The 72,089-nt window shown below is 36.2% G+C and overlaps 2 protein-coding genes across 2 annotated transcripts; both read left to right on the top strand.

Moving 5' to 3' along the window:
* Positions 1–33,367: 33,367 nt before the first annotated feature.
* On the top strand, positions 33,368–51,952 carry LOC131071937 (uncharacterized). Its single transcript, XM_058007948.2, has 5 exons — positions 33,368–33,961; positions 37,480–37,565; positions 38,083–38,388; positions 38,563–38,646; positions 51,230–51,952. Exons 1-5 carry the CDS (start codon positions 33,389–33,391, stop codon positions 51,690–51,692), a joined length of 1,512 nt encoding a protein of 503 aa, XP_057863931.2. The 5' UTR covers positions 33,368–33,388; the 3' UTR covers positions 51,693–51,952.
* A 17,871-nt stretch (positions 51,953–69,823) lies between these two features.
* LOC131077976 (uncharacterized) lies at positions 69,824–70,318 on the top strand. Its single transcript, XM_058015626.2, has 2 exons — positions 69,824–69,849; positions 69,916–70,318. Exons 1-2 carry the CDS (start codon positions 69,824–69,826, stop codon positions 70,316–70,318), a joined length of 429 nt encoding a protein of 142 aa, XP_057871609.2.
* Positions 70,319–72,089: the final 1,771 nt, after the last annotated feature.

Genomic DNA, 72,089 nt, shown 5'->3' with positions numbered 1-72,089 from the left:
GAAGATTGGTCAACATTCTCTAATGACTTCAATCAAGGCCAGGGTTATGGAGACTGAGTTGCAGGAAATTAGACTCAAAAGATTCAAACCTAGAGCTGATTTCGATTACCGAGGCATGAAGGAGAAGATCAAGAAGACCTTCATCCATGTACACTGAATAGAAGATATCTGGGTTGATCTCCGTACCGAAAAGGAGATTCGCAAGATGGATTACTGCCGACTCACTGCAGAACAAATTGTGGATCTAAACCTCGTGAACGTGCCACAAGGTATGATTGATGATGGCAACGTTCTTGATCCTGAGTTCGTCAATCAGAATGTTGATGAGCTTCCTTCTATCCATTGGTCCCATAAGGAAGGCACTTCTATCTTGGATAGATTTCAGTCAGTTCTTGCCAATACCAATATCTGGCTTAAGAATAATGATGTCAAGCTCATTAAGATTAAGGTTGGGAAAGAAGATGATTCTACAGGTCCTCTTGGGCGGAAGTTTGAAATTCAACTAGACAACAAAGAAGGTGCATCCTCTTCTAGTACGAGGATTAAATTGCGAGTCAGTCGTGCAATGGTGCTTCCTCCTCAGGAAATAACAGTTCAAGGCAAGGAGAAGCCACAGTTGGAAATTCATGTGATTGATCCTGAAGCTTCAGAGGAAGAAACTCAATCTGATAATGCTCCTCAGTCGCTTTCTACAGAGTCCCCACATAATTCTCTTTCTTCACTTCCTATTGAGGTACCCATGTTTCCTCCTGTGATAGATGTGAGCTCTCAATCTGCCCCTTCTGTTTCAGAATCTCCGCAGAACATTCTTCCACTTTCAGCAGCAGAACCATCTCAAGGCCATCCTCAGGAAAATTTGTTGAATATCTTTTCGGAAGATCCTTCATATGTACCTGTGTTTGATATTGATACTTCTATGACCTGTTTTGATGAGTTCATGACATCTTCATCACATCCTGTCGTCACTCAGCAGACTATGGTGGCTATCCAAATGGACACTTCTCCCAAGGTCACCACAGTTATTCAAACAGAAACTGCTTCTCCCTCTATCCCAGAATCAGAGTTAATGGCTTTACTTCCATGGCTCAGTTCCTTCATTGCAAAGAGGAAGAAGCAGGTGATCTCACCTGATCCCTTTGACTACCAACAGTTGAAACAATCAAAACCTAAAGCTGTTGAGAGGGCAAAGACAGTTTCAAGGGTGACCGTTGATGAAAATCGGATGAGAGTGGCAGAGATTGCTGAGCCAATATCAGACAAACCAATTGAAGAAATGCAAGCAGCTGATTATCGGATCACCAAAGTTCAACTGGGTAAGCATACTCATGAGGTTGTCAAGCATGATGCTCAACAAACAGTGGCTACATTAGTACAACGGTATGATGAGGTGTTGACCAAGAAAGATCAACTGGAAGTAGAGAATCAAAGACTCATGGCAGCCATCCAAAGTATTACTCAACCTTCAAGTGGAGAAGGCCAAGTACCTATTTCTTCCAGGGTCAGCGAACCAATCCAAGGTATTGAGAGAGCCGCCCAAAAGGTTCAAGCCTTAGACACCTGGGTTGATCAACTGCATGACTTATGTTCACAAGTCATAAGACAGGTATTTGAAACAATGGTTAAATTGGAGATCATTGAAGATAAGTTGAATCAAATCTTGGGTGCTTTCAAACTAAATTTGGAGAAAGTTGAGGGAAATTTAGTTTCTTGGCGAAAGATGCCTCAACATCAGTTGGGCGTTCTTCAGGTGCATGACGTAATTCCTTCCAGAATCACGTACATTGAATATGAGGAACTTCTAGAGAACAAATCTCTTGTTCTCAAATCACTCATTGAAGAAATTGATGAAACCTTAAAGTTGCGTGAAGCAGTCTTTCAAGATGTTACCTCCCATTGTAAAAAGTCATCCTACGACATTTTAAATCAGAATGATGAGCTGCTGCCCGAGGAAGAAGTTCTTGCAGATCTGCAACTCAAGATTCATGATGAATGGAGAAGTGAGCAATTCTCAGTCGCTTCCATTCAAATATTGATTAAGTATCAAACTGAGTTGCAGAAAATCCGGTCAGCATTGGAAAAGGGCAATTCCACGCTATGCCAATGCCATGATGTCATCGTAAAGACTAGGGTGGTGGCTATGAACACTCGTGAACCAGATCCTGATGAATTGCAGAAAGTTATTCAAAAGTTCGAATTGTTCATATCTTCAAAAGTTGCAACTTAAGTGTTTTTAACCCTTGTTGTAAAATTTTAAAATTGTAGTTTCCCTTTCGGCAAGTTTACTAGTAAAAAACATTTTTGTAATTGCAAGTTGTCATCACTTGCATTTTTGTAATTACTTGTAAGGCAACTACAAGTTGTGTCCGATTAGGACTGTAGTTGGAATAAGTCATAATTAGTTGTTGAATAGGTCTTGGTGGTTGAGGGAATTTCTCAAGTTAGTTAGGATCCTCCCACCTTTTTCTCAAGGCTCCTCTCCTATAAATAGAAGAGAGGGTCTTTTGTAATCGATATCTTTTGGGAAAACAAGCAAAAACTCTGCCAAATTTACAGCAAAAAGTCTTTGAGCTTATGTATGTGAATTGAAGGTTTTGAAGAATAGTAAAGAAGGATTACTCAAGTTTTGACTCTTTGAGCTACATGTTTGAGTTTGAATCTTTTTATTTCTTCTATGCAAAGTGTTTCTAAAGGAGCTTAGTCCAATCTGATTTGAAGTCTTTGAGCTGCAAGTAGAGAAGATTAATTAAAATAGGAAACTCTCTTGAAGGAGCAGCAAGTCTTTGAGCTTGTGTCTATTCTTGAAGAAAAATTACTGTTTGATAAGAAATAGTAGCAAGTCTTTGAGCTTGCATTAGTTCTTGTCTTTGTGTTAAAAGAATAAATTATTCCAGTCTTTGAGCTGTCGTCTTTTATTCATTGTAAAATTTAGTATAGCAAAAGGTAGATAGGACTTCCAATAGTCAAGTCTTTGAGCTTGATATTGTTGTCCCGTCCCGAAGGAAGTGACGGAAGTCTTTGCGCTTTCAGGAAACTTCATTTCCTTTCTCTCATTTTACTTAAAAGTGGTTACTACTGTTCATATTCAATCGCTATCCTTTTCTGTGAAGAGAAAAGGATATTGTCTTTCTTGAAGAAAGAAGGAAGACTGCTGTACCATCCTGTTTTTATTTCAGTTTTAGTTAGATAGGGGGAGCCTTCCCTTAATTAGAAGAGTTTTTACTTGTGTGCTGTGGTTGAAACCACAATTTTGTATATTTCCCCAAGTGTTCAAAATTTTCAACCAACAATTATCCATGACTACAAGGTTCCTTAATCAAAGTTGCCTCTAAGAAGCTTGCCCCTAGGACAAACAATGAGGGAGAGGCAAAAGAACCCCCTGCTTGGCTTATAATTGCTTAAATATTGCCGCTTGAACAAAGTAATAATTGAAGAAGATTTGTTGGTAATAATCCAATGTCTTAAAAAGGGGTTTCTATTAACTAGAGAAAAAATAACAATTTGAAGAAAGTTCTAATAATACATGATTCTCTAGTAGAATTATTTATTAACCATTGCCTTAAAGAAGGCAATGCAATGGCAAATCATTATGAAATTGGGGGATTGATCAACCTAATGGCACAAATATTAGTGATCACTTGGAAAGGTGGCATGATCCAAAACTCGTGTGAATCAATGAATGTGAAGCAAGCTTCTCTAAAAATTAAATGCAGTAAGTGCATTGCATGGGCAGCAAAATTCTTGTTAATTTCACCTCATGCTACCATCTTTAATTAAAACTGCAACCTCACTCTTTCCCATCAAATTTGTAGTAGGTGCGTGGTGATTACAAAGCAAGCTGTCGGAAATGGAGATGATGAAATTGGACTCCACAATGCATCAAATGGCATTCATCAAAGAAATTCCCTTTGCCAAGCTTCACAAAGTGTCCTTTTTTCAAGAAGAGGCTATAAAGGAAACCATTGTGAAATTCTTAAGCAAGACTTTATTGAGGATGCAACATTGCATCATATCAATTCAAAAACATCCTCTATCTTCGTTAGTGACGTACTTAAGCTCGCCAGAGATAGGGAATAAACAAAAGCTCTTGGGAGGTTTTATGTTTGAGAAAAATTCAAGATGGGACTACAGGACACGATTGACAAAGCAAACCCACCCAAACTCTCCATGATCCCATGAACAGGGTTCAAATTTCGTGAGCTGGCCTCTATACAGATGGTAAGGGCAATTGAGGCCTACATGGAAATTATGATGAAGGAACACGCAGTAATCCAACACTTCCTGGGGCACAGCTGCTAGCTTGAAGGTTACCACCTTCTTGTTGAAATGGAGGAGCTCATCCATCCTGTGAAAACCTCTTATATACAGAAGAGTTCAATGTAACCAAGGTCAAAAGGTTTTCAAATTCCTTTACAAGAGAGCTGCACTAGTCAAGCGAGAGGATGATTCCCTTTAGTCCAAAGCCAATATGCTAACAATTCTATAGTCTAGCCGGTGCAAAGGTATTACCAAGCTAGTTTCTTTCCTGCGGTCTCTCTTTCCCATGTTTCAATATTAGTTAAAAGTAGTTCGGTGCTATTATGTTGTTTTCAGTCGATTGGGTTCTATCAAGTCATGGCTCATCCATCATGTATGTAAAGTGTAAACACTCACATTACAGCTGCTTTGCAATAGGCTTGTTTTTTGTAATGGTATCTATCATGGGCCTACAAAGATTGAAATTTCTGGTTTCTTCTTTGTTTTGTCTTTGGTTTCTTGTTATCAACAGACAGTATATGTAAAATATTTCTATTAATTAATAGAAAGAGAGAGGGCCCTAAGCCTCACTTTACCTATCAAAAAACAAATAGTTGGGCTGGGCCCTATTAAGAGATCCTCGGTATTATATTAAAAATTAAAAATATAGCGAGGAATTTCCACACTCTTCAAGCTCAATGATTTCATAAAATAACTGAGGCCTTTCGCAAGTTTTATTACACCATGAATAGGTATGTGTACTTCGAAACTCCTGAAATATTAGTTATCTGAACTGAAACGGCATAGATACATTAGAAACAGAGAGAACTTTAGGTTATTGTTCTCAAAGAAATAAAAACCAGTATTGGGAATGGTATAAACTATTGACAATGATATTGAAAACAAGTGTAAACTACTGGAATGGACATTGTATCGCAAACTTAAATATGGTTCATAAAAGCCTTATTCCAGCACAGTTTTAACTTCCACAATAAACTCCCAAAAATTGGTTGAAAACTACTAAAAAATGAATACGGATTTTTGGATCCTCTAAAGGAATTTTCAGTAATCTTTCGGTTGGGTAACATTTTAGAAACCAGGAAAGAGGTTTCCAAAATCCTAATAAGGGCACCATTTTTACCTGAATTTTGAAAATCTTCCTCAACTGCTACATGGATCATAAAGTGCTAGACAATTGTTAATTTAACTAAAAACCTACTATACCTATTTAGGGGTTCTTCGAACATTTCATCGAAGTCTTATTTCTTTAAATTTCAACATTTCTGAGATCATCCATTGCTTGGACCGATACAATTATGGTAACAATCTTTGTATAATAAACTCTGATAACTATATTTAACTCTTAGATCCAATCAAACAAACAAACAAAAACCCTCTGACACGAATTCCCAATGACAGTCAGCCAAAAAATCAACTGCTTGCTTATAAATATACACTGCACATCAAATATATATGTAGAATATAAAACATGAAAAAATTAGAAACCCAGGATGGCATTTTTATTTCTATATCCTGCATTACCAAATTACGTTACATACAGAGGATAATTTTATGTACAATTGGGTCATAAAGTAATAGAAAACTGTCACAAACATTATCCTCAGCACAACGTGCTCTGAACCACTTACTCGCAGCAGGATCTGGGCGCTAAACATCAGTCACATGATAATATGACCAACGTTTTCAAATTAGGGGAAGTTGAGATTAAAGCAAGCAAACAAACGCTGAGTGAAGATTATAATGGCTCGCATACGTATTACCACTATGCTCAATTGACCAATAAAACTACCCAAAAATACTATCGCCGTTATCGTCTCCATGGCGAAATCCTCCTCCTCCTTGCTATTTCACAGACTTGTTAATTACCTATACCGATGCGCCTTAAAAATGCCAAAAAAGTCTCCAGTTGCTTCCACAAAAAAAGAATGGATTTATCGAGAAATCGGTGGAACACGGGACATGATGTAGGAAAACTGTCCTATCGTATTTTCTTTCTGCATTGATCGTGACCCATTTTGGGAAGGTTCTTGTATTTGGCGATACGCGTGGTATGGCTTTGACATTGTACCCACATTATGTCGTATGATTGATGCGCTTCAATTCCTTCAACCCTTCAGTTTTTCTAGGAAACGTGTATGGTGACATTTTTGAATTTTTTTTCAATTCCTTCAATCTTTCAGATTTTCTAGGAAACGTGTATGGTGACATTTTTGAAATTTTTTTAAATTCCTTCAATCTTTCAGATTTTCTAGGAAACGTGTATGGTGACTTCTTACTTCTTTCTTCTTTTTCTTTCCTTTTTTAAAGGTGATCATATGTAGGTGATCTATTCAATCAAATTTATCTACCGGTGGTTGGAATTTTATTATGTGATAGTTTGTAAGATTCAATTGTGGAGTTTTTAGTTAAATTTATGGCTTCATATTTTATGAATATTTGTTTATAAATAAAAATTATGAATATGAATGGTTTTCTTACTATTTATTATATTTAGATGATGTTCACATGATTCATTGATATATATTTCGTGAATAGTGGTTTACTAGAACTCATATCTTTAAAGTATGAATGATCCACTTATCGCTCGTTGCATCAAGGTGGTGTTCATAAGGGTGAATACCTGAGAGATCACTTATCCCAATATTAGTTCAACTCAAGTACATTTAACTATGGAGCTTCCCCTAAGACCAAACCCACTTAACTTGCTATTCCATTTACAAAACCCTTGGCAAGTGTTATGTCTTGTGAATCATTTGATATACTTCTTCTTAGCTCCTCCATTATTAAGTAAGTGATGTTTTTGTAACATTTCAAGTTATGTGATGTTTTATCAAGATTCAACTACGTATTTTTTTAGTACGATCCATACTTCATTAGTAGTGGTTCATAAGATCCCATCTTTCATGAGCATGAAGGATCCACTAAACACTTACTACATCTAGGTGATTATTATAGGAGTGAAGCATCACTACTAAGGAGCTCAATAATGAATGGTTCATAAGGCACAATAATTTTTGAAAGTTTTACAAGTGGGTTAGTAAGTTAAATGGGCTTGAACTTGGGTGAAATTGCATGCTTTAGCAAGTTTTATCAAAGCAGTACCAAGATGGGCATCATCCCAGGAAGAATTCATGCTTCATTCCTATGAGCATCACCTAGATGCAATCAATGCCAAGTGGAGTGTCCATACTCATGAGAGATGGATTATTGTGAACCACTACTCATGAATTATGACTCAATGAATTCAATTCGAAAATTACATAGTTGAATCCTAATAAAACATCACATAATTTGACATGCTATGAAAAACATCGCCTACTTAATAATGAATGAGTCAAGGAGCTCTATAATGAATGGTTCCCAAGACAAAACACTTGTTGAGGGTTTTACAAATGGGATAGAAATTTAAGTATGTTTGATCTTAGGGGAAGCTCTATGGTTAAGTATGCTTGAGTCAAAGTAGTACCAAGATCGGTGGCCTCCTAAGAAGTTCCAAATTTTTACCTCGGTCTTTGTTAGTAGGACAAATATGGCTACAAAAAAAAAAATCTACCACAAATGGAATGTACCATAGTCAATTTCTAGATCATCCAAAAGACATATCAACTGCAAGACATAAAATATTTTATATAAGCATGCTTAAATATAGTTACAACTAGGAGATACAAGAAATATATGTAAGTTAGAGTAATATATGATATATCTATGAATATGAAATGTATGAAGGAAGACTAACGCATAAGTGAACATTGTATCAAACATATAAAATGAGATATGAGAATATGACATACTACAGGTTGGTATGATGGATATCTAACTAGTTGTATTATATGGTGCATGATTTATGCATATAATTATTCAGTTTTGACTATTTTATCCTACCACAAACTTTTATAATTCACCGTATAAACCCTTCACCTTCCTCTTATCACTAGTACTAGGGTATAAATATAATCCTCAAGAAACTCAAGCTTAAATCTTTAAGTTGTGCTTTGTTCTTGCTAGCACTTTAGTTTCATTATCAAAACCTTGGTAAAATGGTAGAGGAAAGGATCAATCAACGAATCTATCATTTGCAATAGTAAAGGAGTTAATATTAGTGAGTAGTGAAATACTCTAGGTTATAACCTTGTGAGAGGGAGTTGGCCACTTGGGGATGACAAATAAAAGGGGAGGGTCATGAAGGACCCTTCAAAGAGATGCAACTAATAAAAGTAGGATGAGAATAATCCATAAGGGATGACAAAAATATTAATTCAAAATACCAAATCAAAAACACTTGTGGCAAAAGGAGATAACAATAAGCTAAGAGGGATTCAAGAAGAAATTGAATTAGCTATGGAATTGAACATGGAAGAAAAGGGACTAATTAAAGAGGGATGGGAGAACTACCATAGAAGGATGGAAAAAGCCAGAGAAGTTTATTATGTCAAGGGGTTGCTACTAAAGATAGAAAATAAGTAAGATATAGAATGTGTTAACTTGGGGTTGTTGCAAACATTAAGGATAGGGAGAATTGTAAGAGCTCAACATCATCGAAGGGATGGATTATGGATGAGTGCACCATAGGGTTGTAGCTAAACATGATAATATCATCAAAGACATTGAGATTTTGCAATCAAAGAGAAAAATAATAATTGTGTCACTCAACAACAAAGATAAACCTGAGCAACTAAATATCCATCTCAAAAAAGATTCTTTTTTTAACAATATTGGAAAAATAGATCAAGGTATGTATTGTGTTTAGAGAGTCACTAGGAGGTAGTTCTCAACTAGGGAGTAGAAGCTTAGATGCTTTGCCATTTGAATTTTTGATTCAAACACCATGTTCTAAACTCGACTTATTAAACTTAAGAATTACATTCAATGATGGATTCAAGGGTTTATTGACCCCTTTTAAAAGATCAAAACTTTTAAAATTTAGTGCAAAAATAAAGAAAAAGTGGTGAAAAATGTTATACAAGGTGTCTTAACCTTACTCCGAATGTTGAGCATATAGAAAATGCAACTTTTAGACCATGAAACATATAAAAACAAATTCTAGACTATAGACTTTGATTTACAGTAAAATAAGAACTTTTGTGTTGTTTAGTGTTGCTTCCAAAAGATGCATGTTGTTTAAATCTTTGCAAACTCTAAAACATTTTGAAAATGGGACTCAAAGCTTCCTGAATCAAAATTTATGGCCTCCTACATTGGAAATTAAAAAAAACATATCAGGCATTAAAAAAGGTGTTAGATGGAGTTGTAACACTTGTTGACCAAATTATGATGACATTATGACACATCGTAAAGAAATTTTGGATGGAGATAATGAATCCAAAATAAAATGTCCAAGTTAGTCAGTGGATTATTATACACTTATGATAGGTGGAAGGAATATGTAATTTTTAGTTTGTGAACTTGTATTGGGATTACAGTGTTGGTTTCCAACTAGGTATTTGGGCACCACTTTTTGTGGTGATTTTAGTTAATGGATTTGTAATTAACATATGATGGTTTCACGTACTACTTATTCTATTCATGTGATGCTCGAGATCAAGGTATAAAGAGTGACTTTGTAGGTATTATTATGTTTATGAAAATACTCCAAATCTCTAGTTGGTAATACTAATGTAAAAGCTTGTTTAACACGTGTATTGGAATTATTTTTAGATTATTGAATAATACATTGGGTTTCTTCAAGAAATGCGGGTTTTTTTCTCTCGAAAAAATATTTTCTTTGAACAAAGAATCCAACCCTTAATTCCTTGGAATTTGGGTGTGTTGGCACCTAAATATGATGAAGAACTCGTGTGGGATTAAGTTCCTTTTGACTATAATGTTGTTCTAACTTCGTCTTGGGAGTTATGCATAAAGAATGGCTTAAAGGAAAATCATTATGAAAGGTTTAATCTTGCAAACGAATCAAAATTAGTACTGCATGAAGCTAATTTGGAGCAAAGGTCTAGTGACTTCATTGATTTGGATTGATAACTTCTTATTGAAAATGGTAAAGGAGGGGCATATGAAACTTGGGAGAACCATGAAGACACTACTGAAAGGTATGAATAAAGTTTTGATTTTTGCATGCATCATAATAATTGTGCATTAAACTTGCATGAACTTGATAATCTTAAGGAAGGATGGAAGAATCAATTATGGATGTCTATTGAAAATGAAGTGCGCACATTATCTAGGCTAGATGACACAAAAAAAAATCTCATTGAAAAATTCATTCACAAAGACACCGAGAAATTAGTATGGACAAATTATTTCCCTTGCTAATTTGAAAGGGTTAAAAGTACAAATCGAGTCATGATGTCATCAATCTATAGATGAGAGTATGTTTCTGCAAATAGCCCTTTGGCTCCTCTTAATCACAAGAAAAATTTTCCAAACTAATCTTAGGAATATGTGTTGAGAGTCAAATGGTGAGAGGACAACCCTTGTTACCATTCACATCTAGAGCATTAATATCATTAGATATGGTCATTGAAAGAGAATTGGGGGACAATTTGTCCCTACGACATGACCTGGAATTATGCCCATGACTCTTCTCTAATGCACCATTGCCTTTAGCTGCATAAAAATTGAGCCTTCGTCACAGGTCAGTGAGTTATTGAGGATAATTTTGAAAACACCCCCATCACATAAAGCACAAGATCAAATAGGTTTCATACCATCATTGAGAAGATGTTGTGGGATAGGGTTACAAACATAGGCAAGGGCATAACAAGGAAGGTTCTATCCTTACCACCACTGCACAAAGCCACCTTAAAAGTCAAGTGACTAGCTGAATGTGAGATCAAGCCCTCTTGCGAGGCTATGAAAACACCATAGTTGTCATTGTTTGGTTAGTATTTGCCTTTATTGTGAATATCAACGTCGAAAGAGAGCAGCATTCACAATTCTGAGAGCAAAGTAGCATTTTGGCAGTTTGACTTGAGAAATCCAAATGAAATACTATTTTTTTAAGTGATATATTAATACCACATTCCTACAAAATCTAGTTAGTATGCAAATTGCAACAAATATATTATGCATGGTATAAAAATAATTGAATTGTACATGTAGTGCCCCTCCTCGAGTTATCTTTCTCTTTTGTACAACAATAGATCATATTGATATAGATTAGTCTACTTAATGATGGTTTGATGGTATCATATTATGTACTAACCCTATTTCATGATTAGATTGGATATGATGATGTTGTTGTGACTATCTTCTACTACGGTTGTGAAAGGGACGACGTCATACCACTCATTCATGAGCATGATATGATATTGCGATTCCCCTTCACTTGTCTTCCTACTTCATGATATGTGTTATTACATATATTGTTGTACATGTCTTGGTGGTGACAAGTTTGCAGGTACCAAATATCGACTCCACTTGGCTTCACAAGTCTGAGCGTGTCTTTATCCCAATGGCAAGTTGATCGGAGATGACATAAAAACCCATTCTACACTCTAGGTTTAAGTTGATTACCCTTATCAGTTTAGTGTCTTAGTGTGAGTTGTTATTTAGCGTCAAGTAGCCTCTTGAGTTATCCTATGTTGGATTACTTTTAGTGTTATGATTTTTTTTTGAATAAAGGGGTTAAAACTTTATTGAAACTCAAACAATAATTACAAAGAGAACCATAGCCCCAGAGCCCCAGAAAGGAACCACAAGCCCAAGCAAAGATCAGCCAACTTCATAACTATCCATGTCCTCAGCAAAGATCTTCTGCAAGTCTTGACAATAATCTGAGGAGAGATGCTCCCAACCTTCAACTTTCCAATCATTACCATGTTCTGAGGCCCACTTAGTCAAACAATCAGCTGCTCTATTCCATTCACGAGGAATGTGGATGAAAGACACTTGCTCCATCATAGTACTAATTTGAAGGATCTGGTGAACAATCCCTGCCAGCTACCACTGAATCCCACTCACCTTCTGCTCAATCAACAGGTTAATAATAATTTGTGAATCAGATTCGCAGATAACCTTCCGCCATCCCAACTCCAAGGCACGCTCTAGGGCATAGAAAATTGTTAATCCCTCCATAAATTTATTAGACTGCTGCCCTTTATGCACCGAAAAGAAGAAAACCACCTCCCCCATACGACTCCTACCAACCCCAGCAGGTCCTGAATTACCCCTAGAGGAGCCATCGGTGTTAATCTTGATAAACTCATCCTGAGGGAGCATCCACTTCCCACCCTTTGAACCTTCTTCATAGCACGTCTACCTCTCCTAACACAAGCTCAGGCGGGAGACAACTCTTGCAAACCCAACCTACTCACAATATCTGCCTCATCTCTATACAGAGGAAAATTCACCTCACATTTAGCTTCTACCATCTCCCGAATCATAACAATGATTCTATTCCACACTTGTTGAACTAACAGTCTAACCTCCCTATAGATCCTCCTATTCCTCTTGAGTCGGATCTACCACAGTATGAAAATGGGCCCAATATGCCAGACAGTCTGGAGAAAGGAGGATAAGATAGAAGGTATGCCCAAACTGCTCCAAAACTCCACCAGAGAATCCACGTGAACACAAGGATGATTCCACACCCCCCACCAGTAATGCCAAATAAGCAGCGAGAAAAGACATCTGAAGAACAAGTGTGAGGAATCTTCCTCCCCATTACCACACAAAACACAGATGGAAGGCCCCAACAATCCTCGCTTGCGAATATTGTCCTAGGTTAGGCATCTATTCAAAGCCCAAAGTCCAAGCGTAACAGTTACACTTTAGCCAAGAAAAATTATTCCACACATGTTTCCACCAGTGCACCTCCCTCCCCTCCAATCTATGGGACAACAGCTCCTAATACCCACTAGCCACAGTAAAGATGCCCTTAGGATTCAGAGACCAAGCAAGTCCATCCCTACAATTGAGGGAACTACAGTGCCTACTCGCCAAAATGCCATGCAACTCAACACACTCTTCATCCATCCCAACAATCGTCCACTCATTAGCAGCCTTCCACCGCTCCAACTCTAGCCGCCCACACCTATAAACAGCCTTGAAGTCACTCACCCTACCTCCAGAAACCTCTGGAAAAGATTCCCAAGGTTAGGAAACTAATCAAGGATGGAGGGTATCCATCCCAAGAGTCATACCAAAAAAGGACCTCTTCCCCACTCCTACATATCCAAAAGAGTCCTTCCTTAATAAGAGAAGCCCCCTTCTTGAGAGTGCTCCAAATCGTTGAGCCTTTTCCCTCATGTGGGTATCTTGGGATTTCCTCCTTCGGGATCCTCTGCATATATTTGTAGGCCAAAATCCTAGCCCAGCCTCGATCCTGTTCAACACACCACCTCTGGTACAATTTAGTTGCCAAAGCCTCCCCAAATAAAATAGACTGCCTTAAACCAAGCCCATCCAATTGTTTCGGGCTACACACCAAGTCCCAATTGACAAGACACCATTTGTATGAGGACAAATTGCCTACCCATAAAAATTGCCTTGCCAGAGAGTCCAATCCCTTCAAGAACCACTTAGGGGCCACTTGTAGCATACATCGATAAATCGGAAGAGCCTGAACCACCGACTGGATCAGTTGAACCCTCTCAGCAAAGAATAACCATCTGTGTGTCCAATGTTCAACCTTCGTGCGAAATTTATCCAAGATACCCTACCACGAATCCCTGGGAGTGTTACCAGGAGAAATAGGAATACCTAGATAAGTCAAGGGCAGGGAGCCAACTTGGAATCTCAAGATATGAGCAATCCTCCTCAGAATAGTTCCAGGTGTGTTGAAGAAGAGGATGGAAGATTTATCCTCATTGATCAACTGGCCCGAAGCTGCAAGATAAACATCCAAAACTTTACGCAGATTAGTAGCTTCTCTGATCCGAGCTAATCCCATCAGGGTCGTGTCATCAACAAATTGCAAATGAGACTGCAGCTGCAAGTCATTACCCCAACTCCAACCCTGAATAATACCCAAACCCATATTATGCTTAATCAGCCTCCCCAGATCCTCAGCCAAAAGAATGAATAAGTAAGGAGAGAGGGGGTCCCCCTGGCGAATACCCCTAGAAGCACCAAACAACTCAGTATGATCTCCATTAATTAGCACAAAGAAGGAGCTAGACGTGACACAACTCATAACCCATTGGTTCCATTCATCAACAAAGCCAAAAGCTTTGAGGATCTTCTGGAGGAAGGACCAACAAACTCTATCGTAAGCCTTAGCCATATCCAGCTTAATAAACATAGCTTTTTCCTTATAGGTTGCCATAGAATGAATGGCTTTCGTAGCAATGACCAAACCATCCAAGATTTGGCGACCTTCCACGAACCCACTCTGCTCCTTAGAGATGACATCCCCAAGACAATTCTTCAACCTATCTGCTATCAACTTAGAGATGATCTTATAAATCACATTACAGAGAGAGATAGGGTGGAACTGGCCTAGCTGGTCAGCCCCATCACACTTGGGGATCAGTGCAACGAAAGTCGCATTCAAAGCCCGAAGCATCTGCTTATTCCTCTAGGACTCTTGGACCACTTCCAATAAGTCCAATTTGATAATATCTCATAAATCTTGAAATAATTCAACCGGAAAGCCATCCGGTCTAGGAGCTTTTCCTTTCCTCGTGTGAAAAACAATCATCTCGAGTTCTTCCAGCAAAATAGGACCCACAAGCTGCTCATTCATCTCCCTAGTAACTAGAGAAGGAATGCAAGCAAGAACCTGATTCTCCTCTTTCGATTCCCCCTGAGAATCCTCGCTGAAGAGGGATCGAAAATACTATAAATACTCCCTAGAAATCTCCTGCAAGGATAAAAACTGTTCACCTCTATCATTGACCAGAAGACGAATGGAATTGCCATGTCTTCTTGCTTTCACTGAATTGAAGAAGAAAGCAGTATTCTTGTCCCCCGCTTGAAGCCAATCAATACGAGCTCTCTATTTGCAGCATATTTCCTCCCCAAGCTCCCATTCCTCTATAGTCTTGACAACCTTGTCTTCCTCCCTAAGCAAGGCTTCAGATAAACCATGCTCTCTAATTTCACTAGTGATGCCATTCAACACTATTTGAGCAACTTTCTTAGCATGAAAAATATTCTCGAAATATTGGTGGTTCCACTGTTTAAGCTAAAACTTAACAAATTGCAGTTGCTTGGCAAAAGTGTACATAGCAGTGCCAAAGGTTGGCTTCCCTTTCCTCCATCACTCTGCTACATGATTTTGCAAAGAAGGATCCCGTAACCACATACGCTGGAATTTGAATGAGGGAGAGCGAGCGACCCGAGCAGAAGAAGATACCAACTTAATGGGCCAGTGGTCCAACCCTGTCCAGTCAAGAATCTCAGAACATGTGGACCACCCCCCACCAACCCAAAAACTAGAAACTAGAAAGTGATCCAGCCTCTCTGCAATCCAATACTCCCCTACCCTCCCGTTGTTCCAAGTGAACAAACCATTACCAAGCTTAATGTCAACAAGATGCAAAGGTGATATACTATCCCGAAAAAAGAAAGAACAAGGTTCCAATTGCATAATGCCACCCTTCTTCTCACTCAACTCTAGGATGGAATTGAAATCATCCGCCATAATCTAAGGATGAAAAGGGGAGAACCTTCGCATAAAAGAAATATGAGACCATAAGTTCTGCTTACCTCGAAGATCAGTGGGGGCATAAATGTTAGTAAACAAGATATATTCCCCAGTCCCAAGACTAGAGGCAACCCCGGATAACGAAGATCTGGAGGCAACCCACCAAATAGGATGAGTCCTCAAGGGATTCCAAAGATAGGCCACCCCTCCAGAGAAGCCAACTGCCCCAATACACTGGCACTAGCTTCTCCCCGATAGCTTTGGCACCAAATCCAACATACTTTCCACTGAAAGTTTTGTTTCCTGTAAGAAAAGGACATAAGGAGAATGACTCCTTATCAACTCCTGAACAAATTTTTGTCTAGGGCCACTGTTCAAGTCCCTCACATTCCATGACAACACAATCATTTTGGGGGATTGGAAAAATGAGAATCCAAAGTCTTTACTGACCCTGACTCAAACAAATTCTCCCCCATCAATTTGATCTTATCCAAATCCTTCTTTCTGCCAACCTTCGAAATCTTCTTTGTTGCTCCTTTCTTAATGTCCTTCTAATGAAGACCCAAATGTAAGGCGATCTTGTTACTTTTGACCCCAACAAGTTCCAATTTTTGAGCTGCAGGAGAACCATCCCCCCCAACCAACTTCACTGTAGCACTAGAAATGGGCCCCAACTGAGCCATTACTGGCTGGTCCATCTCTATTTGTTGACTCCCAACTACTTGCAGAGTCTGGGTAGAGTCCCAATTCACACTATCAGAGACCAACCCTGATGCACCTTGATCCAAAGGAATTAAGCCTGGGTTCAGCTCCTGTTGGGTAAGGTTGTCCAAGGCTTCAAATCTGTTAAAGGTATCCTCCTCCTGTCTCTCCTGTAGGGGCCTCTTTTGTCCCTGATTCTTGTTCTTTGTCTTAACTGGGACAAAACCATTAGCACCCACAACTTCATCAGACATGGCAGCTTTTCCTTTGTCAGCCCCATCTATGTTACGGGTCGATTGTTGGGGTTGGTGCACCACCGGTTTATACCTAGGACACTTGCGCTACAAATGACCATACTCGTGACACAAATGACACCGAAATGGTAAAGTCTCATAATCCAATTGCTGAACCCAAGAATAAGAACCCACACACATATCTATAGCATCTGGCAGGGGCTTACTAAGATCAATTTCAACACAGATACAGGTGAAAGGCATTACCTTTCTCCCCAAGGTTTGCATTGAGAATCCAACTGGCCTCCCAAGAACTAAAGCGAGCATCTGCAACACATCTTCTTGACAACATTCCACCAAAAATCGCTGTAAACAAACCCACATTGGGACTGTATTCGGGAGCTCCTTCGAAGGGCTAAACCTCACATGCCAAGGTTTGATGAACAACCCCACCTGGTTGTAAAAATACGACCCTCCTTCAAAGACCCTATTGCGATCATCCATGTAGTTGAATGTAACCATGAAGTAGTTGTTTGCTAGCAACATAATCTCCATTTCCCCTTCCGATGCCCAAGTCCTCTGAGCCCAGTTCTCCAAAAACTGTACAGAAACCCTCATCCCCAAAAACTTGCAATATAATGAGTGTTTTGAAAAGTAATCAACATCTTCAACTATCATCTCTGGAGGAATAACCAACCTCGACCTCTCACTGCACCTCTTTAGACAACCATTAATCTTCGCAATCTGAGAGCCACCAGCACTACCAAACCCCGAATTAGAGGCAAAAAGGTTATTATCAAAGGTCTTGACACTTTGGGATGGGGATTTTAAACCCATCGCAACATGAAAATCCATGTCGGGAGACGCCTTCAAGGCCTCTCCACCAATGCTAGACATAGCACCTCGCGAAAAGCCCACACCCCGAAAAGAAATGAGAAAGGGCTCCACACACCCTTGCAAGGTACCAAACACCCCCCCTTCCAAGCTCCACCATAGGGCAGATCGGACCCCCACCGCCCTTCCCTGCAGGCAGACTATGAATCCATAGGAAGCCTTGAGCCCCTGCCGCATGCAGCACCAACCCACCTCTTGCAGCCACCGAACCTCCACCAGCACCCGCAACCCTGAGATCAGCCCCTCCCTGCACCAGCACTCACCTCCCTCCCACCGATGCACCAACATGCAGACGCTTCTCACGAGCTTGGGCTTTGATGCCCTAGCTCGAGCATAACAACCCTCCGCACACGACTCCATCCTGCAAAGCAATCCTTGCTTTTAGTGTTATGATTTAATTATTAATTAATTATTTGATTTATATAGCTTAATAACGATTAATGGATTTACATAGTCTATAATAATAAATTAAATAAATAATTGATTTAAATATTTAATATTATTGTGTGATTATTATTTGGGAATTATTATTTATAAATATCTATCCTTTGGATTTATATTTAATTAGTGATTTTATATTATTATTATCTATCAAGGATTATTTGTTATTTATTTAATTATTAAGTTGTGGCTTTAATATTAATTTGGGTATTTATTTATACACCCTTGGTTATTTTATTAATGAGCTTTTATATTTAATTGTGCAAATGGTTTAAATTATTATTGGTTGTTTATATTATTATTTTCTCTCTTACCTATTGGGTCAACTAAATATTATATTCTTTACCTACCCTATTTTACCATTGGTTGAGACATTGAGGTAAGTTACTTAAATAATATTTTAAATTCTTGTCTTGGTATTTGCAAAAGGTTGGTATGAAATATATTTTTAATCTATTATTTTAATTGGGCAATATTTTTGATGGTTTTGGCTTATTTTTCTATTTATTGAATTTGTTGTGAGTTTACCTGGGTTAGCTTTTATGAAAATTTTCTTGCGAATTTGAAGATTGGATTTTGGATTTTTGTTTTGGGAGCTTGTCTTGGCTAGAATGATAGTTGGATTGCTCTTCTTCAGGATTCTCAGACCATCACTCTATTTTTCAGGTTGGAGGTTCTCCTCTTTGTACTTGATTTTCAAAAGCATGTTTGCTTTGTGCCTGTATAAAGATTGTTTGCAAGGGCTAGGAGATTTGATAATATTGTAGTTCATTACATAGACTAAGAAGGAAAGATAAATATATAATACTTTGGAGATTTGGTTATAATGATTATATCTTCTGGGTTTTTGTCGTGAGTGACTTTCTCTATTGTTCCTGTGTGTGATTCTTGGCAGATGATTGTCGTGCTAGATGTTTATGTTTATTATTTCAATTCGAATTATCTTGGTTTTTTTTTGACTTTGTGTCTCTTTCTGGGTCGGTTTGAGACCTTGTTTGTGCCTTAAATTAATTTTTTTTGGATTCACAATTGTCCAAGTTCATTTTCTGAGTTTTCTGGACTCTGTGTTATCTGCGTTGCTTTGTTAGTCAGATGTGCTAACATGTGTGTTATATGCGTTGTTATGTTAGTCGGATGTGCTAACATGCGTGTTATATGTGTTGTTCTATTAGTCATATTCACTAACGTGTGTGTTATATGTGTTGTTCCATTGATCAAAAGCACTGAACTAATAATCAAATGCACTAGTCTAATGAACGAATGTGCCAGACTGTTGTTTTGTCCTTATGTGTTAGTTTTTGAGCTTTCTGAGTTTTCTGTATTCGAATTTTGAGTTTCCAAAGGCTATCATTTTGGGTTTCAAAGTTTTTGAGTGGTTCCAAGATTGATTTATTGATTGAACTGGATTATTGTGATCATTTACCCGAGCTCGTATTGGTTATATCCTTATGTGGATTTCGTTGATATTGCTTGAGAGGCTGTGATGTTGCATTTTTTATTGTTTTAATTTGGAACGGTCTTGGTTTACCAGGTTTTGATTTGTTGAGAACCCTTGGTCAAGCTATGTTATTCTATGTTTTATATGTGTAACCCTATGGTCTAGGTGCATGTTGGGGGGAGTGGACTTCCAAGTGAGTGACTGGGGTTGCAAGGAGTAGACAACCAGGTTACTCGGAGTCTAGATCGTCGGAATATCTTACTGGGAGTTTTATCTTGTAACCAAGTGATAACTTAAACTAATAAATTCTATGTAGATTGGGTAGTGTTAGCTATTCACTTTAATAAGATAAGAAATGGTTATGGTGGCCCCTCTGCCTTGCCCAGGGATGGTATCTGGGATAGGATTGGGAAGGCATTGGTAACCTAGGTAAGCTAATCTCCCTTACACCCTTCAAGGTTGATATGGCTCCACGTGTGCATCTAGGATGGCTGGGACAGGTTCCCATTTGTCACATGTGATGACACTCTTTTCCTACATGTAGGTCCTAGTGCCTTAAGTCTTGATTTGATGTGTTGCCTCTAGAGTTTTTATGTTGGAAGTCTTATGATTCCTTGAGCCTTGTTTTGGCCGCATGTTGTGTGGAGAGTTATCCTTTAGTTGTTGGGTATCAACCTAGATCTAGAGTATGAGTGCGATCTTGAGGGGGTGGTTCCTTATGTATCCACATGTTCAGGTGGTTTGATGTCTATTCCATTGGGATGTTCTTCATTGGATGCTCTTGTGCGTGGATGTGGATTCATATCTTCTTCATGCAGATGGATTCTTAAGTATAATCTATTTATTTGAGATTGAAATTATGTATCTTGTATCATGAGGAAGATGTAATTAGAAAGGAGGATTATGTACTTGTACCTTGTAATCAATGTAATAAGATTTGTAGTAGATTGAGATCATTGTAATAGATTATGATTGTTGAAATCATTGTAAATGATCATGTCGTAATTGGATATTCATTATGTATGGAATTCTAGATTGGAAGAAACCAAATGATTGAGTGATTTGCATGATGGCATTGAATGAATGTTCTTAATGGAAATGATGTTATTCTTGGTTAAGGGATATCTCTAGAATATGAAAAGGAACGAGTAGCTTGTAGGATGTTTGGTTATACTTAATAAATGAGCTAGATTGCATTAGTTGATGCCTAATTGAGAATTCAAGATAACATGACATGTTATATGGTTTGGAAAGGGATGAGGAACATTTAGTTTGGTGTTTTAAAATGAATCAAATGGATAATGGGAATATGATAGGATATGCATTTGTTGAATGATGGTTCTCATGTTAAGAAGGAAAGTAAATGATTAGGAAATGAATGTAATGACGTTAAATGGTATTATGGATGGAGATGTGTTTATGTGTTAGAATTACTTACGTGATGGCGTTGAAATACCCTAGGGAATGGTAGATGTTGTATTGTATTTCGCTTGCATTATGTGCTCTTGTGATTATGTTCATGATGATTAATTGTATATCTTGTTAATGGATGTTAAATGAATATGAGTAGTTAGTTGTATATGTTGTATTAGTAGATGATTAAAAAAATAGAATTATCTCTATTAGCATGTTAGTTAGTATATTTATCTAGAGTATTTTGGCGAGCATTACAATACATATAAGTCTTACAACAATGGGAGATTCATTGTTATAATTTTCACATACAAAGGTTTATTTTGTCAAATGATATTTGTTTTACGATAATATTTTGTAACAATGAATCATCTATTTTTTTTTATAAGATCGTGTTTAACTCATGTCTAATAAATACATTCTCGATGAGAATTACAAATTTTTTACCTCTTGCTTCGTATATATAGGAATCATGCCAAAGGACGAATCACTCCTAATCTTAAAACATCTCTAACTAGATGATATCTTTGTATTTACATGTCAATACTTTTAATTAAAGATTTGGTTTCATTATATAATTTCATGCCAAATCTTGGGAGTTTACCATCAAAGGTTCAAATTCAAATAATTGGATCATTTTTAATACTTTCTCTTCTCTTTACTACTCTTCTCAACGTTTTAGGATTTACATTAGAAAATCCACTTGTCTTACTTATCATTCTTTTACTCAAAACATATTTATTTTAAAGTAGTTGTTATAGATCATTGTGCTATTGATTTTTTTTATTAATTCATATTTATTTTTAGGTTTTACAAAAATTACTAAATTTTTTATTATTTTTCGCATCTAAATGTTTTGATTAATTGTAAATTATGAGTTGGCATTAAAATCTTAATTTTTTTATTAAAAAAAAAACAGTTTATATAATATATTTGTATGAGTTCTAATTTGTCTTTAAGAAATATTACAAAGAAGATTATCTGAGAGCCCGTTAATGGGCCTAGTAGGATTAAGCCTACTCATGATGTAAAGTGTAGAATGGTATGGGAAAAATTAGAGTTTAATTTGGATGAGGCTTCAAGGGGGAATCTAAGAGTCTCGGGAGTGGGTTGCATTGCAGTAAATGAAGAACAAGTTGTTTTGGAAAGGGCAACTCAGTGATTGAAGGATGGTACCAATAATGAAGCAGAGGCACAAGCTGCTTTGTTTGTTGTCTTTCTCATAGACAGACTTTCAGTCACTAAGTTACATTTGGAGGGAGACTCAAAAATAGTCACGAAGGCGATTGCTAAAGGAGTATCTCACTGTTGGAGAATAAATAAAATCATTTATATTATTGGGAAAAGACTTTAAAAGTTTCAAGATTTTAAAATCTCGCAATGGGAAGGAAATGTCGAAGCTGATCAGTTATCAAATCAAGGATGCGATTTAAATGACCAAAGTGTGAGGTGGTGGGATGGCCCTAGTAAGTTTGAATTGTTAATAGTCCGATGGAGCAAATTCCAGGTGTTGGTAGTAGACGTAGTGCCCATGATCTTCTACATCATTTGGGTGGATGATGTGGATTGATACATGTAGTGGTATAAATGCGCCTGAAACTTGTTCACCATTGTTTTTTACTCTATTTAACTACCTAGCAGAGTGATAATAGTTGAGTTGGAGGTGACACGAGTAGCTTGAACTCAAAATGATGTTTTGGTCATATCGTACATCATTGATAGGAGGGTGAGTTAAAGATTATTACTACCGATTTGACATGGGGTCAAGTGGAACCATTTAAATGCAAAGGAGGGCAACATTTTGGCTTTTCCAAGGTTGAGGTGTGAGAAGAAAGCTTTAGATTATAATGACAAGAGGGAGCTTGAATAGAGCACAACTAGTAGTCATGAATGCAAATTTTTTGCTCCATTCTATTAAACAATAACTACCATTTTTTGGAAAGGTGTTTGGAAAAAGGATGGAGGGCATTTTAAAATTTGATGACCTCACATTTTTACAGATCATGGAGGTGCTTCTGGGGGAAGACTATTTGCAATCAAAATTCCATTACAAAATGAATACCGACATAATCTTCACGATGATTGCATGGGGGTTGATGTTTGGTACAAAGGAGGAGGTAGCTTGGGTGGTAAAAGTTTGCATCCCAAACCATTCTCTGTGTGGCTTGACCTCTTTGATGGCATGGGTTGTGGTGGGAAGAGGCTTGAGGCATCTATTTGGCGAAGGAATCATGCTAGAAGGGAATGAGGTGGAGTTTAGATCCTTTGTTCTCTAAAATGATGGAGTGGACGGAGAAGCCAAAACAGAGGAGTTGTGGGTGGGTTGGGAGACCCTGAAAGACTACATTTGTGAGAAGGAGGTGGAGATGCAGATAGTGTAGGTGGAAAAGCAACAAGATGAGGGAAAGAAGACCAAGTTTGCTCCAGAGGACTTCTAGATCAATGGCCCTGGCAAAAAGAAGATGAAAATCTAGGATGGTCGTAGTTTTTTGCTAATTTTTGTTTAATTTTTTTTTTGTAAATTGGAAAGTTTAAATTTGAAGTTTGGAAAAATGGGTGAAAGCCAAATTTTGGGTGGTGGGGTAGAGGATTGTAGTAGGATAGTCTTTGTAGGCAGGTAGCTTGGGGTACTAGATGGTATTAATGCCATGGTCTATTTTTCTTTAGATTGTTTTAGGAGTTGATCCTTATTTTTGGCTATGACCGACAATTAATGTATGAACTTTTTTAATATTAATATAATACTATATTTTATCGATAACTAAAAAACAAAAGAAGATTATCTAAGAAATTTATTTGAATTTAAAATAAAACACTTTTTTTTTCACTCATACAAGGAATTTTATTTACCATTTTTACATCAATATTTTTAGTAGTAAAATTGAGTTCCTCATTGCTCTATCTAGCCTCATTTAAATAACTAGTACTAGTTTCATTTAACAGTGGATTTGAAGACATACAAGGGTTTAATTCTACATCATCGAACTCTTCCACGTTCACCATTTCTAAATTTGCATAATCTACATTCATCCTATCCATATTTGTCTCTTGAACATTCTTCTCTTTAATAGTCATCAAAATCAATGCTTCAAAATTCTTCAATTCTGAAATCTTTCCTCTTCAATCTCTTTGTTGTTTTGCCTCTTTCTCTCTATGTACTTCAATTTTTGCAAGTGTCATGAGCTTCTTTTTTGTTCACATTTTTTAATCCCATAATTACTAAACCCTCTTGATAAATTTATTTATTTTTAGACTGATACCTTCTTGAAATTTACTAAGTGTGAGTACTTGATTCCACTTGAAATTACATTCTATGATTGAATCATTTTGAAAGTTAAATATAATAAGGCTTGGTGGGAATTTATTAAAACAAATTGTAAAAATCGTTGTTGTTAAGTTATACTTATAAAATAGAAAGTTATATAGATGCAATGCAATATTAGAGTTTACTAAAATTAGATAAATAATGGATACATTAGAAATAGGTAACCATTTTAAAACACGCATCCATTCTATTTTTATAATGGGTACCACTTTAAAACAAGTACATGTTTGTTTTTTAAATGATTATCTATTGCATTTTAGAGTGGTACCCATTTTAAAGTGGGTACACATTTCAAAAAAATTAAAATTCATAACTCACACTTTTATTTGGTTTTAGACTCAAAAAAGGCATGCAAACCCAACCCTTAATGCAAAGTTGCAAGTACAATAATAGACAAAAAATGACTTCAGCAATATGACTAATGAATTTTTTAAGAAAATAAAATCCATATAAATGATGATGTTTAGTTTTAAAATATGTTAATTTTAATGATTCGAGATGCTTTTCTATTTATTAATTAACTTATGATGAAAGTTGTTCATAAACTTGAAATGTATGATGTTAGTATTTTTTAATAACTTTGAATTATTATTTTTTCTTGAAAAAAATTATATGTGACCAATCCATACATCGTTATTTACATAATGAAAAAAAATATTTTATGATTAGTTTAACTCAAAATATGTTGGTTGTGCACGAGGGGTTTTCAAAAATAGCAATTAGAGCCATAAAAAATTAATTAAAAAATATTTTTTAAAAATTTAAAAAATATATTCTAAACATACTTTACCATGCTACACACTTTTCCCCAAAACAAATTAGAAAAATGCTTTTATTCGGGTCATATTATTCTAGTTTTACACATGCATGTTTTGGCTCAAAACATAAGACTTTAAAAAAGTGATTTTTGTAGATCCTATACAAAGTGACTTTATCATCCGACATAATATTGAACATTTGATATTGTTGGAGTTTGTTAAGATTCTATGTGTAAGTGCTTCAAATTTTTATTCCAAGTATGACAAACTTTGACTTCCAAGAAAAACAGTTCCAATTTTTGGTCAAATGGTGGACCCATTATCTTACACTTACCCTCTCATAGTAGTCATTATGGATCTTCTATAAAGAAGAAAACATGTGATCAAAATCTAAGCGAGTCAAGTCCAAAAAAATGGACCCATTATCTTGCACTTATCCTCTTGTAGTAGGCATCAATATGACTCTTCTAGAAAGAAAAATCATACAAGCATACACATTTCATCACACCATGTCCTACGTCATTCAAGAACAAAATATTCTTTAGATGTGGGCATTATGGAGAAACAAGTTGTAACAATATTCATGCAAGCATATTTTCATGATTGATTCTTTTATGCCTTGTAATGTCATGTTATGGCATCAACATTTGTGGGTCTTATTCAAAGAGCATTGCATCATCATCATCATCAACGACATCTAGCTTGAGGTATGATATAGTGAATCCAACATTTTACTTCAGAGTTTTCCTTTCACTTATTTTATTAAGGGTTAATTCCAAACTCAGGGTTTGACCTATGCAAACCTCTATCAACCCAACACCATTTTTTCCTCTCTTGTGTGTGCAAGTGAAAGGTTACGAAGAGAAGGAATAAAGATCTAGAAAGTACATACTTAGATGAATTGAACTAGATTTTGAAGAACCATAAAACCTTGGACATTAGCAATTAGAGGACACTGTCCAATACTTTTTTAATGAAATTTCAGGAAGACATTTTGAGTGACATCTTAATCCCGAAACTATTTTTGGTAGCCAAATTTGACACCTTCAAGACTAGGTCACCTAGTTCCATAGTCCAACAATTTTGAGCTCAATTTTTAGATATAGGTTCCTCTCTACTTCCCATTTCCATATTTGAACTCAATGTTTGCATATATGTTATGAAACTACCTGTTCATGTTGATCACTTTCAATTTTCCATCACTAACCCTAGTTCTCACATCATTTTCAAATCAATATCAAATTTAATTCATCTAAACAAGAAGAACAGTCAATAATGCTCAACTCTTTTCAATAGATATGAAGTAGAGCTCTGTTGGATCTCCTTAAATGTTGTATGGTGATAAATATATATTAGATTCCTGGTTTTGATAGCTAGATTAGTGAATCCTAATTTTCACCATTATACTATCTAACCAAGAGATATAAACTACCAATCTATTAATCTAGGCCAAAATTTGATATTTTCCTTTTCTTCTATTAGCGTGGGTGAACCAAACCTTCTAAGGATGGATACCCTAAAGGATATAGTCTTTCAGGAGAGTAGAGAGACATTCCTTATTTGAAGATAAAAGAGATTTCCCTTGTTTTTTTTGAGGAATCAAGTCTAGTGTTGAAATCACCAACAATAATCTACTTAGCTTCTCCACCCACTTTTAATGGATTTTTTATTTGACCTCAATAATAAATCTTAGTAGGGATGGAGTGAGGTCTGTCGTATGTACAATTCATCATTAAATTCAACTATAAATCAAAGGGAAATCATGAATCCCTATCTAATCAAAGAATTCTAAATAAACCAATGAAATAACACAATCAATCGAATAGGAATGTAAATATTCAATCAATTAAAACTCCCTATTCCATGACCGAATGTAGCTTCCATTGTTCTTCTCTTCTTTGTGGTATGGTGGCTCTCAGATATTGCGCTGACAACCTGCAAATGACACAAAGATTCAAAGTTCATAATTCATCGTGATTGTTGAAAATGGAGATTGAATGCTCAATTTATAGATTATTGGAGAGAATTGATTGAGAGGTGGAACGAATTGATCAAGAGGTGGAACTTAGGTGAGCTCACATGCTGATTGATAGTTGAACTACTGATTTGGAGGTGGAACAAAATAGATTTAATAGATACATAAGTTAACTGATTGAGAAAAAAACTGATTGAAAGATGAAAAAAAATGATTAGAGGAAAATTAATTGATGACAAAGAAAGCTTTATTTAGAAAAAGCTAACTAGAAGACAAAAAAAGAATGATTGGAGAGAATTAAAGAAAAGATGTAATTAATCAATTAATTGAAATGATCAATTAATTGAAATGATCAATTAAAATAGATGGAATAGTTAACTGATTGAAAGCTTTTTGGAAAAAAAACAAAGTGGAAGATAGAAATAGGAATTGAAAAGATAATAATTTAATTAATTGATTGATTGAATTAATTAATTTAGCGCATGCTTGCACTTTGACTTTGTTTTTCAATTTAATCCTTGTATGAGATTTGATTCAAATATTGAGTTTATTTTAAATTCAATTTGTTATTTGAATATATTTAGAACTTGACTTTGGAATTCAATTTGATTTTTGAAATCATGCACATGTATTTGAATTAGAAGAAATTAGAATTAGAATTAGAAGAATTAGTTAATTAAATGAAATTAGTGAAATTAAACGAAATTAGAATTTGGGGATTTGGAATTAAATGAAATTAGAATTTGAGGATTTGGAATTTGAAGAATTAATTAGCTAATTAAATAATTTAAAGAAATTATCTAATTATTTAGAAATTGAATCTAATTAAATAATAAAGATTATTTAAATTAAAGGATTTAAATCACAATTATAATATTTAATTAATATTTAGAAGAGGGTTAATGATTAATTGAATAGAGATAGAAGTTAAAAATGAATTTATTTAAATAATAAAGATTATTTAAATTGAAGGATTAATAGTCACAGTTGATTAAATAATAAATATTTAATTAACATTAGAAAATGGTTTAAATGATTAAATGATGATAGAATTAAAAATAAACCCGTTAATGGGTCCTAGAGGGTTAGTCCCCTTTCGGAACCAACAAAAGATGAGGTTAAATGGGAGCCGCCAACTAAGGAGTGGATTAAAATTAATTTTGACGGGGCCTCTAGGGGAAATCTAGGTATCTCAGGAGTGGGAGTAGTCGCAAGAGATGATAAAGGAGTTGTCCTATTCAAGGGGGCTTGACGACTACAGAATGGGACAAATAACGAAGCGGAAGCACAGGCGACACTAATGGCTATGGAATTGGCCATAAACATGAAAGTATCAAAATTACATTTGGAAGGGGATTCCCAAGTGGTTATCAACGCAATAGCGAAAGGTAACACCCCTTCATGGAAACTATCTCATTGGGTGGAGACAATACGCGAAAAACTCACCTCCTTTGAGGCTTTTCGGGTCTCCCATGTTAGGAGACGTGTTAACGCAGTGGCGAACCTCCTCTCAAATGCTGGATGTGATATGACATGCCAAGTGGCCAAGTGGTGGAAGGGTAATGGTAGTGTATGGAAGTGGTATTAATGCAGTTCGTGAAGCTCCAACCCAGTAAGCACGCTAGATGGCTCACAAGGACGAGTAATCACTATCACTGGCATTGTAATTAATGTGGCAATTCAAAAGCACAGAGTTTTGGTTTGAGACAATGGCGGTGGGCAGGAAATCTGTCGTGAAATATCCTTCCATTTATTTCACAGATCATGCATTTATATCCTGTCGCAAACGACGACAGATTTATAACTAATTTGAAATTTGTGCAACGTATTCGCCAAAAACTGGATTAATGAAGGTTGTTTGTGTCTTTGCAGTTTAGTTTTTCTGGTTTTAATAGGTTTCGAGCATTTTCAATGGAGGCCAATTTCACGCTCCGAACAGAGAAGAAATTGGTCCCTTTCCTGGGAACGGTTTCGGACAAATGTTTGCAAGGTCTTTTCAAATACAAGGAAGATAAGTTGTGGAGTGCTGCTCGGTTAATGTTGGGGGAGGAATTGATGCATATCCATTTCTGGTACAAAATAAATATGGAGGTCTACTCTTTGATAATGGCCTGGGCTTGCGAATTCGAATCTGAAGTGGAGAAAGTCAAGATAACAATGAAAAAGCTTATTGATGGGGATTACTTAATCAATCTTGATTCCATTCTGGAATGGGTGATCCCCCAGACTGGAATTCGCATCCGGGAAGGAGAAGCAGAGGAGGAGATATTACCATTTGTTAGGGGACCAGAGAGTCGTTTAAAAGAGCAATGCAAGGAACGAGCTCGCATTGGCTGGGAAGCCATGAAGCTCTGTGTTAAGTTGATACGAACAGACGAGGTTCTTAAGGCACTTAAGGTGGTGGCGCGCATGGAGGTGGGAAGAGAGCTCCGGGACCGATTCGAGGAGGGGAGAGCGGTTTAGTTCCTAGCTAGCCTGGAAGGTGACCCAGACTTTGGGAACTTGGACTGTATTCCGAAGATGAAGACTGAAGCGGCCAAAGGGAAAGCTTTGGCGGATATCGATGATGAGGAGATGAAGAAGCTGAACCAGAGCGACTCAAATTGAGCGGTCACGGTGCAAAAAATCTGTGTTTTTTTGCTTCTGCTTTTGTTAGTTTTTAAAACAAAAAACTTTTATGGATTACTGTAATATTTCGTGCATGAATGCACAACACTGTGATACTTCTTTTTCTGTTTTAGCTGGAACTCTGCATAGTAGGTTTGAACTGAATTTGGGCTGATGTTGAAATCCGTTTGGCCCTAGTAGATTGTAGCTATTTTCTTGAAAATCAATATATCCAAAATTATCGATCAAAAAAAATAAAAATAGAATAATTAGTAAGATGATGAGGAAATGTGAAATTAGAAGAATAAGATTAATTAACTTAATTAAATAATTAAAGAATTATTTAACTAATTTAGATGAATAATTAGTACATGATCAATGAGACATTTTTAGGTGTCTACAAGGACTATAAAAATTTACAAGAGAAAAAGTCCAAGGGGTTGAGCTTAACTGGCTAAAACACTGGGTTCTCACTATGGAGACCCAGGTTCAATTCCCAATAGGGACATCTGAAGCGGAATTCTAAGCTGTGCCTCTTGGCCTTCCATAGGATGGGGAAGGTCTTGGGCTCAATCTAATCAAACATAATAATAATAATAATTCAAAGATATGTAACGGGGATGGGCCCCCCTACTGTGTCCCCACTGGTTCATAGCTCCAGTCAAAAGCTATTCAGGCTTCAGCCAATTACCAATCAAAAAAAAAAAATAAAAAAAAATAACAAGAGAAAAATATAGATTAGAGGTAAGTACCTTGACTAAATCAACAAGCTAACAATTTGTAGAAAGCATTTCCTACATGTTGACTTCCTACCCATTCTAGACAATAGCCAACTAGCCTAAGCAATGGTAGCTTAATGAAAAATCCTCCATTTTTCTTGAAAGGGGTATATTATGAAATTTTTAATTAGAGTTGATCTTGGTTTCTTCAATTAGGATGATATTTACATATATTTTTTTAAATCTCTTAAGAAGGGGGATTTTAATCCTTTGATGTTTCATGGGATAATTAGCATTGGTTATCCTTTGATTTCTTGGGGCTCTCAAAGATATACTCTAGTTGAGATTGACCCCACAAAGCTATATTGACCAAAGTTGCTAATTGTTATGTGATATATTTGCTAGGTTTCCCCACCTTAGATTGTCCAAAATATCTTTTCTTATTTTGTAATACTTGTGGATAATTGCCTTACTTAGACCTTTTGGTTCTAAACTATATCCTTCCTAGAGATCTAAGGAATTGCCAAGTTTCTCATAAGCCCTAATTTTGCAAGCGAACTTAGGGTTATCAAGTTTATAGTTCATTTTTATTACTTCTTAGAAACTTTTCCAAATATCCTTTGAATTTGTAGGCCTTTAATAGGTCCTTTGGGCCTTGAGATTGCTCTCCTAAAATTGAATTTCCTTGACTATCTCTATACCATATTGTGAATAATTTTTTGATTGTAGCCTATTTATTCCCATTCTTAGTCATATGCTTCTTTTTAGGTTTAGTAAATCCCAATCCTTAAAATATCTTTGAATCTTTTGTGTTTCCATTTTCCCTTATTGATATGAGCATCTTATCAACATTCTTTATAAGATGCTCATATTCATGATAGTCATGGTACACGAATAATAAACTTTTGTATTCTAGAGCTTGGATCCACTCCACTCCACCGGCTTTCAAATTAATACTCTTTGGAAGAGAAATGATAATGTCAAGTTCAATGCACATTCTAACATAGACTGAAAGACCCTCACCATGGAAAGGTTGATAGATGTTAATAGCGAACCCCAATGATTGGTACACATTTTAAAAACATGCAAGGGCCAACCCTCTCGAAGGAAGGGATATATGTGAATCCAAATTAGTGTCATAGAAGGCATTACCACTAAGGGTTTAAAATCCACATGCTAGTGTTTCATGAAGACTCTAACATTTTTGATAAATAGAGACCTATTCTAGAGATTACACACTCATCAAATTTATTAACAAAAGTTACAATACAATATATTCTAGCAAAATCTTGCAACTCATAGTCCCCATTCATTTTCTAATTCTTATTAGCCTTAATAGATAGATCTTAAAGGGGTAACTCCTTGCTAAGAAATTTGTAGATCAAACTCCCTCCATGTGGGGTAGACAAGTTCTTTTAAAATTCCTTGACATCAACTTTAACAATTAGAGAGTCATATAGAGTGAACATGCATTGATTCAAGCTATTTTCAAGCTAATCAATCTCGAGCTTACCAGTAGTTGCCAATACCACATCTATTTTCTTATCATAAATTGATGATCTAATTCTCTGAACTACATTTATGAAATAACGAAGGGGGATAAATACCTCGTACTTGGACCCATTGAGGGTTAACTAGAAGACATGAAAGAGCAAGGAACAAGAAAGCAAAAAAGAGAGAATATAAGCACAAGACCAAAAAACCCCAATAAAGCTCAATATCTTACCTAGACTAATAATGATGAGCTAGAAGAGTAAAAAGGACAAGGAATGAGAGTTGAAGACAAATAACATAAGCACAAAACCATAAAACACTAGTAAAACTCAATCCCCACATTGAATTTACTATTCCTTGTTTTGCATTTTAGAATTTGATTTATGTGTTTTGTAATTAATTCGTATTTCAACATCTAACTTAAATGCTTTTTTTTATTTTCTGTAAGTACATTGATTTTCCTCCATCTATATCAACAATCAAAAACATCAACTTCCTAAATTCAACTATAAAAAATGCTCATCCACCTTCTAAATTGGTGAGATGTGGCATGAGACTTGACATTCAAATTCGGAAACCCACAACACAAATATAATTTTTATTATATTTATAAAAACCTCCATAACTCTTCTTGAGATGGTTAGAATTAGGTGTTTGTGTCATCATTTATTATGTAGAAGGATTTCTATGCTTTCAACACTTTCTACACATTGAATGATGAGACAAACATTCTAATTTAAACTATCTGAACAATAATCATCAACACTTTTACAAGGAAAAAAATACTATTTGTATTGAGAATCTGAATTTAAATGTTGGTGCCTATTTAACAACTCCCAACAACATAATTCTAATTAACATTGCACCATTCCAAAAATAAATGATTGCATAACACCATCTATACATTACAACAAACAACTCAATAATAATGAAAATGCATTGAAATAACACAACTATCAATCACCATTACTAGAATTCCATAATCCAAAACTTTTATTTCCATCAATATGTACATAAGAATGCAATTATCACCATACAATTAGATACAACAAATGAATAAAATAAGGAAAAAAAAAATCTACAACATACTCATTACAATGAGACAAGGGGCAAGTTTCCTAGACACGAACTTTCTCCCATGGTGGGTCACTTTCACCATGTCAACCTTACCCATTTTAATTAATTGGGTGTGGCCAAAATAAATAAAAATCTATAATTTCTCTAGCTCTACCTTTGAGACACACTCATTTAATATCGAGTTTATTCATCAATGGGTCAAGCCCCCAAGCTCACATGGGGGAGCACTTATTCTCCCCACGACCAGGAAAACAGCCATTTTCCTTCCATTTGACACGAGGGCTATAAAAATTAAGCTCCTGGTCATTACCTGCCATTCAATGTGACTTGGAGGTGTGCCAAAATTTCAAATTCTATGCTAAAGTTGGTGAGCCCCACACACAAAACGTGTCCACCAAGACAACTGTGAGCACTCAGTCACGTCAACGACAAGCTTTAACGCCTTCAAGGCCTAAAATTTAACGGCAACTGTAAAAGAAAATCTTTTGAAAGGGAGAAAGTATTAAAGCCGATATGACCACCTCGTTACGGCCGTCGTTATTTTATTGCGGCAAAACGCTATACAAAGGGATAAGTCGGAAAGGTTTGGCGAGGAGGGATATACACATCAACTGTAACCCAAATTATCATTCTGTGAAGACTAGTGTTCGAAGTTTGATTCGGGAACAGAAGGACTCGTGCTTTTATTCGCGTTCTTCATTTGCAGTAATGGCGAACGGGTGGGATGATTCTGGCTCTTACGTGATCAGCAGTTCGAGTCCCGGGGGTGGCATTGAAGGGGAGGGAGCATCGTCTTTACTGGATTCAACTCCTCCGATAGGGAGCGCTTCAGGTAGTCTGCAGAACGATGGCTTGCTGGGCGATACGGCCAGCGGCCACAGTAGCGATGCAGAGCACGGCTTTGCACGGCCTGAAATGTACACCAAGTCTCTGGTGGGATCTGTGCAGGCTTATGACCGGCACGTGTTTCTTTGCTATAAGAACTCCGAGAGTTGGCCTCCTAAGGTGGAGGCTGCTGAATTCGATCGCCTTCCTAGGCTCCTTGCCGCTGCTCTTAAAGCTCGCAAGAATGAGATGCCACGAAAGGTTAGCTAAATTAGATCTTTTTGAAATTTTAAAGAGTGTTTCTTTAAAACCATAAAAGGTTTGGCGATTGTACTTGGAAGAAAAAAGGTCAAGATTCTTGCCATTTAGAGTGGATCACTGCTATAATTGACGGATTGACTTTGATGCCTTGGTAAATTTGAAGATTATTTTACACTTAAAGGTTGCGAGAATGAGATCCCCCGAAATCTCATGTTAAAATTTAAATAAAATAAATGGAAGATTGATTTTAATGTTGACAAAGTTAAATTTTTTAGCTATTTGAACCGTTACACTTGGAGGAACAACTTTAATGATGGGAAAATCTGAATACTCTTGCTATTCTGGTCTCTGAGCATGGCACAATGGGATCGCCGAAATGTTTGTCTAAATCTTTGAAACATTTCAAGGTTAGCTCAATTACTGAAAACAATTTTAAAATTGGAGTTCTTGACATCACAGGGCGGATTGCCATTATAGTAGAATATTCTCGCCATTCCGCTCACAGGGCTCCTCACAGGGGCGGGATCCTCCTTACAGATAACCCCCTTTTTTGAATTTTTAGATTGGCAATTCTGTCGAATTTTTTTGAAAGTTGTATGCCAATTTAGGTTGGATGAGTACTCCAGTTGAAAGATTAGCTTTATTGTTGATAAATTTCTTGAAAGTTCCTCCCAAGTTTTAGGAAGTTACTTTTGCAGTTGAAGGGTTAGCTTTGTTGGTGATAAAAAAAATCACGTTATTTAGGGTGGATCAACATTATTACTGGAAAGTTTAGCTTTATTGCGGAGAATCGTTTGACAATACATGGGATTTCAGTGTGGATCTCTAACATAGTTGAAGGGTTAGCTTTTACTATTTATAAATCTTTGACAATTCATGGGATATGATGGCAGTTTCCAATTAATAGTGGTAAAATTGAGAGGAATCATGCTCAAATTCAGTAGTTAAAAAGTTGAGACAGATAGTTAGCAATATATGCTTAGTTGAAAACGGATTAACCTTACAGAGATTATTTGTTTTAGAGTTCTGGGATAGCTCTGTTAAATTTTAGCGAAACTTATGGGAAATGCACTTCTAAAACACAGTAAACTAGTGCTGCTGGTGAAGGGTAAGTAAGTTGGATTGCAGAATTTATTGTGTTGTGCACCAGAAATGTTGGATAAATTGCATTCTGTCCTCGTTTGGAACATATAAAATCACAGATGGCCAGTAACCTCAAAATTCTTTTATTTGGGTGATGTTTTATTCTTTTGCAGTTTACTTGTTTTTTAAGAATACGTGAAGCTCTCATTGGTTTTCACCAATGAAGTGCTCTGACCTCAATTGACTTAAAATGATTTTTTTGGAGGACAAACTCCATTCCTTTTAAACACTATACAGGCTCTAAGCCTGCAATGGTTTGAGCCTGCGTCTTTTGTGTCGTGACATTCCCACCCAGCTTGGCACGATATGCTTTTGGCATCTTTTGATTTGGATTTTATCTAGGTCAAATCTTCCTGTCATATGTCACTTTCTGCTAGCCTTGTAAGGGCTACATGGCTTACCCTTGAAAGGTTAACTTTAACCCTATCGATAAGTAAATTTTTTTGCTGTGTAAGGGTGGATTACTATTATAGTTGAAAGGTTAACTTTGTTGTTGAGAAAAATGTTTAAATTTTTGCTAGATTGCATCCTTTTTATGGCTGAAAAATGGCAGGAATTAAGCACAGATTTGGTGATTACAGAGTGAGAAGATTTCTAAATCGAAGCTTAGCACCATCTTTGAGTTAAAGATGTAATTATGAATGGGATTTGAGCATTTGTAAGTGAGGCTTTATCAGTATCTTTGAAATGAATCAATTGATGCATATTTAAGACTATTTAAGGCTGTCATGTGTCATTTGTTTTGAGGTTACTGGAACATATGTTTTTTAAATGTATACTTGGAACATATTAAATCACAGATGGCCAGTTTGACGTTTTGGTTGTGACTTCTCAACTTATCATTGGTTGTACTTGAAATGTGCTGTCAATAACAATTATACAGAGTTGTACACAAAAAAAATCAGTAATATGCTTAGTTTGTTGTTTTTTTCTGCAATACATGTGCTGTGGATAAATAAGATGGATGAGAGATGTGTTTTTTTACTTTATTTGAATTGAGTAGATTTTTTTTTGTGTTATGCAGAGGAAATGTCTGGGAATTGGAAGTTGTTGCCTTTTGGGTGCTATATTAATTATTATATCATTTAGAGATAGCAGACACAAAAGTTTGCGATTTAGGAAGGTTTTTCTTTCACTGCAGTTATTGTTTTTACTTTTTTTCATCATCTGCAAAGGCAGTTTTTTTTTTCCCACAGAGGAAGCTATCAAACCTCTATTCACTTTATTGAACTTATTTGGGATGCTAAGTCCTCCCCTTATAGGATATTTGGAACTCTTGAAACCTCTGCGATGTGAACATTGCAGTTTTTTATGCTGGAGTATTGCAGTTTTAGTTGCTTGAGTTGGACAGCTGTGTCCAGGCTAAATCTATTTACTATGTGTCACTTGTTGTGATGCTTTGGTCAAGGTCATTTGTTTCTTTGCATGTGCTTGCATAGGTATGATAAGTGCAATAAGTTACAGATCAGATATTATTATTTATTAAATTTTGGCAGTGTTCTCATCGTCCGTGGAGGGAGGTTGCTATGATGTTCTCAGGTGGTGCTGTTCATCCAATTTATGAGCATTCGCAACAGAAAAAATCTTATACGTCAAGAAATATTAGCTTTGTGCTTCAGTGTTGTGGGCTTTTGCATTGAAAAAAACTCAGTATTAAATTTCTCAAGAAAAATCCACCGCATGGATGTGTCCAATTAAAAAACTCCCAAATAATTTCAAGCAGTTGCTGCAAACTTCCACTCTCCCTTTCCAGTGGCTGCTCAAATTTTCCATCCAAATTTCATCGTTGGACTTAAAGCTTAAGATTATATTTATTTTTATGCTACTGTTCTGATTTTATTTTGGGATCCCCTGTACAGAAAAAGTGGAGTTGTAGCATCCTGCATGGGACAATGTCTTTAATTTATGTTTTCTGTACAAGGTGTTGACATATGGCCATTCTATGCATCACCAACTCAACTAACTTAAATCTTCTTATTCATTTTAAACCCAATTCGTTCAACATGTCTTGATAAATTTTCTATAGGATAATATAGCGAAAAACAAGTCTCATAGTAAGCTCATCTTGATTTAATGGACTTTTAAATATGATTTTACGGTTGGCCATATCCTTCACTGTTCAAGTTTTACTGCTTTAAAACATGTTTTAACTCTTTTGACACTAAAATAAATATATTTCTACTCTAATTTAAAGTTTATACTAGTCAGACAATTCTGATACAAGCTAATTTGAAACATCTTCCTAGCTGTGCTGCTGCTTCAGCATTATATATCTATGCATGTTTTGTTTGAATTACATATAAATGCATATGTTGCTTTAGCATTATATTCAATGGACTATTGCTCTTCTTATTTTGTGTTATTGCTTGTAACAGACACACTTGACAATATGTGAAGGGCGGGATGGAACAGAAACTTCAAATGGAGATGTTTTAATATTTCCAGACATGATCAGATACAAGTTAGTCACGTCCCTTTCTCTGTGTTTCTTTTCTAGCTTGTAACCTTTAGAGTTTAGCACATACTTTTCTCAATGGAGAATCTGATCTCTTATAAGTTTGAATTAGTCCACCATTCCATCTCATAGATTTTTCATATCCCATGAGCTTGTGCTGAGTGTTGCATACATAGCGAGAGTTAAAGGTCAACTAAGATCTGAATCATTTGGATTTTAAGAGAGTAGGATGACTATCTTAAACCCAATTCTTTCATGCTTGTAGAATTAAGCTTGTGTGGCTTGTAGTTCTCAATACATGGTATTGAACACATTAATTCTAGAATAATTTCTTACAGGATTTGAGGGTTCATGCTGCTGTTGTTCTTTACTGTAGAACAACTCTGTATATATAATGTCTTCTAATTTTATTACACAAATGTAGGAGACATGTTAACTTTTTTTTTTAAATATCAGCATTTAAGGTTTAGACTTGAATACTATTGCCTCTGCTAAAGCAATTATTATTTATTCACTGGTTCAGGGGATTGACACACTTTGACGTTGATACATTTGTGGAAGAGGTGCTTGTCAAAGATACAGAATGGCTGTCAGGAAATCCTGAGATACTTACTGGAAGTCACATATTTGTGTGCGCGCATGCAAGTCGAGATCGAAGGTGTGGTGTTTGTGGACCTGTACTTATTCGGAGATTTAAAGAAGAGATAGAATCACGAGGACTTAGAGGTCATGTTTCTGTGAGTCCATGCTCACACATTGGTGGACACAAATATGCTGGAAACATTATAATATATGGGCCAAACGCTGATGGCCAAATTACTGGTCACTGGTAAGAACATCTTTCTATTAGACATCCCCTTGCCCCTTATTTAATTTTATTATTAAACTTATTCTATTTGTCCATGGATGCTTATATCTATGCATTCAATATGTTTTGAATTTGTATTTAAAGTGCATAATGGTTTTACTTGATTGGAGACATGGGCATTTGACTTTTGTCTAGGTACGGCTATGTTACTCCAGATGATGTTCCAATTCTCCTAGATCAACACATTGGGAAGAATGAAATAGTAGATAGGCTGTGGAGGTAAGCCCCTCCCCTTTGTTACTCTTAAATTTCTTGCGTCAAAGATAATAGCTGTGAGCCTATGTACACTCCAGCATTATGCAGGTTCCTTGTTTCACAGCTTACAAAGATTGAGTTCAAAATCCTATAATTAAATATGGTATTTCAGATATTTATATAAGTTACTTTATAGATTAGTATAGTAGTACCAAAAAATGTGAAAATGCCATATTGCCTTGAAAATGTTAAATTGCACAATTTGCATTCAGATTCACTCTTTGAGAGATGCATATGCTCTCCTATTGTGCATTGGATTGGTAGCATGAGCATTTATATGTTTTTACACTTACCAATTACCACCTAAATAATTTTCATGAATTCTTTCATCTGTAAGCTTTCGTTTATTGAGTGTTTGATTCAAGTAAATTTGTTTTCAAAAGAGACATTGTGTGAGTGTGCAAGTTTATCTCTCCCCATAATAGGTTCAAAATGTTTCTACCTAGTGTTTAGGGTGTTTGTAAAGAGAATCCAATATAGGTTATCCTAAGGAGTAGTCATCAAAATATATAATCCAAACTAGTGGTTCTGATGCTAGATAATGCAAACTAATTCCCTTTATCATTTATAAAACACAATGAATGCTTCTCATCTAGATTAGCTTCGCGAATTAGGACAATGTCTAGAGATTCCCAAGAAATTATGATTTTAAAAATATCTCTTTTTCTAGGGAACTATGCTCTTTAATATTTCGAGAAAGCATTTCAATTTTGTAGCTAGGCATTCTGCACTTTAGAATCCCATATCGTTGGGCTTCATATCTTGCTTCATTGTTTGCCATTATTGATAAGTTTTTGAATCTGTTCTCATGTAGAATCATGTCCTCTTTGAAGATGGTTAGTTTCTGCAAATGACTTCTTAGTATTTGTTTGAAGAGTGGAAAAGCCCAAAAACTCCTCCTTTAGGTCCCCAAGCTTTCCTCAAGACATTAACGGATAGAAATTGAATGAACAATTTTCTTGCATTGCAAGTGTGAGATCCTCATGTCATATTGTACACTTGTGTGGACAAGTTGTCTTGACAAGGTACAATGACACATAGGATATCCATCACCAATGCATTAATCATAATGCCACAAGCAGAAGATTTCGCTCAATCATGGGTCAAGGTCACTATGACATCACTATGAGGACGTAGAGTTTGTTATATCTCAAACAATCATACCTAGGACCTTGATGTTCATCACTTGTTAAACCAAGGATAGAATAAGAGCATGATGTCATCCCAACCCTTGATAGGCTCAAACATTAAGAACATATGAGCGTAATGACATAGATACAATAGTTAAGACCTTAGTACACTACACACATGCCAAAGGTTGTGTACGAGGAGATGAATATCTGTCAAAATATCTAAAAGATTACTCAAACCAAGATGCTAGGCACCAAAAGTAGACCTCTAAGAACAAATGATCTTTAGGATTTTTTTTGGAGAAAGTGTGAGAAACACTTGTTGTATAGTGCATTTCTAGACATCAGGAATTTTTTTACTCCAGTGCTGTTGGAGGACTTTATTATACCTAGAGGCCACTAGCACTCTTGCTCTGTAGTCCTCAATATGCATTTTTAACTTGGTTAGAGATTAATTGGGATAAATTTACTAGGTCAAAAACTTAGATGTTTCCAAGGGTTTTGTGACATAGAACCTAGTTCTTGACAAGGTATGAACATAGAGAAAGTCAAACAAGATTCACAAATTACTTAGGATGTGGATTGACATGTAGAACTAATGATCACACTCTAAGAGGACTAGAGAGATGGGGAAACCCAATGACATACCCAACACACTCTAGGTTGGTTGTTTTAACACTAAGACAACCACTAATACCAAAGTGTTGTAACTCACAAGGGTCTCAAACACCACCCAAAATTTAGGGATAGGACAAGTAGTTCAATTATGTCAATTTAATTACCTCATTTATACAAAGCATATGTTACATTTGTGCTAGCTTGCTTTTTCATTCCACGAGAATATGGAATTACGTTTTCAAATCATATTTCTACCACATACCTAAAAATGAGAAAATTGATACAATATGCCATGTGAATTCAATACTAACATTGAAACATGCCAAAAGTAGATATAGATTTGTCAGTACTTATGTGGATGGATTACGTACCAACTTATACTAGTTCAAAATAATAATTACAACATAAGAAATGAGGACTCCAACGCCCCAGATTATACTTTTTCTTCAAATTGCTTAAAGATGAAAAGATGTAACTCGTTTTGCATGCACTCTTGGGCTTCTCCACATTACCTATGGATTCTCAACTACGGTGCAAAATTACACAACCATGTGTAACCCTTAACTCCACCCCTTTGTATTAGGAGATGGTTGATTAGGTAAGAAGCACAAAGAACACAACAAGGAGTATGTGGCCAAATGCATGCCAATCACGCGTATATGGAATACCAAACAACATACATGCATGAGAGTTCTTTGCACATTCAATGCATGCTAATATATATATATATATATATATATATATATATATATAGGGAATGCCAAACAACTTACATGCACAAGGTTTCTTCATGCTAACAATTCACATACAAGGTATCTCAACGCGTGCTGAATACAAAATCTTACAAAATAATATGAAGAAGATCCTAGATGTAATATAATAGTCTGTCTATCCTTGATAACGCTACCCAATAACATTCATTAATCTCAACGAGTTGTGAAATGCACTTTTATTCCATGTGTTGAATCCTCTAAAGTCATTTGGTACTTGGTGAAGGTTTATCTTGATTATGTATGTATTTCATTTAATCCCCATTAATTTAGTATTCACATTTCCTTAAAATGTCACTTGGCTTGGTTGATGGGTTCCTTTTAAACCTAAGCGTAGTAGGAGGCCACTCTTGTTGTACTCTATACCTCAATGATGGGTTCCTTGTAAACTTAAGCGTAGTGGGAGGCCACTCCTGTTGCACTCTATACCTCAATCCTAAATGCCTAAATTCCAAAGATACAAGTTGGTTGTAGCACAAAAAACAATGCATAAAGTTGTGACACTAGGTCCAATGATGCACAATCATAAACTAATAGGGAGACTATTCATCCCACAAAATAAAACAAGCTAACATGGTTTGAATTTAAATTTCATTTTTCAAAAAGTTGAAGAATCAGGAAAATGCTCAAATCCAGCATCAATGGTTTCAATGAAAATTTTAAAATTCCATTTTCTAAAATACTCAAATTACAAAAACCCAAGCATAGCTTTAGAAGCACAAGATGCACAACTACATGCTTTTCTAATCATATATGTATATATGGAATTTGGGGAAATTTTGCCCTAACCTAGACGTATTTTGTGTTTTTCAAAATCATTTTAAAGGTAGGAAAAAAAGAAAATCAGAACAACATTTAATTCTGCGAATTTACTTGAGAACAAATTCTATGCGTGGATGCCAATTGTATAATTCATTTCAAATTCACAATAACAAGAAAAACAAGCTACAACAACGAAATCTCTTTTCAAGTGGCAAGCACACTGCAAGCAATCATTTCTACTTCCAAGTAATTCCAATCCTTAGCAAATCCAAGCTCCATCAAGTCCAAAATGTATTCTTTTGAGGAGGAGAATAGAGAGAGGTTTCCAAACAATGCTGAAGTCATTTCAAAATGCCTTCTTTTTCCATTTTGTTTGAAATCTCCTAAACCCTTTAATCCTTTTTCCCCACTTTTCACACTTGAACTTGTTATTTTAAAATGGTTTTTTGTCAAAATGAGATTTTTTATATTCAAATATACCAAAATCTATTATTTGCAATTAACTAACTGCTACTTTATTTCCATTAATCATTGCAAATAAATTTAAATTCCGACTTCCTAACATTTTCTAGTCCTATATGAAATTAACCTAAGTTACTGGGTTCGCCACTTTTGGTTCATGCTCTCGAACTGGGTTCGCCTGGGTACACCTTGGGTACGTACCCAGGGGTTTGGGTTCACCAGGTACAAACCTAGGTACAAACTTGGGCCAAAACATAACAAAAACAGACATTTTTGACCTTTTTTGCATCCCAAAACCCTAAAATGCTCCTAGAAGCACCCCTTCTATCGTTGGGTTCTCCTCACACATTGATCAATGATGAATTATCATACTATTAAATGTATTTAGTTTTATTATTCTGAATATTTCTTTAAATTTTTGCATATCTCGTGTATATATGCATATATGTACATGTGTATATATGCATATATGTACATATATACATATATTTACATATATATACATGTACAGACAAACCTGACCCACGAACCCAAAGGGCAAATTTTTTTTGTACCCGAACCTGAGCCTGAACCTGAACCAGTAACTTAGAAATTAACCTTATTTTAAATTTCTTTTCACATGCAATAGAATAATGCATAAGCCCTCGTTCACTAATATGATATTGGTTTGGGATCAGTGTTTCGTTGATTCCTCACCTACCCTGCCTCAACTATTGGTAGGACCAGGCTTCAATATTGTAAATAATATTTGAAATGTATAAAAATAACTATAATTTGTAAAAAATGTACAAAATTGGATATGGAATTGAGAACACAGCTAATAATTGGTTATGCAATGTCACTTGCTAATTGTAAATGTTAGATTTAAATCAAAGTGGTTTTTATGTAATAGCAGTACTTGAAGTCAGGATTGACTCAACAAACCAAGGTCCAAAAGTAAATGAATCATCTCAGGATTTGACTCAACAAACCAAGTTCTAAAAGTAAATGTATCATCTCAGATTTAACTGGAGAAAGGTCAAAGATAAAAATGTTGCTTTTCCATCCAATGCAGTGTAAATCAATTCTTATTTACTATTGTTTAAAATGAGAGTAGGGGTCTAGGAGTGGCAGCCCCTAATGGTATAAGGGCAGTGCCCTTGGTGTTTCCTTGTTGCAATAGAAGTTGAGGTTGAGGGCCAGAGCCTCTGCTACTAATTTCAAATTAAGGCCTTTGAAGGCCACAAGGACGACCTTAATGACATGGTCCATTTTTATAATTTAAAAATCTATCTTATTTGTAGACAATAGGAAGGCATTTTTAGAAAAATAAAACTTAAAAGAGTAGATGGTTCTTCAATCTGGTTGAAATTCAAGTTTTACAAAAAAATAAAAAAATAAACTAATAATTTTCTTTTGCTAATTAAACTGAGAGTTGTGGGTCTTTCAACCTTTATATTATAATATCGATAAAGGGTTTACATCATGTTCAGATGTACCATTGCAACAACATTCCTTGTAGATATTTTCTCATGATACTATGGTTGATTCTGCTCTTGAAATTTTTTAATCACCATTACATCATATACTCTATACCAAAGAGAACCCTAGAGTATTAACATAAAGTATAAACAAAAGGACCAGCCTAGTCATCATCCATCTCCACTGGTTGCTGGGGATTTGCATTCCTTGTAGAAGCCATATCACCACCCACAATTGCTCTGTCCCTTGTGCCAGTTCAGCTGCTGTCTCCACCTGCCGTCCTCAGAAGATATTGCATGGACCTAGCAGTCCTCACCACTCTAAGACTGTCTTGACGAGGTGAATGGGTATGAAAAGCATGAAGTGTGTGGGAAAGATCCACACAGGGTTGTGCACCTCACTCTATTTTTGGTTCATGTTTGTATCTCCACTGCCACTCCAATCATGTTTACAAAATCATTTTTTTAGTAGAGCAGTTTGATCTTTGTGGACTGTGGAATTGTATTCTTGTATGATGGTTACTAGAGCATAAAAAGCCCAAGTGAAGGAGTTGAATGAAAAGCATTGGAAACCCATATAAAGGTGTGATGGAAAATCAACAATGGTTTTGCCAAGAACATCAAGCACTTGTCAAGGTAACAAGTGAAGATGGCATAAGAATAAATATTCACGGGTGAGTTGGTTAAACTCTAGCCAAGAGATTTGGCATAGGAGATGGACAGAGTACGAAAAGTAATATTACTTAAAGAAAAAAGGAACAAACCTCATTTAAACTACAAATGAAATCGGAGATTAAAATATTTGATGGCCAAATAAATGCGTCATTGTTGAATTCATGTATTAAACAAATTAAGTATTTTTTAGTGTACATAAAGCTAATGAGGCATACAATATCTCTATTGTATGGTGGGAAAATCAAGGAACAAAATGACCAAAAAATAGATAGGCTTATTATAAACAAGCAAGTGAGCAAAGCATGTGGAATTATACTGCAGAATTTTGGAGGCAAGCCATGTTGAATGACATGGACTTGGAGAAGGAGAACATGCTCATAAAGTATCTTGGAGGACTTCACATCCACATCCAAAAGAGGGTGGTTACCACCAATCCAAAGTACTTGGATGAAACGTGTGTTCAAGTGTATCATGTTGGAAGGAAAAGAAAAGAGGTGAAAGAGAGTCATCCAAGTGAAAGAACAAGCATTTCAAAAACAAATGGAAGGTAGAAAAGAATTGTAATTCACATAAAGATAAAGATACAAAGAATCATTGTAGTCGTTACAAAATAGATGATCATATAATTGCCAAGTGTTGGAAATTACACCCTTAACTACATCCTAAAAACATAAAATAAGGATAAAGACAACTCAAAATCTATGGTATCATATTGAAGCTACAATTAAACTGCATTAGCAGATTGTGGTTCATGATGCAGTCTAATCTCAAAATAAATAGTTAAGAGGCTTGGTCTTTAGACAGTATGAAGTTCCCTATCCATATCCTTCTGAAAAATTATGAAAATGGTGTGCACCATGAAGGTCTGTGTGGCTTTGCTGAAGTTTTCTCGAATACTCTACGAGTCAGAATTTTTTGGCTTGCTGAATACTCTTCGAGGTCAAGTCTGTGAAATATGATGTAAGGTACTTCACTGATCTGGATCTTAAATTAGGCTATCTGAATTGAATCTAGTTATCATCAAATGTCTCTGAAGGAGGAGACACATGGAAAATGAGATTAAAAACAAAATAAGATCATTATGAATGGTTATTTTCTATTTGATTTATTTTATGCACCAGCTACTTATATGATACTTACAAATTATGTGGTAAGTAAATTCTTAGATATATGTGTGATTGCATATATCTAGAGGACTTCATAATATTTAGTGCAACATGAAAAGCACATCTAGATCATGTGAAGCAAGACTTGAAAACAATAAAAGAAAAACAACTATTACATAACATGAAAAATTGTTAATTGAACACAAAGTCATTGGTATATCCAGGGCATGTGATTGGAGGAGGGTAACTTAGAATAGATCCTTCTAAAGGAGAAATTATAGTAAATTGGCCTACACCAAAGAGTGCCATTGAAATTAGGAGCTCCGTAGAGCCTACATAATGTATGAGGAAATTTATTACTTTCTTTTCCTGTATAGCCTCTCTTTTACACCAAGTTGCAGATTTGTGGAGGAGTTTTCATTGGGGTAAAAACACAATGAAGCATTTGAGACGTTAAAATACGAAACAAGTCTTATAACTCACAGCTGCCTTATGAGGTGGAGATTGATGCAAGTGAATATGTCATGGGCACATCATCTTGCTGCAAGGTGGTAAGCCCATTTGTTATACTTAAGAGGGTTTTACTTTAGTAGCTAGAAGATACATTGTTTATGATAGAGAATTATATGCACCAGTTCAAGCTGTTAAAAATGGAGACATTACTTGTTTGGTAAAGAAATTATTGTGCACACTGATCCTCAACCTCTACGATACTTGCAAGCACAAAATAAATTACAAGAGACAAGACACTAAGTGGATGGGATTCTTACAACAATCTCGTTTGGTGATCAAGTATAAAAAGGAAGTGCTAATGTAGTGGAGTATATGTTATCTAGATCGCCTATTTGTAAACCAATTTCAACTATTGCCGTGGTTACACAATTTGGAGCCTTTTACAAAAGAGGCTTATGCTGAAGATAAGTATGGGAAGAAGTTCAAAGTGCTACAAGCTCAGAAGGTTGCAAAAAGTGTTGAAGATATCTATCTCAAGGTAGGAAAATTATGTGTGCCGAAAGCATGGAGACTTCTCATGAGGGAGTTACATATCGCTAGAGTAGCAGGCCACTTTAGTATGGAAATAATTTCCAAAGATATTTGTTTTGGCCTAGATTGCAGCAAGAAGTAGCAAGGTCTGTTAGAGGCTGCAAATTGTGTTGTACTAGCAAATCTAAATTAAGAAAGGAAGGAATGTATTTGCCACTTCCTATTCCTACAAGTCTAGGTAAAATATTTCTATGAACTTTGTATGAGGATTACAGATGAGAAGGCATGAAAATGATTATTTGTTGGTGATTGTTGATAGATTCAACAAAACATGCATACTAATTACATGTAGAAAGCAGCTATGGAAATATTATTCAGTAATGTCTGGATTTTGGCCTTTCTAAGTTAGTCATTTTAGATAGAGATATGATATTTGTTGAAATTTTCTGGTCTACTTTGTGGAGCATGATGGATACAAGCTCAAAATGCTACTGCATTTTCACCCACAAATGGATGGGCAAATGAAAATGGTCATTAGGACCTTGGTGCAACTCATAAGAAGATTCAATAGTAGGTGTCTAAAGTCTAGGGATGAATGTTGTCCTTACATTTGGCACTTCTTTGATAGGATGTTCCATTTTTCTACAAATCTGTTACTTTTTGAGGCATGCTTGAGGTATTTGTACTCAAATCTATTTAGTGTAGCTTTGGAACAACATGAAGAACAAGATATAGAGGTGCTTAAAGCATCAAAGTTTGTTGAGGAGTAGATCAATCCAACACAAGGTCAATGAGCAATTGAAAAAGACTCAAAATATGGACAAGGAAAGACATGATTATAAATGGGAAGGAGCATAAACTCAAGGTGGGAGACACTTTGACTTTCCTTTGGAAGGAAAGATTGTGGGGACAAGTCAAGAACATTGAGCCCCTTAGATATAGACACTACACTATTTTGTGGCCTATTGGTGAAAATGCTTTCAGATTGATCTATTTATGAAGATGAAATCAGTTGTAAATAGTGAATGTTTGCACGTTTATGAGCTCTGTGTTGGATTAAGAAGAGGAACAAGTGCTACCCTCTATATAGCATTGTAGTGTGGATGGAAGAGCCATACGCATAGAGGGTGTAGTTTTGCAAAGAAAAACAAGGGAGAGCAAAACTAGAATTCAAGAAAGTGGTGCTTCAAGAAGAAATCGGGAGAACTCTTCCCTCATTCAGTGTCTTATCCTTTTGTGAGACCAAAAATTGCCTCGGGACATGTGATCCACAAGAATCAGGAAAAATCAAAACTTGAATAGTATTTTGAATTTAGAAAAATGATAGAGATAAGAGTTATTTAGAGGAAGCAGGGGTGAACCTGCACATTTGGGACAAAGATAGTTATTCAGAAGTAGCAAGGGGTGAACCTTGCACTTTTTGGGTAAAACACACATAAGATGGACCTGCACCTGCAGCTCCTGTGGTTTTGACCTCCCGACTGTTGAAAGTCAGGGGCTGAATTGAAATGACATCCTTTCTACTTGTAGCTTCTAGTCGATTCTTCTAGGGCCTGAGAGGAAAGTTCCAACATCACCAACAACATATGTAGAGGTGAGAGTATGTGCTTTGGCATTAGGGGAATATTCGAGTGTTCTATTGAGGAGAATCAGAAGGACTCAGCTGTTCATAGTTTGTAGAGGCTTAGTAGAGCAGTTAAGGATAAACTACCATTGTATCCACTTTTTGTACTTATTCTTTCAATTAGTTGCATCAAGCTGGATGGGCAATTGCTGCTATCAAGTTTAGTTTTCTTCTCGTATGGTTTCTAGGGAGAAATTTCTGAATTATTTCTCAAATCACTTGTTTACACCATGCCATTTTCTGATTCCTCAACATCCATGCCTCTTTAATTCTCTTATTTGTTGGACCAAGTAGAATGATGGTGTAATATTTGTGATTCAAAATTCAATGTTAATCTGAGAGTTTACAAATCACTGATGGAGCAACTGTACCCTGAAGGTTGAGGTGAATGGCCTCGATGGTTTGCCCCTAGTTTGTTACTATGCAGAGGAGCTTGAGCTTGAAGGTGATAAGTATCTGGAGAGCATCTTGACAAAGGATCAAGAAATTGACAACATAGCTGATGCATTAGTTGAGCATACACCATTGAATGAGATATGATTCACATCTATGATTTTTTCTTTTTTTCTAAGCCTATATATCATCATTTCAATATGTAGTATATACTCTTCAGTCAAGAGTCTTGATGCTATATTGGTCTTTATATGATTTAATAACTACTAGCATTTATACTTTAATTGTGTATGTCATGTTGATGGTATAAAACATCAATATAATTAATCTTAGCTTTTGTTGACATCTAGTTATGTACTTTAAACTATCAGTTTTTTCATTTTAAGTTACACGCACACACATATGTAAAGTACTCATCTCACATGCTTCTGAAAAAAACGGTGTTCTAGTAGCCATCCCTGTCCTCTGCGACATTACCAATTTCTGTCTCTTGGTAACTACAATTTCTAAGATGTGGACACCTCAATAGATCAGAGACATGTTTTAGAAAACAAGTATTATAATCGTGTCATATGCATGTCTCATGCGATGAGTGTATTTTATCAGTTGCATGAAGTGGTAGAGAATGTGCCATTTAAAGTTGCCACTGATGTTGATGACGACTAGCTGAAACAGAAAAAAAATCCTAACACATTGGTCAGTATGTCATGTAACATTAAATTTATGTCTTTGTACGATTTGCAAACTACGTGTCTATTGTGGGACACAAACAACACAAACTATTCCTCTACTGCCGATGATATGTAGTACTTCTATGCAAATGCCCCTCTGCATATCCTGGGATCTTGATAGGCAAATTGTAAAGGCTGGCAGTGGACAAGGCCACAATAGACATTGGCAGTATTGAAATGCATGGAATGACCTTCAAGGCTATTTATAGAGCCATATCCTTTAAATTCCTTAGTAGAGCACCCTCATTATTCTCTTTTAACGGCCAATGAAAGAGGGTGCTTCACACATCTACTAATGACCCTCTCCTATGGCTTCTATAACAGTGCTAGTGTTTGTTATAAAAATAACTAATGCCAGAATGCCTGTAAATTTATTCTTACTCATTTGGACTCATGGGGTGTCACTAAGTCATTCTAGGTTGAGATTAGTTTTGTTAGCAACATCAAGCAATCACTGTGAGAAAGTGGTGCTAGAAATTGGCAGTCCAGGATTGAATATGATCCACTTGGACAATTGCATGAAATGCTTTTTGCTTGAACTTTTTCTGCTTATCTAGATATTCCTAATTTGGTCACTGTTAATGACTATATAGTATACAAGACATCATACTCAAAGAAAAGAAGGAATGTAAGAATGGATGCTGCTATGTCTGCAAAGTTATTCTTCCTCCACCTGCAGACACATATGGTTTACCAGTGACAGTCATTTTAGATTGGGACTCAATTTCTCAGCAACTTCTGGAAATCATTTTAATTGATGCTGGAAAGTGACAGTGCAGCATTGAATATGACTCACTTGCCATCTTATTAGCCAATGCATGAAATGTTTATTGCTTGAATTCTTCTTCTCATCTGGACACTTCCTAATTTGGTTGATGTTGATCATATATATATCTTTTTTTGGTCGGTGAACGCTTTTGACTGGAGCTATGAACCAGTGAGGTCACAAACAGGGGACCTCATCCCAGCATTAATGCAACAACAGCCAAGACCCACGAGCACACTACAGGGGACTTAGCACAGGCCTTAACACCTGTCAACCAGCATCAACACCGCTACAGTTCACAGTCATCCCAGATGTTGATCATATATTATGCAAAGCATGACACACTTAAATGAGGAGGGTGATAAATGATAATGAAGTTCTCCAATACCAAAAAAAGGTACAACTAACACAAATTACAACTTCAGGAGAACCTAAAGCATTTCATATTGGATGAAAATTGGGCGGTTGGACAGGAAAGTTTCAAAATAACAGGGTAATTTTGGAGTACAAACACTTAGAATGTGTATATCTGCATACGAAGAAACAAGAAATTCAAAGGACAAAATAGGAAAAAATAAGAAGCAAAAATCCCTAATTTTTACCAGCTTTAGAGGGAGAATCTGCAGTGCATAATGAGGGGAAAGTGAAAATAGGCATAGAGCTCACCTGCTAGAAACAGAAATCTTGATAATATTGGACTGTTAGAACAGTTTTACTTGAGCTTTTTTGTTTATTATTGTTTTATTGTCTTTTAGATTTTGCAAACAATTATTTTGCAATTTTACTGCAGATGATGATAGTTATATTTCTGTAATCAATCTGATGGAATATATGTTTTGTAACTTTCCTTTGATTCTTATTTCTTACTCTGTTAGCTCTTCTTTTCTACAGTTGATTCAAGTTATTTATCGAAGTCTCTAGATTCTTTTACTTGAGTTTTCTTTGTTGTTTGTTATCTCACCCTACATCACTGTATATGCTACTGTTACTGAAAAGCTTTCTTATTAAAATCATTTGATGCATAATAAAATGATTTCCCCGTTTCCAATTTCTATGTCTGCTGTAGAGGTCAGATGGGCTTGACCGAAGAGGACCAAAAAAAAGCACAGCAGGAAAGACTTAGACCAAATGGAGAAGCTTTTCTAGAGAAAGGCGATAATGGAGTTGGCATAGATAAAGGTGAAAAAGCAAGTGGGTTGGGCACTGAAAACAGTGATGCGGTAAGTGGTAACCAGAATGATGTGATAAGTAACATAGGTTGTTGCCAGGGTGGCAATGCTAGTAATTGCTGTCAAAATTTCACACCTGAAGTTAATGTACGATCCGATGAGTTGGATTTGAAGGCCACTAGTAAGAGCGTTGAATATACCAAGGAAAATATTAATGCTACTCGTTCATCCAATTGTTGGCGTGGAGTTTCAAAATGGTTTGAGACATGGGATCGTGAAGACACATTTGCAGCTTTGGCAGTTATGGGAGCAGTTGCATCAGTTGCTGTGGCCTATAGTTTTTACAGGAAGTCAGGTTGATTGATTACTGGAGATGCAAATAGCTGGGATGCATGCTATCTGTGAATTAATTTTTTCATTAACACGTTCTTTTTCCCTTATATACATATAAAAGCTGGCATAAACAAATTGTTTTATTCACGTTATTTATACACAAACAGTGACTAAAGATAACAAATAATAGCTTATTATTTATTAAGATCGTAGTGCAGTTTTCTTGTAAGAGAACTGCTATATTTGTTCTTCATTTTTGAATTATCAAGAGCAGATGGTTTTGTGTATATTTTTAGTATGGGTTTGAGAAACATGGGATATGCAAAGCTACAAGTTTCGCTTTCATTTGATGGTAGGAAATAAAATATTAGTTTTCTTTTGTAAAAAGCTTTTTGTGCCAGGGAAAAGCATCGGAAGATGTAACGGGACTATATCATAGAATAGATTTTCAAACTTTAGAAGAATCATGCAATCCTAGAAAATAGCAGTGAATTTGATGGGTAAGTATTATATTGTCTTTTTTAACTATAGATACAATTGCTTACCAACATGCACAATGTTTTATGTATGTTGATTTTGATTTCATCCAAATGTTTTTGCTACATTTGTTCCAAGAAGAAACACATTATCTTTCTTTCTTAAATAGTATGGAGTATAGAATCATTTTGACTAAGTTGTTATTGTTCATAAATTCTGCAGCTGAAAAGCATACATAAGCAGAGTTTAAACCATGTGATAATCCTTTTGATAGTTTATAATTTTTTCCCACAGAATTTCTCTATAGTGTTTGCAGATATATGAGTATCATATTTTGAAGACTGAAGACACATTATCATCATTGAATGAATGAAAGATTTTAATATTGCTCGTGAGGCCGAAGCAGCCTATGGGACTCAAGAATAGCACAAACCCCCAAAACAGGGCACTAAAGCCTTATACATTTTGTAACCTCCTTTTATGATCTGCCCTTCGACAGTGAAATTTATCAATAGGTTTGCTGTTTTGTCCATTTTTGTTTCCTCAAACAAAGTGCTTAGATTGTCTTCATAACTGGTACATATGTCACTGTACTCTACCATTCCCATGTTGCAAAATAGGCATATTCTTTTTTTCCGATCTTCTTTAGGTATCATCCATCTATCTATTTCACACCTTAGGGGATGGGAGTTAATTTTCAATGGAGCTATTAGCATTTTTGCTCTGTATTTAATATTTGCTCCTATGTAGATTTTTTCCTCATGGACTTCGGTGGGATTGGATTATTTGATATAATAGACTTTTGTATCCATTTAATTTGATCATATTCGGCTATTGAAATGTTTCCCTCACAAACTTTTTTATTTCTTCTTTGCTATCTGGACATTCTTATATAATAATGTCTTATTTCTTCATCTATTTGTTATTTTGTTTTATCCAGGTGTTCTTCCTTGTGTCTAGCTTTCCCTCCAAAATCATCTTTAGGCCAATGGTGTTTTTCCATATTTTGAGTCTTCTTTTGGTAACTTCTTCCAAAGAAAAGGTGCCAATTTCTGCTGATAAAATCTTGTAAGGAATAGTGGTTTTAATTTTGAGATTGCTTATGATTAGAGACTTTTGGATTCTTTTACTTGCCTCCATTTTTGAATTGACATGTTGCCTTCTCAAATTTCAGACCCATAGAGGATCACGGGGGTGGTCAACAAACCAAAAAGTATTCTCTTGGTTTTCCAATCCCGTAACTCAATATTCTCACAGCTTTTTTTAGGGAATATTGTGCTTTCCATCCTCTTTGAATTCTTTTTGCTTTGAACATTTCCCAATTGAGTTTGTTGTGAAAATCGATCCCATGATAATTGTACTCGTTCACCACTTCTAATCAATTGCCTTGAAAATAAACTTATTTTGTGTCTTTTTATTTCTTTTCAAAGAGAGCATCATCATTTTGGTTTTGCTAATGTTAACTTGCATCCCAACCTCTTGACAAAAGGTTTAAGCACTTTCCAAGTGTTCCCTCAGACCATGAGCCATTTTAGCAATCAGAATGAGATCATCTGCATATAGAAGTAACTTTATTACATATTTATCCACTAGTTTTGTTTAGCCATTCTCCAAACTAATCATTGTATAGCCCAAACAGAGCTGGGGAAGGGTACAGCCTTGTTTGACACCAATATCAGTGCTAAAACATTCTGACATCCCATCTGTGGTTCTGATTTTAGCTTTGACCTGCTCATAAATCCTATGCATTGCAGCTCTAAGCTCATTTGGAAATCCTAGTTCCTCTATTCAATTCCAAAGTTTGTCACACGGTACCGTGTCAAAGGCTTTTCCAAAGTCTACAAAACAGCAAAAAGCCTCACCACTTTGTATATTCCATATTTTTCCAACCAAGAACCAAAGGGTAACATCATGGTCAGTAGTGGAATGTTTTGGTTTAAAACCAACTTGTTTTTCAGCTCTTTTTCTTTCTATTTGCGTCCAACTACTAATTCTATGTTCAACCATGTTTCCAAAAAGTTTTCTGAGAAGGGGGTTAACCATAATAGTGCACTAGTTTGATGGTTGATGGATTATTTATAGTATTGGGGAATGACGAAGCCTAAATTTTTTTTTTTTCTTTTCATCGATTTTAAGTAAATGAGTCAGATTGTTCACGTAGAAGGGTAATTTTATTCTTCTTTATGGACAGTATGTGACTTTTTCTGCACCTTTTGTGGAGAATGTATGTGCTGGTTGTGAAGAGGAGAAAATTGATTATATGTCTGATGGAAAGCAGGTGAAGTTAGAAGAATATTTTGGTGATTCTATTTTCAAGAGAAAATGCATCGTTTAGGCCTATTGTATCTTCGTGTTCTAATGGACTAAAAAGCTGTTTGAGAATCTAGAAAAAAAGAACGGGAATTTCACAAATCGTACTTAGTTAAATATGGAGCTGAATACACCAAAATAGAAGGATGCTTTGTTCAAGTGGGTGAAACGCCGAAACAAGAGAATGCTGTCATAGGAATCTATTGGAGTGATTTGAAACAATATCATTACATCTTTGCTATTTTGTTTTGTTAATATAATTATATGTTAATGGTTTCAGTCCCATAGCTCAAACGGTTAGTATGATTGTGCTGAGGTTTTGGGTTTTTTCCATGTAGGTCCAAGCTTCAATTCTCATTTGCTGGGTTTCCTGGTGGCTGGGTTGTTTTAGCCTGCCCAGTTGTATATTGAGGTATTCTTGCCTCGGCTTGTGTCCTCCATACCCCAAATCTTAACAAAAAATGTAAGACCGAGGCCAGGTGTGATTGGGTTGCTGAATTATCTCATGATATCAATAAAATAAAATTATTCATTAAATAGTATTAAAATAAGATGTATAATAGAAACTTAAACTATAGAATCACTATTGTAATATTATAGGTAAACAAAGTGTCTTATATAGAGTTGTCCATCTGCAATACCATGATATCAATATGTGCTAAGTGTAGCAATGTGGAGGGTGCTTGAGAGATACTTGATAAATGCCTATAAGAAATAGAGTGCCACATTTGGAAGATGAGCTGATTGTGGGGATAATATCGTCGAATGCTCGTTGAGCATGTTGGAATTTCAAAAATCACCTTGAAAGTGAAAATATAAAACAATAACAATAATGCAAATTTTCATTAAGCACGATAGGGGAAAAGTTATAAAAGAGGGTTTCATTTGGCGTAGTGGTGGATAACTTGTGCTTTTGAAAGAGAGGTGACAAGTTCAAATCCCACAAGGGGGTAAGGTATGTGTATGCCTTGTTTGTAGTGCAGTTAGGTACCTCCCGCAAGGAGTAAGAGGTAGTCCCATACTGCTCTAACCCATGTGTAGACCCATACATAGATGGCTGGCATCGTGGACTATAAAAACCCCTTTCCTATTGCTAGGAGAAGGGAAAATTGGAGTTTGTGTACTCCTTTGAATTTAAACAAGGATTTTTTGTTCGGATGTCAACCAACATTTCTTTCCTGAGTGATTATTTTGATGTTGAATTAGTATGCTTATTTCCTCAATTCTTGCTCGTCTTGTAACATAGTTTTGGAAATATTTTTTCTTTTGTAGTTGGTATAATTTGTTCTCTGTCTATTTGTTGGTATAATTTCATCATATTGATTTCTCTAATTGTTGGTATATTGTGTTTCTGTCCATTGGATGAGTTCGATGATTTTTGTACTGACAAAACCATTTACAAACAATTTTTGGACGCTCCACTAAGAATGTAACGAAGTATCAATGCTTTCTTTGTTCATAAATCTTATGGTACTGCCCCAAGAAAAGAGGTTGGTGACTCCGTTTGAAGATCGTGCATAATACTGGAGAATTAGAAAAATTTAAAAACTAAGAAGCAACTTGTGTTGACAATTCCATATATCTTAGCAACGAATGAAGAGGTACTTTTGTCCTCTTTGGATCACATTAAAGATAGTATTTCTAATGCTGAAAAAAATGAGGCTAGACCCTTCACAAGATTATTAATCTAAGTTGCTAATTATAATTCTTTATAATAGATTTTATCTATTAAAGAAATAATCTTTCAGGAAAAAAATAACAGTTTGGAGCTCTCGCCCATGTCTGCGATTTTGAAATCCTCCTCTGTCATCCTCAACGACTCTTCTACGCTTGAGTTCCCTCCAGTTGTTGTCGTGGACTTTGGCACTATTGGTGCATTCCAGGGTGTGGGTGCTCTACTTGGCATTTTCGATGTGCCTTCTGTGGTCTCCCCTCCTCTTGCCAAAGCTACTGGGTCTGGGTGCGATGCTCCCAAGGTGAATGGTGATGCTGTCGTTCCCCGTGGGGATTTGTCAGGTGTTCACCCTACTACACTAATGCCCTTTAATGTCTGGAATGTTGGTTTCTGGTAAATTCTCTTAATTGGGTGATGTTGATAGCAACCCTATAGTGGATGCTAATGCTCTACCTTGACCTTTCTTTGCTGGGAAGTGCAGTTTTGCACATGTGGCTAGATCTGCTGCCCATCCCTCCAAAGGGGTTCGTCATCTTCCTTGTACCAAGTCCCCTCATGTGGTGGTTTGTGGATAGGATGTTTTGGACAACATTGAGTTTGACCAAAGTTGTGCCTTGGTGTGCAGATCCTCTGGGATTTGGCCATCTTTACTAGAACTTCATTCTTGGGTGAGTAACTCATGGAAGCCTCTAGTTGCCTAGAATATTGAACTCTTTCCTTGTGCTAAAGGTTTTTTCGTTGATTCTTTTATGTCTTCTAATGATTGTGACTAGTTTTTGGGCAAGATTTAGGCTTGGGGAGTTCACTCCCTCTCTGTTAAGCCTTGGACTACCTCTTTCAATCCCCTTACTGAATTGCTCAATGCGTGTCCAGTTTGGGTCAGACTTCTAAATCTTCCTCTCCACTTTTGGGAACAATCTTGCTATGAGGCCATTGGCAACTCTATTGGTCGTTTCTTGATGGTTGATGATGTCATAATTTTTATGGGTCACATTCTGGTGGACATTGACATTTCCCCACCCCTCCCTGGGGATGTGGTTCTTATGGTTGGGGATAGGCCTTGGACTCAACCATTGGATTTTGAGGGCCTCCCCTTTCGCTGCAAAAAATGTTTCGCCACAAGTCATTCGACATCAAACTGTTCCCTCCTGCATCACAAGGGGGTGGCTACTTGGTGGAAGGATGCCACCTTGGATCACTTGACTATTTATGCTATTGACTCGGCTGATGAGCTGCTCTCCGTCGATGATGTTGTTGTTGATGCTACTGTTGTCTGTGAGGATTCAATTCTCGTGGCCCCTGATTTGGATGCAACTCCTGGCGACTCCCTCCAACTTGTTGGTTCGCTCTACACCTATTGCTTCAGCTCTTGATGACACTCGTCTGCAGTAGCCTGCTATTGTTCTGCAACAACTCCCTTTTGTTCTATAGCAACCGGTTGCTGCCTTGCAGTTGCACTCTCTTGAATCTATTGATGGTACCCAAGGGGGAACCTCATAACTTGACCACTCTCTTGACGGTCCCAATGACAACATTGCCTAAACTGTTGTTTGTCACAGGCAGAAGGAGAAGTCTTCCCCGCCTCCCCAAACCCCTCCTTGTCAAGGCTCGGGTGCTCCTACCCCTCGTTGGTTGGGTTTGGGTTGTTTGTGGTTTGTATGGTTTTTGTTGTTGTAAATGTGTTGTTGATAGTCTCTGACTATGTTAAAGGGTCGAAATTTGACCATGAATTGGTTCAAAATTTTATCCAAAGCTACAAATTGACTAAATAATTATGTTGGTAAATTTGTGTTGTCATATTATGGTTGGATTTGAAGGTATTAAACCTTTCATGTTTGAAAGTTTCAAAGTCAAAATTGAAGGCATTAGAGTTGTTTTTGGGCTTGAATGTGGTCATAACCAGCTATAACTTTATGAGCACTTCACGAGTCTTTTGATGCTTCGAACGGTTTGTCAATCAAACTCTCAGATCAAAACATGTGGCCTTTGAAAGATGGGTCTCTTGAAATGAGAAATATAAAAACATTTTGGACACATAAATGAGCTATAAAGGGGAGTTACACATGTGTTTTTGACACATGATAGGGCATCTTCGGTTAGTGGTATGTTGGGCGTCACTTTTTTGGGTGCTTTTATCTAATAATTTTGTAATACCGTTTGGCGATTTCATGTATTGTATCTCCTATATATTAGGTGCATGAGATGGAAGTTGTGTGTAAGAGTCTTAGAGCTATTGAGTTACCTCTAGATCTATGGTTGGTGATACTCTAGTGAGAAGCTTTCTCTACAAATAAATTGTATTTTGTTGTTGATTTTTTAATAAAATATTAGGTGGCTCTTGGAGTGTGGGATTTTTCTATTGAAAGGGTTTTCCCCACATAAATCACTATATACATAAAGGAAAAAGCAAGGATATAGACATAAAGGATTCAAATGTAGTAAATAGAACCTTTACCTTATTTTTTGATTAAGGTGGGTTATGCCTGTAGTTCAGTTAGATTTGATTATCTCTCCTCTCATCTATTCCTTGCGATGTTGGTGGGTTATGGAAAGCTCCCACATATTCAATTTTATGATGGCTCATATGAGTCAAATCACTTATATGAGGAATGCCACCCTTTATGATGGATATCATCAATCATGAGTTCTCTAGTCTATCTTATGTGTGTCATAGACAAATGTATTTCCTTAAGAGGATTTTAAAGCTGCAAATGAACAGTGTTATTACTATTATATCATAAGATCTATCCAATTATCATCAATACAATAGAGATGATGGATGCTAACAACTACCCTTGGTATGATAGGGCTTAGCTAGATTTCATCATTATCATGTAGTTGATAGATGCTAGTACCTATCCTCTATTAAGTTGGGAAAACTTTCACCATTAGCATGAAGGTGATAAATGTCAGGATACATTGACTTGAAAGATTCAATGGGATATGGAAATATTATTAATATCCTTATTTGATATGTGTTGTTTTTGATAAATAAAGCAGCGATAACACAGGCGCCGACCCTTTACAAAGCAAAACGGCTAATTGAAATAAACGGACCAAGCAAGGGTGAAAACCCCAAACAAACAAGGTTAGACAGGGCAAACAAACCCACTATCAAACCATCAACAAACCAACCCAACTCAAGAGTGGGGAGAATCCACACCTTGACGAAGGGGGGGCTGAGGAAGTGGGGTAGATTTTCCTTTCCGCCTGCGACAAACAACCGTCCAGGCAACACTATCATTAGGAATATTTAAAGACAAATTAGGCGGGGGAGACCTCGTAGATACCCCGCCAGACTGCTACAACAATACACCAGCAACCTGATGTTGCAGAAACACAACAGACTGCTGCTGAAGAAGAACAAAATTGCTAGGAGAAGAGTGAAGCTGAGGATCAGGAGCAACAAATGTAGGAGCCAAGGGGACGGAAGAGTCTATGACAGTAGTAACCTCAACAAAGGCATCATCAACAGTAAGGGGCACCTCATCTCAAGAGGATTCAACCGAGACAGAGTTAGAAGCATTAATTGTCAAGTGATCTTCAGTAGCGTCCTTCCACCAAGTAGCAGTGCCTCTGCGGTGGGAGAGAGAGCAGACTGAAGCTAAGTGTCCCGCTGAGAAGCATTGTCGACAGCGAAAGGGGAGACCCTCATAATCCAGCGGTTGAGCCCAAGACTTATCCTCAACCATAAGCACCACATCCTTGGGGAGGGCTAGAGATATGTCAATATCAATCAAAAAGGCGAGCAAAGGTAGAGTGACCCATGGAGGTCGTGGCATCATCAACCTTCAGGAAATTGCCAATGGAGTTACCGATAGCTTCAAAGCAAGAAGGCTCCCATAAATGGAGGGGGAGATTGGGGAGGCGAACCCAAGCCGGTCGAATAGATAGAGATTCAGTAAAGGGGTTGAAGGAAGGAGACCAGGGCTTAATGGAGAGAGAGTGATCCCCCCAAGACCACAACTTTCCCATAACCAAATCACAGTCAAGAGTAGAGGTAAAAGAAGCAATGAAAAAACCTTTAGCACACGGGAAAAGCTCAATGCCATAAGCAACTAAAGGCTTCCAAGAATTACTCACGCAATGATGAAGGTTTGGAAGGGAAGGCCAGAACCCAACAAATCTATAGACCAAAGCACTGTGTTGGTAGAAATTTATATTCTCCACAACCTCCTGGCCACAGACCACAATAGTAGAAGTCTTGGCACAAGGAAGAGGACGAACCCCCTTGGAAGGATGGGCAGTAGATCTGGCCACACGAGCAAAGCTACGGTTCCTAGCAAAAGAAGGTCTGGGCAGAGCATTAGCAGTTGCAGGAGGGTCATCAGGAGCCCCACCAGTATGAGAAGAGTCTCCATTAACCTGAGCATCAACAACAGCAGCAAGGGCGTCCAAGTCCAAAACCGGATCCGGGACACAAACTGTGGGGGAACCAGCACAACCCACCACAGGGGGAGCATCACGCACAAAACATTCCGCAAAAAGAAGAGGGGAGGCAACGGTAAACGACGCAAAGTAACCCCCACCGCTACCCACAACAACGACAACCCCAACAGATGCACCATTCACATTGACAAGGGAGCGAGGGTTGTTTGGAAGAGCCTGGGCAGGAATCGCGGGAGTCGCCGACACAGGGCAGTTTGAAAAAGCCTGGGCGGGAACTGTGGGAGTCACAGACATCACAAAGATTTATTTATAAAATCAAATGTTTAATATGTGTTGTTACTCTTACATAGATTTAATATTTAATTGGGCATTTATATTATTACCCTTTTGGTTATTTAATTATTGGGCCATTCTCATTTATTTTACTCTCTTGGGTTATTAAATTATCATTTACCTTACCTACTCTATTTTATGATTGGTGGAGTGTTTTGGGTAAATAAAATAATATTATTTTATAATACTTTTACCTTGATTTTAGTAATGGTAGGTGTAAAATATTATATTGTCTATTATTTTGGATTAGCTGACATATTTTCATAGTTTTGTATGAATTGTATTTATTGTTTTCTTGAGCATTCGTTGGGTTGGCCTTCAAGAAGAATTTTCTATGTTATTGGAAATTTTCGATTGTTTTGGAGCTTGGTTGATTTTGTTGGATTTGGAATTGGTTTGGCGCTTCTTCGAATTTCATTGCCATAACTTCAAGTTTCAGGTTTGAAGAATTCTTCCTTTTGTTGTTTCGATTTAAAAGAATGTTTGCATTGTGCCAATGAAAGATTGTATGCAGGAGGAATTCGAATGGGAAATGGATATTGCAATAGATTTATATAGTTTGTTATTAATATACTGTCTAGCGGAAACTATTGTATTTGTGAATTCTAATTGCTGGAGTTCGTCGTGTATAGTCTTGTACTCTATTACTGAGAGCTGCCATGATTGATTTTGCATTTTGATTGCCTTGGTTGAATACTGATTCATTGCTTGATTGCCCTTTTTGTTATATTTTATTCGTATTTTGTGTTGGCTTCGACCTTGATTGATGGACTATTATCTTTCTGGGCTTGTCGTAATTATTATTTTTGTCTTCCTAAGTTTCTGGGTTGAATGTGCTAGATCTTTTCTCGAATGCGTTGAAATGTTAAATGCACTATTGTTTTGAGCAATGCGCTAGAGTATTTTGTATATGCGTTGTTAGATCAGGCAAAAGCGCTAGTCTGAGTAATGAATGTGTCGTTCTAAGTAATGAATGCACTATTTTGATTGGTAAAAGCGCTACAATATGTTTCGTATGCATTGTTCTATCTATCTTATGCACTAAAGTATTTGTTGGATGTGCTGTATTGTTTCTCATATGTGCTAAACTGCTTTGTCTTTTGTATTTGATAATTTTGGTCTCTCTGAGTCGATTTTTTTGATATTTCTTTTGTACCAAAGGCTGCATTTCGATCCCCCCTTGTGATTTCTAAGAATGTTCACTTACTCTATTATGGATTTCAATTACACATTTGTTGGCATTATATGATTTGGAAATATTTATTTACCTTGCTTGAGTATTTGGATATTCATATGATTCCAACAAGATGATGTTGCCTTGCTAAGGGTGCTTGTGTCATTATTGGCTAAGCAAGAGAGATCATGCCTTGCTCATGGTTGTAGATTTTCTATGAGGCTCTTGGATTTCTTTGTGATTGGCATTATGGCTTTTTGGTTAATGGTTTATTTGTGGATGGTTTAATGTGATTATTGTTATATGGTTGTTGAGATGGACACAAATAGTATGGAATGCTTGTCCATCATTATGGTTAGTTGAGGCAATTGGAGAAAAGGACGAGACCCAAAATACAATAAAAGATGCATTGACACTCTGTTTTTATGATGCACTCAAGGGGATAGTGTTAGTGAACCAGGTAATGAGAAGATGCATGCATTAGTTAAATTGATTTTCTATTGCTATCACTATGCATGTGTGAGTCAATCAAAATGTACTTATATAAGACGACTTTAAGTATTGTGCATATTGTTATGTTTATGCCCTTGCTAGTGATGATGATAAGTAGTATGGATTACTTGCTAATCATCATATGTGGAGATGGATTGGGGAAAAGGATGAGACTCATGGTGTAGTCTGGAATGCACTTGCAAGTAAAATTATAAAACCGTGTCACACTTTCAACTTTACTTCCATACAAGAGGAGAGTGAATTCTCTCTATCTTTGGTGAATGAACTAGGAAGTCATTGGTTCCCAAAAGGCATACATAGATAGAGACATTACAAATGATCCTTAATAAGTAGGCCCTGGGTTTAAGAATAACCCAACTTTGGGAGCTTATTACTTTCTAGTGTAAGCATATGAGTGGGGGCATAGATTTTCCACCACGACTATGGTTCAAAAAGTTATGAAATCAACACTTTTTAATTAAATGAAAGATGCTTGGTTGACTAAATTAGAACTAGTTGTAAAAAAACTATTCGTAATTGAGGGGTAGTTATAACAATTCCTCCTTTTGGCTAGGAGTGGATGTGACACTACTACAAAGTTATTTGATGAGTTGTGCATACCATTTCCACAAATTATATGAATAACTCATTCTTGAAACAACAATCTTTTCAAGTATAATAGAAATCACCAAATAAATTAATTTTTAAATATATTTCAACAAAAATTGAATTAAACTTTTATTATTATGTCTATTTCAAATCTATTACAGTAACAAAAAATGACTTGAACACATACTACATTTTATACTCCTTTTGAATAATAGTGGATGTGAAATTACCACAAGCTTATTCAATGCATTGTGCATGCCATTGTGTTGTGTAACTAGGTGGACGAAGATGTCAACATGTGGCACACATCTCTTATGTTAGTATAAATATTGGGTCATGTAAATAATGTATGTAATTAATTATATCAGGATTTGAGTAAGCCTTCATTAGGATTTACCCTTCCATATTATTATTATGAAGAGGTATATATAAGGGAAGGTGATTATCATTGTAAGAGACATATGTGAAGTATGATATTTTATTTGAGATCTCTTGGAGATATAGCATGGAGTGGCTTCTTCCATAAGGAGTATTGCATGATGTTACCCTACCTTAAGGGTTTACTATATTCCACATATATTGGATATTGGGACATATTAGCCCACATACATCTGTTGTGTCACGTGACATCTATCTTCTGTAATATATTTTTCCATTATAAGATGTGAAATTCTTATCAAGTGGTATTAGGGCATGATCTTGGCACTGTGAAGGCAAGACATTTTTCTTTAAATTTGGAGGTCATTTTGGAAATCGTACTTTCAAAGTTGGATAAATTGGATTGAATGAAATTGTAATTTATTGATAGCATTTTCTCTTGAACCCTAGTTTCAATGGATTTTCCTTATTTTGATGGAAGTGGAGATACACTAGAATGGTCGCACAAATATAAAATAGATTATGGTCAACATAGACTACGAAATGAAGGTATTTCCTCTTTATATGAACTAGAATAAGATTTATTGGAAATATGGGCTCCAAATAATGAAGAAGAGGAAGAAGATGAGAAAGAAAATGAGGATGAAGATAAAGAAGAAAAGGAACAAGAAGAGGAAGAAAATAAAGAAGACGAGGAAGAAAAAAAGATGCAGAATGAGACGACTTAGAAGAAGAAGGGGAAGATGATATAGGTACATGCACTTTAGTTGCAAGGAAGGAAGATCCAATCTTTCTTTTTCATGGATGCATTCAAAAGGAAAAGGTTATTGTCTCCATAAACCCTAGCAACAAGTATAACTTCATCAACAGAGAATTAACAAAGAAGATACATGTACAAGCAAAGAACATCAATTACAGTAAGATATTAGGTATAGATATTCAAATTTATGAAATCTAAAAACTCTCTATAGATAAATATGTTTTACATTCGAATTTTCATTCTTTGGATATGGATGGAATGGATATTGATCTTGGTTCTCCTTGGTTAGAATCCTTGGGAGTAATAAATATCAATGTGCAAAAGAAGTTCATGAAGCTTTGGAATAGAAGAAAAAAAATTTCATTACAAGATATTATACATAAAGAAGTCCGCAAGTCAAGGAAGAGAAAGCTCAAGAATTTGATTATAACAATTAATTAGAGGGAAAGCAAAGAGGATTGAGATGTTGAAGAAAATGAAGGGATAAATAACTCTACTATGGAATCACTTAAACAAGTGGTAAAAAATGGTGAAGAACCAAAGAAGGTTCTAGTGATGGCAAAGGGTGCACTATATAAGCATCCACATTAGTGTGAGAGGGAAAAATCATGGAATAATGATAGTACAATAAATAAACAAGATAATCAATATGGACCTACATGCAATCAAAGGCATAATTACAACAATCAATGGTATCACAAAAGTAATGGTTACTCAGGGAAGCATGTAATACCCCTGCCCTAATCAGTTTCTAATCTCGATTTGACTTGGGTTAGTTTATCATGTTATAGTCAGATGTTTTGATTTTTGGTGCGTACCTATTATTGTGGTTTTCGCATCAATTTGTGTATAATCTTATTAGTTCTCCTATTTCGTTTTATTAATCTCGGGCTAACACTTTCATTAGTATATATGTATGCGTGTATGACTCTTGGTTGCAAGAGATTTCAGGTATAGTACCGCATGGGTGCGAGGTTCATCTCCACCTGGATTCGCAGGTTTGAGTGTATCTCTTTGGCCCTTAGAGTTTGGATTAGGTGGTCGTAAGAACCTTGTTTGACCATAGTCATACTCAAGTGAGCGTCGTCAGTCATCGTTAGTATTCCCTTTGGTTGGGTATGCAGGTCGTCTGTCTGTTTGACCTTCTTGGGTTGCGTGTTTGTGTGTGGTTAAGTTGAGTAATTAATCCTTAATATTTAAATTGATTTATCGTGTGTTTACGCATTAGTAATTAAGGGACTAAATTAAATAGGTTCCCTTTATGCGATTAATCGTTAATTAGAATTGCTCAATTCAAGTTGATAGCAAGTTCGATTAAAAGGTTAATTTTAAATTTATTTATTTATTTTGTTTATGCTTTTGGAAGGAAAGATTTAAATTTAATTGAAATAGAATTAATTTAATCTCTTTGCCTTTTTAAAAATAGAAAGGTTGATTTTAATTATCTAAGAAAATCAATTTAATTAGAAAAGTGAGTTTAAAATATGTTGGATATAGTTTTAAAAAAAAAAAAAATGAATTTGGGATTTTATTTTAATTAAAAAATATATATATATTACCCTCATATTATTTTGAAATAAAAATGTTAAGTTGTGTTAATTGGGAAAAAAATTAGAAATTACATGAGGGAGAGAAGAGCACGTTTGATTTTTCTAATTTGAAAAAAGAATTTTTTATTTATTAAATATCATAATTATTGGAAAATATTTGGTTGGAAAACCTAAAAAAGATTAGGTTGCATATTTTTCTTTTTTTAATGCCTATGAGTTCACGGGAAGGAGGGGAGGCTGGGGGAAGAAAAAAATAATTTCTTGGATGCAAGTAGGGAAAATTGGTAGCTCTTTCCAAATTTTTATCCAGGTTAGCTTAACCAATTTGGTTGAAGGATTTCTATAGTTGGGAAAATTGGTAGCTCTTCCCAAACTTTCATCCAGCAAAGCTTAACCAGGTTGGATTATTTGATCTGTTGTTTTGTTTAATAAAAAAAAAAATGGGAAAAAAAATTAAAAAAAATCCAACTGATATAACATATTTGGGGGTTTAAATTTAATTAGTTTCCAATTGTTTTAAATTTGGGGAAAAATGAAATGGACATGAAAACTTTTCATGATTTTGTTATATGATTTCCATTTTCTGGTTGAATATTGATTTGATTCATGTTTTATTTCCATTAAATTTAAGCTGGAAGGAATTATTTTGGTTTAAAAATTCTTCCCTAGCATGTTGTTATGCTACCAAATTTTGTTCCAAAATGAAACCCCTGTAGAAGTTTTTATTATGTTGTTTCAGAATGTCAACGATATCTCCAAATTTATAAACTGGGTTTCTACGTTTTTTTTTTGGTTTCTTGGTGACTTTGCATTCTAACTTCTGTATAAATTTCGTAAAAATAAAGTTCTGGGTTTTTTATAAATGATAGAAACCATGTGACTGTGTTTATATATATATATGGGCTTGAGATTTTTATATGGCTGATAGAAAATGAAATTTAAGTTGATATGATTTGTTTGAAATTTATAATGTTATATGGATCTTATATTTAATTTTGCATTTATAGGCAATTTAGTCAATATGAGTTTATTGGGAAACCAAAATATTTAATTAGATTAATTTATGGCATTTGACTGTTATTTTTTTTTTATTTTTTTGAAAAAAAGTTGTTTGGAAATCATAATGCTTATGAACCTGTCTTCAGTCAATTGTGAATTGAAAGCTGTTTGGTTCATTTTTTTGTAAAAGAGGAAATTTTCTTGTATATGTCGTATGGATGTAACTGTCATTGTTTTGCAAGTTAAATAGAATAATTAGTGATTTTGGAATTATGTATTACTTTTATGTTTTGTTTTTTTGTTTTTTTTAAATTACAGATAAACTGTGTCAAGATAAAATAAAAATGATGTTTTATTTTGAAAATGAATATCATATGTTTATGTGATTAAAGAATAATTGATTTTATATCACTGGGTGCTCTGCTTACTATATTAATGTATTTATGGTTTGAAAACTCGTGATGATGTATTTATGTTATTGTACGATGCAATCGAACTTTAGGGAGTTAGAAAACCATGAACGCTTATACCTAGACAAGGTAGATGACTGCAATCAAACTTAGATCCTCTAGAAAACTGGATCGATTGTAATGTTTAACCAATGTGGGAAAAGATTGTCTTCTCTAGGTTATGCCTGTGCATGTTTAAATTTATGTTTTCACATTTGCTTAGGGAATGGTAAGTCCTTGTTTGTAATTGTTGGTTATTGTCGTTTGTCGGTTTGGGTACCGATTTATGTCTTTGATTCCAAATCTTGACTGTTTTCATGTGATAGTTTGTATTCGATCATATCCTTTGTGCGAGCGTTAAATATTGGTTTGTGGTAGACCATGGCTAGTCAAGTCTCTAGTTAGAGTACCGTCAGTCAGTACACCTCGTATGAAGTTTAGTTTGACCAAGTGGGTGACCCTACCATATTGAACTCCGTTTGCTCGACCTTGTGTATTCCTGGGTTTTAGGAGTTCGTTGATTTTGTTCGCTAGTATGTGGTTGTGTTGCCTTTGATAGGAGCACGGTTGTGGAGTTGTCCTGATGTTTATTGCCCTCATGAGAACCTAATTTCATGTGAGACCATGGGATGCTTATAATGGGTTGCGAAGATTTAGTTTCGTGGATGCTCCAGTTGATCTGTTATTATTGCTTCTTATTATGTTCAGTTGGATCCTTTCCTATTCAGGGACCATTCATGTATTTATTTGACCAATGTGGTTGTATGTATTACTAGTTATGTTCGCCTTGATGGCAGGATTGTAAATGATGTGAACCTTATGCATTTTTCACTATTGATTAAGTATCAAAGGGGTCTTGCAGTTGAGCAGACCCAGAGATGTAGCCCACTAGGGGTGTCCGAGATCATTTCGGTGTTATGTGGTGTTTTTCCATTCTTATGTTACCTTTTAATATGTCAGGTATGAATGTTTTATGTTAAAATGTATAATGGGGATTAGATGAAATTAATCATAAATGTATAGGTGTTGAGAAAATACAACACCACGGGACCCCAAATAATCTCTGCAAGCTGAAAAACCTGTTACAAGGAGAAGCAATGAAGCAAATCACAAAAAAACAAATACACAGAGAATATGCTAAAAAAGAGAGAGCTCAATATTCACAAAAATATGTAATGTGATTCTAACAATGAAAAGAAAGAACTGAACCTTTAATAGGTCAAGAAACCCTAAAAAAGGAAAACTTATGTTTGCACATAATAATTAATTAAAACAATTAATTATATGCACCCAAAGTTAGCTTAAGTGTAAAAGAGATAAAGGGAACTTAAATAATTAAACAAATAATGTTTGATTAATCAAGTAAATACTCGAATACTCTAACACCCCCCCTTAAGCTAGACTTAGGGAGAAGCTAAAACCTAGAACAACTACTGAAAGCAATAAAGATGGGTCTCGGCAACAAGGCCTGATCAGGTACCCAAATACAATGAAATCTCTATGAACTGGAGAAATAGAGAAAACCACGTGGGAACAAAACTCTACTCCAAAAAGAGATAAAAAGAACACCACTGAAGCATGAAGAATCTGCAAACTCTGTCGAAGAATAACTGCTGATCTGAAGAACATCCACTGAACTAGAACATGACCAGGTAGAGAAAACTGTAATCTGCATGAGTGCCCTCAAATGACACTACTCGAATCAGGAGGCAAACAAGGCAAAACAACTGAAATCGAAGATACAGATGGCATGAGAAACCAAAGCCTGAAGAGCTGATCAATCGAACCACGGAAGCAGTAGAACCAACAGGATAAACCTCCCCATACTGCGGAAGTGGGAGAGGGACAGGAACACAGAAAAGGACAACCAAAAACAACTGCATGACGAAGAACCAAGAACATCAAAGGTGCTGAGACATATCATCATGAGGTGAATGTCATGGAAGGAACACTCACTTGACAAAGGAAGATGGCAAACAACAGGCAAACATCAACCCCCTCATGGCACTTGATCAACAGTGCATGTACAACAAGACACAAGATATGCAAGATTCCAAGTAAACAATGCATGATGGCACTTTATTTCAGTGTGTTTGCATATATACAATGCTACAATGATAAGAAGACTGGAAATAGAAACGTGAATCAAAATAGAGACACCCTACTCAGAAAAGAGATCCCAGGACCTGAAACAACCACGATATCCACCAGAGTGTTGAAAAGCAAAAAAATGAATAAAATATTCATAGAGCAGAATCTGGAAAAAAAACTCATATTTCTGGAAAGTACACAACACAATCTTTCCGAAAATATAAAGTTTTCGAAAAACGGAGGTCGGATGCTCATTCTACGTCTCCCGGAGTGCAAAAAAGAGACCTCACTTTGACTGCAAAAAAAACATAGTCAAACAGAAAAATTGAAAAAAAATACCAACACCATGAGGTCGGCCTCGGAACCAGCTTTCCGACGTCTATTTGTTTTTGAAAAAATGACTCTGTATGCCCAAGATAGGGCCAAAAGACCAAACCCCCTAAAAAAGCCAAAAAAGGGGGTCTGGTGGCCTATGGGTGGTCCGGTGGCCAGGGAGCGGTGCTCTGGTGGCGGTCGAGTGGAGCTCCGGTGGCAGGGCTGAGCGTCCTCGGTGGCTGGGCGGAGTGGGCCGGGGTCGGGCGGCGCGGCGGCAAGCCGGGGACTGAGCGACGATCGGGAGCTAAGCGGCGGGGGCCAGGGCGGAGGCCGCGGGCTGAGCGGCGAGGGCCAGGGTGGAGGTCGTAGGCTGAGCAGCGGGGCTGGGGCCGCAGGCAGGCGGGGAATGCAGGCGGCGGTGGCGAAAGCTTCCGACGGTGGCGGCAGTGTGGGGGCAGAGTTATCAGAGGAGGCCGAAAACATGCGGTGCCGGAGGCTGCAGGGAGGCCAGCAGGTGGCCGGACCAGAGGCAGAAAGTGCAGCAGCGGGCGACCGGAGACTGGTGCTGGCGGGGGCTGGGGCCGGTGAAGGGGGGCTGGAGGCCGGAGCGCAAGGGGCTGGAAAGAGCCGGTGGCGCGGGCCCCGAGGCTGACAGGGGTCGTACTGACACCTGCAGGGGTCCCACGGTACCCTGCGTACTGTGGGAACCCCCAAATTTTTTTATTTTTTAAAAAAAATTTATAAAAAACCTTATTTGCCTTTTTTCCCCTTTTTTTAAGAAATTTTTTTTGAAAGGAAAATTTCGGCCTACATGTCATAAAAAAGAAAAAAAAAAAAAATCATTTTTTTCTCGATCTGCGTGCTAGGGCCGTACGACCTAGATTTGAGAAAAAATTCACCCAGAGGCTCAGGAACCAAAATAGGTCGAATTTTATATGACCATAGGGGTTTTTGGGCCTTCTGAGCATGATGGTGAGGTCTGTTTAGGCCCAAAGTGCTCAGAAAAAGGTCAAACCCTAGGTACATAAAAAAATTCCTGAAACCCCGATCTGCTTCCAAAGCCAAAAAACTCAAAACAAGAATAGGTAGCTGCAGATCTGAAGCTCTGATACCATATAGGTGTTGAGAAAATACAACACCACAGGAGCCCAAATAATCTCTGTAAGTTGAAAAACCTGTTAGAAGGAGAAGCAATGAAGCAAATCACAGAAAAACAAATACACAGAGAATATGCTCAAAAAGAGAGAGCTCAATATTCACAAAAATATGTAATGTGATTCTAACAATGAAAAGAAAGAACTCAACCTTTAATAGGTCAAGAAACCCTAAAAAAGGAAAACCTAGGTTTGCACATAATAATTAATTAAAACAATTAATTATATGCACCTAAAGTTAGCTTAAGTGTAAAAGAGATAAAGGGAACTTAAATAATTAAAAAAATAATGTTTAATTAATCAAGTAAATACCCGAATACTCTAACAAAATGCATGTATGTAGTCATTTTATTAAATGCAGTAATAGGGATCATAAAAGAATGTAGATTTGATTAATGAAATATATTCAGTTATCAATAGCTCAATTAAGTATGCATGGAAAGTAGGTGAATTTCCTCATGTTAGCTACATCTTCGACCTTAATGGATGAATTCATCCTATTATCTATAATTTTAATTTGCCTGAACAAACTATATCTTTGTTTAAAGTAATAACGTGAAATTAAGTTAACCTGCTTAATTGGATCAAATGTCGTGAGTTGAGTTAGATGTTAAATTAAGTAATCATGTTGGGAAACTCCTTAGGTATTGTTTAGTCTTCCGCTGTGTTATCTGAGCTTTTGATAACTCATTGTACCATTATGTTGTGTCTTATTTAAAAAAATATATATTTGCACTCCAATTGTGTGTTTTTAGCTTTATCCCTTTGGGGTTTCCTGGCGGGGCATTACAAAGCAAATGACTTACTATGATAAGGAATGGTATCAAATGGACGCAACAAATTATGGCTCAATAATGTTTTCCAAGAATTATCAAGTGTAAGGCACAACAAGGATCAATTATGGATGGCTAGATGATCGATCATGACATCATATTTGTAATAACTTGCTACAGTCATACTCTTTGGCTTCTTCTCACGTTTCATGGATGAAACATTTCAAGGAGGGATGGCATGTTATGTAACTAGGGATATGATATTATAAGGCATTTAGGTGGATGGATATGTCAACATGTGGCACACATCCCTTATGTTAGTTATATTGGGTCATGTGAATATTTTATGTAATTAATTATATCAGGATTTGAGTAGGCCTTCATTAGGATCTATCGTTCCCTAGTATTATTAGGAAGAGGTATATATAAGGGAAGGTGATTATCATTGTAAGAAACATGTGTGAAGTATGGTATTGTATTGTATCTAGGATCTCTT

The sequence above is a fragment of the Cryptomeria japonica genome, chromosome 3 (assembly GCF_030272615.1).
Source record: "Cryptomeria japonica chromosome 3, Sugi_1.0, whole genome shotgun sequence".
NCBI classification, from domain to species: domain Eukaryota; kingdom Viridiplantae; phylum Streptophyta; class Pinopsida; order Cupressales; family Cupressaceae; genus Cryptomeria; species Cryptomeria japonica.
Note: the sequence above shows the minus strand (reverse complement) of the source record. Positions and strands in the feature narration are given on the sequence as shown.

Coding starts and splice junctions, on each gene's coding strand:
- LOC131071937 (XM_058007948.2), top strand. CDS start 33,389: ATGACCACCTCGTTACGGCCGTCGTTATTTTATTGCGGCAAAACGCTA. Junction 37,566..38,082: donor CCAGACATGATCAGATACAA/GTTAGTCACGTC, acceptor TCACTGGTTCAG/GGGATTGACACACTTTGACG. Junction 38,647..51,229: donor ATAGTAGATAGGCTGTGGAG/GTAAGCCCCTCC, acceptor TGTCTGCTGTAG/AGGTCAGATGGGCTTGACCG.
- LOC131077976 (XM_058015626.2), top strand. CDS start 69,824: ATGGGTGGTCCGGTGGCCAGGGAGCG. Junction 69,850..69,915: donor GGTCCGGTGGCCAGGGAGCG/GTGCTCTGGTGG, acceptor GGCTGGGCGGAG/TGGGCCGGGGTCGGGCGGCG.